The 66852-nt window shown below is 41.2% G+C and overlaps 10 protein-coding genes across 16 annotated transcripts; 2 read left to right on the top strand and 8 right to left on the bottom strand.

Annotated features, from left to right (window-relative positions):
* Positions 1 to 749: 749 nt before the first annotated feature.
* On the bottom strand, positions 750 to 15125 carry dgcr2 (DiGeorge syndrome critical region gene 2). 2 transcript variants are annotated; one of them, XM_071465723.1, is made up of 11 exons: positions 14727 to 15125; positions 9919 to 9951; positions 8513 to 8635; positions 5958 to 6044; positions 5540 to 5750; positions 4993 to 5069; positions 4717 to 4899; positions 4391 to 4594; positions 3886 to 4038; positions 3418 to 3654; positions 750 to 3333 (listed from the first exon to the last, which is right to left on the bottom strand). In XM_071465723.1, the coding sequence occupies exons 1-11, from the start codon at positions 14806 to 14808 to the stop codon at positions 3104 to 3106; spliced, it is 1620 nt and encodes a 539-aa protein (XP_071321824.1). In that variant the 5' UTR covers positions 14809 to 15125; the 3' UTR covers positions 750 to 3103. The 2 variants fall into 2 exon arrangements, with proteins under 2 accessions (XP_071321824.1, XP_071321825.1); XM_071465724.1 differs by lacking the exon at positions 9919 to 9951 and having other exon boundaries at positions 14727 to 15108.
* Positions 15126 to 16658: 1533 nt separating this feature from the next.
* Positions 16659 to 21036, bottom strand: ess2 (ess-2 splicing factor homolog). The gene is made up of 10 exons (XM_071465725.1): positions 20700 to 21036; positions 20018 to 20186; positions 19721 to 19804; positions 19289 to 19458; positions 18805 to 18922; positions 18556 to 18689; positions 18263 to 18365; positions 18049 to 18158; positions 17832 to 17947; positions 16659 to 17651 (listed from the first exon to the last, which is right to left on the bottom strand). The coding sequence occupies exons 1-10, from the start codon at positions 20844 to 20846 to the stop codon at positions 17372 to 17374; spliced, it is 1431 nt and encodes a 476-aa protein (XP_071321826.1). The 5' UTR covers positions 20847 to 21036; the 3' UTR covers positions 16659 to 17371.
* Positions 21037 to 22040: 1004 nt separating this feature from the next.
* LOC139611089 (homeobox protein goosecoid-2) lies at positions 22041 to 24022 on the bottom strand. The gene is made up of 3 exons (XM_071465412.1): positions 23673 to 24022; positions 23334 to 23569; positions 22041 to 22339 (listed from the first exon to the last, which is right to left on the bottom strand). The coding sequence occupies exons 1-3, from the start codon at positions 23902 to 23904 to the stop codon at positions 22262 to 22264; spliced, it is 546 nt and encodes a 181-aa protein (XP_071321513.1). The 5' UTR covers positions 23905 to 24022; the 3' UTR covers positions 22041 to 22261.
* Positions 24023 to 26902: 2880 nt separating this feature from the next.
* Positions 26903 to 30075, top strand: LOC139611193 (uncharacterized). The gene is made up of 2 exons (XM_071465615.1): positions 26903 to 27182; positions 28779 to 30075. Exons 1-2 carry the CDS (start codon positions 26918 to 26920, stop codon positions 29489 to 29491), a joined length of 978 nt encoding a protein of 325 aa, XP_071321716.1. The 5' UTR covers positions 26903 to 26917; the 3' UTR covers positions 29492 to 30075.
* On the bottom strand, positions 29499 to 33227 carry rnf185 (ring finger protein 185). The gene is made up of 6 exons (XM_071465619.1): positions 32643 to 33227; positions 31808 to 31826; positions 31573 to 31685; positions 31328 to 31382; positions 30867 to 30984; positions 29499 to 30775 (listed from the first exon to the last, which is right to left on the bottom strand). The coding sequence occupies exons 1-6, from the start codon at positions 32819 to 32821 to the stop codon at positions 30678 to 30680; spliced, it is 582 nt and encodes a 193-aa protein (XP_071321720.1). The 5' UTR covers positions 32822 to 33227; the 3' UTR covers positions 29499 to 30677.
* An 829-nt stretch (positions 33228 to 34056) lies between these two features.
* LOC139611192 (chemerin-like receptor 1) lies at positions 34057 to 36436 on the bottom strand. Its single transcript, XM_071465614.1, has 2 exons — positions 35654 to 36436; positions 34057 to 35559 (listed from the first exon to the last, which is right to left on the bottom strand). The coding sequence occupies exon 2, from the start codon at positions 35543 to 35545 to the stop codon at positions 34541 to 34543; it is 1005 nt and encodes a 334-aa protein (XP_071321715.1). The 5' UTR covers positions 35546 to 35559; positions 35654 to 36436; the 3' UTR covers positions 34057 to 34540.
* A 1095-nt stretch (positions 36437 to 37531) lies between these two features.
* On the top strand, positions 37532 to 40915 carry iscub (iron-sulfur cluster assembly enzyme b). Its single transcript, XM_071465618.1, has 5 exons — positions 37532 to 37706; positions 39440 to 39553; positions 39904 to 40014; positions 40143 to 40221; positions 40318 to 40915. Exons 1-5 carry the CDS (start codon positions 37605 to 37607, stop codon positions 40407 to 40409), a joined length of 498 nt encoding a protein of 165 aa, XP_071321719.1. The 5' UTR covers positions 37532 to 37604; the 3' UTR covers positions 40410 to 40915.
* A 259-nt stretch (positions 40916 to 41174) lies between these two features.
* tmem119b (transmembrane protein 119b) lies at positions 41175 to 44319 on the bottom strand. 2 transcript variants are annotated; one of them, XM_071465616.1, is made up of 3 exons: positions 44011 to 44319; positions 43467 to 43618; positions 41175 to 42500 (listed from the first exon to the last, which is right to left on the bottom strand). In XM_071465616.1, the coding sequence occupies exon 3, from the start codon at positions 42482 to 42484 to the stop codon at positions 41603 to 41605; it is 882 nt and encodes a 293-aa protein (XP_071321717.1). In that variant the 5' UTR covers positions 42485 to 42500; positions 43467 to 43618; positions 44011 to 44319; the 3' UTR covers positions 41175 to 41602. The 2 variants fall into 2 exon arrangements, with proteins under 2 accessions (XP_071321717.1, XP_071321718.1); XM_071465617.1 differs by lacking the exon at positions 43467 to 43618.
* A 1239-nt stretch (positions 44320 to 45558) lies between these two features.
* On the bottom strand, positions 45559 to 48705 carry selplg (selectin P ligand). The gene is made up of 3 exons (XM_071466696.1): positions 48589 to 48705; positions 48211 to 48363; positions 45559 to 47494 (listed from the first exon to the last, which is right to left on the bottom strand). Exon 3 carries the CDS (start codon positions 47477 to 47479, stop codon positions 46145 to 46147), a length of 1335 nt encoding a protein of 444 aa, XP_071322797.1. The 5' UTR covers positions 47480 to 47494; positions 48211 to 48363; positions 48589 to 48705; the 3' UTR covers positions 45559 to 46144.
* Positions 48706 to 50317: 1612 nt separating this feature from the next.
* coro1cb (coronin, actin binding protein, 1Cb) lies at positions 50318 to 64405 on the bottom strand. Of its 5 annotated transcripts, XM_071465782.1 has the most exons (12): positions 59966 to 60444; positions 58582 to 58697; positions 56969 to 57168; positions 54597 to 54719; positions 54154 to 54283; positions 53754 to 53935; positions 53512 to 53631; positions 52944 to 53048; positions 52520 to 52665; positions 52125 to 52182; positions 51732 to 51983; positions 50318 to 51272 (listed from the first exon to the last, which is right to left on the bottom strand). In XM_071465782.1, exons 3-12 carry the CDS (start codon positions 57164 to 57166, stop codon positions 51153 to 51155), a joined length of 1434 nt encoding a protein of 477 aa, XP_071321883.1. In that variant the 5' UTR covers positions 57167 to 57168; positions 58582 to 58697; positions 59966 to 60444; the 3' UTR covers positions 50318 to 51152. The 5 variants fall into 5 exon arrangements, with proteins under 5 accessions (XP_071321883.1, XP_071321881.1, XP_071321882.1 ...); XM_071465780.1 differs by lacking the exons at positions 58582 to 58697; positions 59966 to 60444 and adding an exon at positions 62282 to 64405; XM_071465781.1 differs by lacking the exon at positions 58582 to 58697 and having other exon boundaries at positions 59966 to 60432.
* Between the last annotated feature and the right edge of the window lie 2447 nt (positions 64406 to 66852).

Here is a 66852-nt window from a genome sequence, read left to right as displayed (position 1 = left end):
TATATATATATATACTGCATCAGTGTGGTTTATTTGGTTAACATCTCAAAAACATCTAAATCTATTGACTGATTAGTAAAATTCTTCAAGTAAAGGGTGGTATCATTGAAATTTTATGCTCTTACATAAATGTTTTGAACATGTATTCCACCTTAAATAGAAAAAAAAAGATATTGAACTAATGATGTAGCACATGAAATAGTGGTTAGGTTTCCAGTTAATATGCTCCACTTGATGTATATACATTTCTGATATCTCCTTTCTCAAGTGTGAAGCATTTTGAATTGATTTTAAACTTCTCCACTGTCTCATAAATTCAATCATCGTCTTGACTGAGCAGCTCAGCGTTAAATGTTGTGTCTCTCCCCCATCCAGGAATAGATTATGTGATTCTGTCACTAGTTGGCCCGTGTGAACAAAGCCTCTTTTCTTCAGCGACAATGCTTTCCAGCAGGGTATCACTATCTCTGCTCTGCCTGCCGCCTTCTGAGTCACTGTGAGGTGCACTATATCCGCTTTCTTTAAATTATCTGAATCTTTTGATTGCTCTGGATTGGATTTATCCAACAACCTCCATCTCACTGTTGGGGGATTTCCCTACATCCCACCTTAATCTCCTTTGACATTTGGTCACTGCTGGTGGAGGAATTTCTCCAGCTCGTCAAAAGGACTCACAGAGCTGCTAAATGTCATGATTGATGAGGTTCAACATACAGTTCAGTATGTGTTCATACCCACTGACGCATGAGTCGTCCTTCATGGTGCAATTTATTTGGCATTTGATTAGAGTACATCTACCTCAGAAAAACACAAGCCCCCCCCCCCTTGCAAATGAAGCATTTTGTAAAATTCAAAGGCTATGAAATAAAAGACAATGAAATGTAGCATTTGTTGTATTATACATAAAACATTTCAAATCCATTAAAATTAGTTCTCACACCACCATAGTCTTGCACAAAAAACTACAGTGTAAATGCAGCTGTTTGAGTCATGGGCAGGTTTTCGATGCATATGGAGATATTAAACTATATGCAGGAGTCTTTGAGGCTACTGTACAGGACACACTGTAGAGCTAAAACTTTCCATTAACAAAAAAAAACAAAACAAAACAAAGACAAAACAAAACAAAACAAAACAAAATCTCTCAGCATGCCAGAAGATAAAAACATGCACTGCAGGTCCAAAAAGCAGGTTGAAAAATAAAACCAAACAAGCTTGATGAGGAAAAAAAAAAATCCAAACCAGTAAACCATCTCCTATACACACATGCACATTACTTTATTCTACAATTTATGAGAGTTTGTTTGTTGGATAATCCACTGTGGATTGTCAATATGCCAAAAAAGGGAAAAAATAAGCTTCAGCACAAACATTTTTTTTTATACATATAGTACATTCAAACATGACACACACACGTGCACAGTCATTCAGACACACATTTACAGCTGTTTTTCTTGAGGCGGATCGAAAGCAGGTTGAATGCTGGTGGTTGTGGGTCGACTCTGACTTCCTCAGGCTTAGAAAATTCATCCTTGAGTGAATCAAACGATTGTCGTCATAACACGGGTTTAACTCATTCCAAATATACAGTTTCAACTTTTCTTTTATTACAATTTTTTCATGCGATCCCACTGAGAAACAAGAACAATAACAGACCCATCAACACCGTAACAGAAATTCATCTGCAGCCAGTGACATCATCTTCATCGGTAGCTGAAAACAACCTCAATAACTGAGACAACAGATGTAGTGCCTAAGGAATCACACATACAAACACATCAGGGATGGACGGGCAGCATCCAAATGTGACAACCGACAAATTACTTTCCAAAAAAAACAACAACAACAAAAAAAAAAAAACAACAAAAAAAAATCCCCAAAAAAAGACAAAACCTGATTTAGTCAAGGGATGAGCGTGCAAAACACTGAGCTCTGAGTCATTAAACATGGTTCAGTTAGCAAATACACAACTACCCTGTGATGATAAAGTAACAACACTAGGACCGTCTGCATGATTAAATGATTTCATGATTGTTATTTTTTTAAGAAATGAATTTTTTCCAATTTAATGACGTCATGTTGTCCCTAATCTTCACACATACACTTGAAAAGCTTCATTGCTTTCGCTTGCTGATCAGACGGGAGCTCAGACTGTGTCTATCCCACAATAAAACAATCAAGATTACAGCCTGCAGTCATAAATTATCATCAAAAAGAACACAATACCAAACTCAGTATTTATCAGTACCATGACATTCGTTGATACATAATGCCTTGTGTCAGCATTACTTAATAAAAACCCTATAGGAGGAAACTAACCGTACCTTCTTGCAAGGTTAAACCTCTTAACTACAAAACATCTTATGCTGCAAATATGCGCTATAAACCTGGAAGACAGCTTCATGTATCAGACTTGTAAGAAAGTGAGGGGACAAAAGGTGTTTATGAGCAAGTAGAAATCGAGATCTGGGACATGCCGGGACAGACAGAGCTGATGAGAACATTATGTGTAGCCTGGAGACAGATCATTACAGATGCGTCCACTTAAACGGCAGTATAATGCAAACAAAAATGCACAAGGGACAAAAGCTGGCGCTGCTGTCTGTCATTATTTGCCTTGTGCTGGACCGAAACACACATGTATTACAAATTGGATTGGCACAGACCTGAGGGGGTTATTTACATCAGGGCTTCTGGACCAATCAGGCCAAATCTGAGATGTTTCAAAAGCTTTGCTCAGTCCACACTCAAAGTAAAAATGCAGCTTTCTCAGCCTGAATGTAGTGTTTTACTTCTCTGTACAGAAACAGTCCTCTCTGCTTCCTCAGATGCCAGTGTCTTAAAAAAAACAAACAAAAAAAAACAGCACTGTGCAGTCTTCAGAAAGACGGCATCCATCCATCCGTTACTGTAACACCTCAAAGAAAACAGGCTGCTCCACCTTCTGATATGTCTGTATAAACTTGAACTCTTCTCTCTCGGGTCAGCGTTACAGATAAATGACACAGTGTGCTGTGTCGTCTCCCGGTGCACAACGCACTCATGACCTTCCTCCACTAGCAGGTAATGTCCGGGTGCAGGTCCCTGCCGTCCGTCCACAGTCCTATACCACAGTGCTCAGGGAGGCACAGTCAGCAGGCATGGAAGCGGGGATGTGGCCATCTGTCGGAGTGTCGGGCCCCACCAGGAGGGTGCTGCTATCTATGGAGTCCTCCCTCTCCTGAGCGGATGGCACCGAGCCCGGCATGGGACCAGAAGTGTTGGGAATATCGGCCTGGAGACCGTCTCCGATGGCGTTCATCTGACTCGGAACCATGGAAACCCCGCTGTGACCTGAAGGGAACAACAAAGACAGAAAATGAAAACTCTTTCCTATACATTAAATACATAAATAACAAGACAAGGATCTGCGCCTACCGAGATCCACGTAGAGGAGGCTGTCTGGGTTGATGGAGGCCTCGTACGGAGGAGGGGGGTCGTCAGGGTGCTGGATGTCTGGGTATTTGTAGGCGGCGTATGGCGGAGGAGGCTCTTGGAAATGAAAAGCGCCTCCCTCTCCATCATCAGACAGATGCAGAGGAGTGAGGCCGGTGCCAAAGGCATCCGGACCATAGTCAAAGCCTGGGACTCGTCTTCCAAGGTTAAAGTGGTGCACTGAGCGAATAACAGACGAAAAACAAATACAGAGCACAATGTGAAATGACTGCAACGATATACAATATCAGCCACAGCAACTGAAATTAACATAAGATAAAAAATCATGTGCTGCAATCAACTGAAACTAATTATAATGAGACAGCCTCAAAACATAGCCAAATTATTATCAACCAGAGAGTTGTATGTGTGTGTGTGTTTGTGTGAATGTCCAACAGGTTTAATACTCACAGTTTCCTCCAATCAGTGTTTCGATGCGCTCACGTCTCCGCTGACGGAGTCTGTGCACCATGAAGAGCAGCAGAGAGAGGATGAGGAAGGATGAGATACAGCTGACGATCAGTCTCATCCCGCTGGCCATCGAGTCAAACAAACTGTTTCCATCTGACGGCCAAGAGGAAAAACGACAATGACAAATGACCTGCTGATTTCATGCTCCTGAGTGTGACAAATGTCTCTCTGAAAGAATTCTGCATTGTTCATGTAGGAAGATTTTCTTTACTCGTTATCCTATTTTAATTATTCAATTTATGCCGTACAATGTAAATAAATATCCTGTGGCTGACAGTAAAATTGCCACAAGTTGCAGTAAATCAAATGCTGTAGATCTGTAAGGAGCTCCACCCTGTGTTTCCTTGGATCCACTACCACAAGCAGTGACCGACTGCATGGGAAAATGTTCTGCTGAGGTGAAACACTGCTCTAATGAGTGAGCTGTATCAGGAGGTGGCAGTACCTGGGTCCAGGCAGGTGAACTTGCAGCACTCTTTGGGATCCTTGCGGAAGTGTTGGCAGCCCTGCGGTCGCTCACACAGCGCGGCCACGCACATCTCAGGCTCGCCGTCATGACACGTGCAGCTCAGGCACGGATCATCCCCCTTAGGGGTGAAGTAGTAGCCCTCGTTTACAACATTGTCTTTTATATCCACACATGTTTGTCCTGTTGGGGAAATATGACAAGAAGCAAAAAAAAAAAAAAAATTTTTAATCACCACTGAATCAAAAATAAATACTGTTGTTATTTTAACATATCTGTGGGGAAAAGACAAAATGAGCTCATACTCCTCTTGCAGAGAAAGGGGAACTTTTTGTAGCAGTTCTCGGCGTGCCAGCTGTGCAGGCCTCGTTCATTCATGCTTTTGATCTGGAAGCGCTGCAGCTGGGCACAGAAGACGTTGTCCTGGGTGGGAGACGCCTCCCCAAAATTGGTCAGACCCTCAGGTGGCAGAAACACCTGCATCGACCCTGTTGAGAAAAATAACAACATCGTCAGCACTATAGTTAGTGAATGCTTCCTATTCTTTCTTAAAGAGGCAGACAAAAATAAATCTTTAATACCTTTGTATGCGACCTCCCAGCGGCCCTCCAGAGAGTGGTTCTGATTGGTGATCACATACTGGTAGCCCACCCAAAACCTTAAAAACAAACAAAAAGAGTTTAAATTCAGTGTCAAATGGTCTATTTCAGGGTTTGTGCACTGAGCAGATTAAGATGAATAAACTACCAGTGCTGACCACTAGATGGCCTACAACCAATACCAGACCGAGCTCTGCCTGAACAGGCTGATTTGACTGTGTAGTTTATATCACAGGAAGAAAAAATATAAACACGAGTAAAGTGTAAGTTAAATAACTTAGAAGAGTGCACTTGCAATTTAAAGGTTTTGATCTCAAGTTGTAAAATTCCCTCTTCTGTAACTGAATGAAAGGTCGACAGAGATTTCAAACACCCATGTTCAGTTAATGTAATCACTGGTAATTAACTGGTAAAAGTTTGTAGGAGTACTACACAGTAATAACATCCATCAAGTTCAGCTCCTTCTGGAACTCATGGCCGAAGTTACACGAATGCTTTTCCAAACAATAACACAGTTGGTAAAACTCACTTGCACTGGTCTCTGCGCTCACAGACTTTATCGTCAAAGTCCACCTCAATCTTCAGTATGAACTGCAGCTCCTCGTTGGTCACAAACGTAGCCAATGAGCCGTTGACTTTCTGACATGTATCCACAGCCTGCCAGTAGTTCTCGTTCCTCAGGTACACTTTGTAACAGCTGGCTGTCTTCTCGTAGTGGTGCCATCCACTGGGGCATTTCTCTGTGGACGAAGAAACATGAGCATTGTGGTGGGTAAAAGCTGCCTACACAGTCAAAGTGCAGATTCAACATCTATATAATCAACTAAAATAAACCGTGTGTGTGTGTGTGTGTGTGTGTGTGTGTGTGTGTGTGTGTGTGTGTGTGTGTGTGTGCGTGTGTGTGTGTGTGCGCGTGCGCGTGGGTGGGTGTAAAGTGAGGTGCTTACTGTTGAAGCGCACAGGCTGAGCCACACCGATGACGTCTTCTACCTGGTCATATCCATTGCCAAAACGAAACCTTTCCTCCTTTATAGCTGCAAGAAAAATCCTGAAGGTCAACAAATGTGGACAAGGTTTTTCCTACTTTATTTTATTTATTAGAAAAGTTCTCTGGAAGTCTGGACCTTTTTTAAGTGCACAGATTTTTTTCATGTTGTGCAACCTGTTAAAACCTTGTGATGTAATGAGCCACTGTCAGACTGCTCCTGTGTTCAAAGGCAAGAATAAACCCTTTTCATTTGTCTGAGAGCCTGATAACAGAAATAGATAAACCCATAAACCATCAGTGCTGCTCGTCTGCTGGTATTTCCTTTGTTGGAAGAAAAAGACCTTTTGTGTTTCATGTATTTATGAATGTCCATAGACTGTATGAACGTACACTGGGTTCCTCTAGGTACCCTTCTCTTTCCCTCACTTATTGTGTATGTTGAATTTAGAAACACTTAGTTTGTGTCTTGACAACCATCTACAATGCAAAAAGATCAAGGAAGTAGATATAGATTTAAGGAAGATAAAAGCAGAACCAAAGCCTTTGCAGATTGTGCAGATTGTAAGTATAATCAGGAGTTTGAGGATTTGGATCTGGAGTGAGGGGAGAATCCCAGCATTGTCTACATACAGCACAATATTGACTTTATTCTCTAAAGAACCCTGAATGTGGTCCAGATGACTCTCCTGCTAATATTACAGACTATTGAATGACTAAAGCAACAGAATCAGGATGTTATTAATGATTATTCAGGAGCTGAAAAATAAATTACTACTCGACATTTACAGGTGGTTCTTCAGAAAACACTCAACAAAACCAGGCAAAAAGCATGAATTACTGCTTACAAAAAGAACAATACTTTATACTGAAGCAGGAAACTCAGTTCTCAAATTAAGACATAAACTGAACTGAAAACTTAACTGGAGAAGCACTGAGAATCAATTTAGGATTTAGGATTAACTTTGTTTTCTCCATCTTTAGATCATGTTATCAATGTATCTTTCATTAAAAAAGGTTCATATAAAACATTTATTTTGTGACACCAGATATTCTGCATTAACAGTATGAGTGTGTCCAACTGTATAATAACTGGTCTCTAGTGTGCAACGTGACTTATTTCTGTGCAGACTGCAATGTGCTTTTTGATTTTTTGCCAATTAGATATTTTATAATACTATTTCCTCTTTTCAGTTTTCCACTATGAGTTCACATTACATGGTTGAACAGTTTCCTCTGGTATTTGTCGGGCTGGAATTGGTGTGAAGGATTGCTGCACCTTGCCATGTTATTCAACAAAGAGCTAATCCCAAACAAGAACATTGATTTCCATGCGTCCTGTTGATTTAGCAGACAATAGCCCCTCGCTGAAGCAAGTGCAAACATTGTGTGGGTTTTTCTTGCTTTTCTTTATGAAACCACAGCCACTCTACACAGGCAAAGATATGATGTTCAGCTAAAAGCTTTTTCTATGAATAATAATTAACACATTTCCTTCTGAACATACAGAATATATTTTATATGAATTTGTGGTATGCAACCGTTTCATCTGTGAATAAAAAAAAAAAAAAGAGGAAGTTTCTGCTTCAGCATTCAGTGCTGTTGGTGATGCTTTAACCAGCAATTCCTGCTTTCATTTCCTGTTCTATTAATGAGTCCAGTGTAAATTCTCACTCAGTATACAGTGCTGTTGGCAGGCTTACAGCCTTAACTCAAAGCAAGCACAACACACTGCTGTATGGAGGTCACATGCTGGACTCAATCCATTCAATAATTCCCATTATGCGGTCAGAGATCTGGGGATAAGGTCTCTCTGGATTTAAGAGGGGAAAACAATAGGATTTCGGTCAAAGGCTTAGCACTGCAACATCTATGCTGTGCTGAAGAGATCAACAAACAGTAAACAAAAACACAGACACAGACACATGTGCAGCCACTCAGAGTTTAACTCTGCCTCCTCCTGCCATGTGACGCTGTCAGTGCAGAGCGGCTAATCTCAGTGTGAGTCACTGTGGGGGATTAGGAGGACTTTTTCATACCTGCAGACTTAAAACCAAGTCTGAACTACTTGGTAAAAGCAAATCAGCTGAACTGAAGTGTGTTTGGTGGTTTTATTGTGCTACACACACACACACATTAGAAATCTGACCGTGCTGCAGTTGAATTGTACTTGCACTCACAGTATAGGCTATATACTGGTTTTAAATTTCATGTGGTAAAATGAACTGGACAAGAATGCCTGTACCCACTCACCGCTTTTAACGGCACTAAAGGCATCTGTTACTGTGTGGTCAACATGCATTACTGAACACCTCTGAATACTGCTTGATTAGATCCCAGTGTGTCCTTCAGGCACTGTGGGTGCGTTCACACCTGTATACAGACCTGTCCAGCTGTGATTCAATCGTCCAAGTGTGAAAAGGTTCCTGGGTGTTGCTATTCTTTCCAGAAATCAATCATGTTATGGGTGTTAGGTAACAGAGTGGGTGTAAAAGGGCTTAAGTGAGCTATACTCACGGGGACAGTCCATCTCGTCACTCTTGTCCTCACATGCTGTCCAGCCGTCACACTGCCAGGACATTGGGATACATTGCATCTTTCCACTGCGGCAGGCAAACTGCCCAGGGCTGCAGCGCTGCTCTGAAATACAACAAGAGAGTTCGCGTGGTCAAACCTGCATGTGAATAAGACCTTTTTCCAACAAGAGAAAAGCATTTTAAGTCAGGGTTCAGCTGAGGACTGAATCAGGGCACTTGAGTTCGCATGGCAGTTTATAAAATAAGACATCGTAGACAGATGGAGTGAAACTTTGGGGCATGGAATAAATTAATAGATTGTTAATGTTCTTCCTAATAGTGACCAAGAGCAAACTGAGGAAATCTCAGTCAAAGAAAAGCAGCATTACCACTGCAGCCAGTGGGATGAACTGAATCTGGACACTTCAGTGTATATGGTAAAGTACATTCAAGTGAATGGGAAAGTGTGTCCAGACTTTTGGTACTGGCTATAAATGTACACACTCCCCGTCAGCCTGTGAGCTCACCCAACAATTAAATCTACTCAGAGAGCAAAGGAGGAAAAAAATAGATAATTGGTAGAAATTAGAAATGGGGTCATGGAAAAAAGAAAATCCACAGCAGTTAATAATAGAATAGGTTTAGATTAGTTCATACACACTTAGAAATGTGAATCCACCAAAAGAGCATTGTTCTGTCATGTCTGAAAGTTTGATCACGCCTGAGTTACTTATCATATTAAACAAAATCAGACCAGGAAGAATAAAACAATAGGAGTTCTGTAAGCATGTCTTTAAATAAGGGTTCGGTTACGACAGCACCAGCAGACACACACTTGACAACATCTATGGGCTTTTTGTCTGTTTATATCCCTCAGCAACACTGTCTGTGCTAAGTGGGTCTCCATGCAATGTGTTTAACATCAGAGATGCCCCTGCATCACAGCTGCCTGTGTTGAGCCTACATCATGTGATGAACGACCACATTAATAACGACATTATTGATCATGGGATAGGAAGATGAACTGGTCACCATGTTGTAACATTCTTATTTTTAAGAGATCAATGTAAAAACTATGCTTACTACTTAGAAAATAATTATAATTGATTTTTATAATTTTATTTTATTTCATTTTATTCTAAGATCAAATTAAGAGTTCATCAGTTGGTGTCTGATCTCAGAAACCACAAAGAACTCTTCTTCCACTGAAAGGTACTTTTAAATGCCAGACATTTAGATGATAAAACAATCGGGTGTTTTCAGGAATTTATTTTCTTGAAGTGAGTCTTCTCATTTCCCTCTGAAGAGCGCAATGGCCAAACAAAGTTAAAAGTGGATGAGCTGCTGATGTATTCCAACAAAAAGCATCAGATAGCCACTACACTAGAAAACATACTGCTTGCTTACCTGACAATAATCTTGCCAGAGCTAGCCGCGGACCTGAAACAAATAGAAACAATAGAGTGACTATCCTTTATGTTAGTGTCTTGACTTTAAAGAATAGCCAGTGCTATTTTAAAAGAGGACAATCTTCATCCTATTTGTGCTGCTCATTGTGTTTTATCTATAAGGAAATCTCTTATTTTTACTCTTACCAATTCTCTGGTATTTGTCAGTGACCAGTGATGTCCCCAGTTGCTCGCCCAGTAGTGGGTACATTAGGCCATCTGTTCTTGGATACAGGTGGTTTTGTGTACCTGGACCACCCACTCATCTAGCAAATATGGCTACACTATTTTTACTTAGAAAAAAGCTCTGAGCTATTTCAAGACTTTGACTGTTGTTTCATCTGTGTACCGACCACCTTGGACAAAAAAGACTTTCAGCTTTGATGATCCCACAAAGCCAGGTCAAAACCTACACTTTGCTTTTAATACAGTGAGTAAATCTGGTCTTTATTTATACTACAGTTCTGAATTCTGCACAAATTAGCCTGAAATTTAAAAAAAAAGTGGAGATGTAGCTTGGGAATGCACTGACATATTTATTCTATTTCAAATGAGATTTCAATAAAGGTTTTCCCATCCTTACATTATGATGATACTGCAGAATTCAGCCTATATAAAATCCAATTGGACAACTGTTCAGCCCTTCTAAAAATAAATAACTAAAAAAAGACAAATCAAGTATTATTTGCCATCTTGTTTTCACTTGTATAACAGAGATCACTGTAGTTCATAAGGCTGCACTACCGGTAACTATAAATGATGAGGGACAAAAAAAAAAAAAAAAAAAAAAAAAACACCACTTAGAAAAGTGGACCTATCCTTTATGGCCAACCTTAATTCAGATCATCTTCATTCTGCCAAAAGGTGTTATAAAAACCCTCTAACACAGCAGACGTCACCCTGTCTTAGTTAAGGCTAAGTGGATTGAGACGCATTACAGACCCGTCTCTGTCTCCTGGGACTGAATGTGTGTCAGGTTGATGGATAACATTAGAGACCATGAATACCATAGACATTAGAGAGGATTTGTGAATTACGTCAGTAGTTAATGTCTGTATTTATACAGAAGCAGAATATGTGTTATGTGACTAAACTAGGTGAAAAATGCTGATGGCTTTCAAAGACAATAAGCCAATCTTCTTTTCTCTCACCTTCACCAGAGAGATGAGACCATTTTCCTTTCCAGCCAAAGACTTTTACTTGTATAATCTTTTTTTCCAGTTATACATATTGTAATAAGACTTGTTGCTTTGCTACGTTAGCCTACTGGTTAACTAACTAGCAGACAGAAGCTAAATCTAGCTGCTTACTGCTTATTTAGAACGTAGCTAACCCTTATTGACCCTTTTCTCCATGTGCTCAGGAAAATACATGCCTCATGCTTTCCGATGCATCAGAGCTCCATCTGAATAAAGACGTGCTGCCTGCGCACATTTGTATTCATGCTTTCTGTGCTTTTCTGATAACTGCTGCTGCTGGAAAATCCACGAGAGGAGAATTTATTCAGATACCCGGTAGCCTACTGTTTGAGGTTATCAGATATTACAAGTTGAAGGCAGAGATTGGGCGTCTCCAGATTATGTTTAAGGGCTTCAAGTTGAAGTGTGCTTCCTTTGCCATTATTTAGACATCCTGCTGATTAGGATGGAGTAGCTGAAGCAGCTGTGATTAATATAGCTCCCCAAAAGCTCTTATTTTCCTCTGATTTTACCAAGAGCTTTCACTGCACATATTTAATAAGGTGGTCAATGTTTTGAAGAAGACCACTGATAATTAACCACTGCACGTCCAATGCAAGGTAATGGACATGCTTGACATGCATGCACACATACTGTATCTTACCAAAGATTACTGCTGTATATACTCTAATGCATCTGCCCGAGAACCACGACATTAATGACTAATGAATGACAAATGCAGCAGTTCTGAATTTTTGAGACGAGGAGCAAGCAGGATACACTCACTCTTCTCTTGTTCAGGCTATTTCTTTGGATTTTGTTATGTCAAGTCCATAAATGAGTGAACTGGCTGCTCTGAGAAAAGTGAGCCTCTGCATCTCTTATATAACCATCAGAAAAATACAATAAAGACAATGAGACTGCCCCAACTCAGTCCTACTGAACTATAACAGCGCAGAGAACCGGCCTTGTGCACGCGCTGCATCATCTCCAGCCGCTGATGATTCACGTCAGCTCTGAGGCTCGCTGTTAAAAGCAGTGAGTGGGTACAGGCATTCATGTCCATTTCATTATACCAACTCACAATGAAAACCAATATATGTCTCTGCTCTGTGTAGATAAAGGGAGTGCGGGTCAAAATCCTTTAAAAACCAAGCTGCCTGGATTGCAAAATTAGAAAGATGTTAATCACCAAGACCTGAAGTGCAATTCTTTGTTTTGTCAACACTTTCAGTTCATGTTCGAACGGATGTGACACAGTCAGTACTTCAAAAGGTAAACACAGCTGCTGAAAAGTACAGTGCTGTATAAGTGAGATACCATATTAGAAGAAAAAAAGTTAATACTGGTCATTTACAAATTAATTTAAACATGCATTGTGTTCCAGGGGCAATAACCATGAGCTTTACTGTCCTAGATCATAAAATATCTGAACTCTATCGGCAGGAGAGTGGTGGGATATCTGAACTGCCCCATGGCACGAGCAGTGTCCTCTCTTGACATTTTTCTCAACACTTTCATGTCCACCACATGCACTTTCAACTGCTGGACAACACAGGACAGCAGCAGGAACAAGATATTGCAAAACATTTCAGCTGTAAAGGTGAGAAAGTCTTGTTCTCAAGGCAGAACTGTGTAAAGGTCAGGGCTGCGTGACAGACTCTGGCAGCAGGAAATAATCTGTGCTCTTGTAACTTCTAATTGCTGATAGAGGTTGAAAAAACAAAGTACTCTTCACTGAGCCAATGAGCACATCTTTGCTGTTGAAATGAAATTATCTGAACAATCTGACAACTGCTTATGAGGTTGTCCTGCTAACAAACTCCATTAATTTAACAGAGCAATCACAGCAAAATCATGACCTACCTTTATATATATAGGTAAAACGTTTCACTTTTTCTACCATCACGTTTAAACGTTTACTTAAGCTCTGCTTTCAAAAAAAAAATGTAAATCACTGTAAGAATCTGTGGCTGCATTTCAAATCCTCTCCATTTGGGTCACTGCAGGTTAACTGTTAACTGTAACCACAGTCTCGTCAGTGGAGTATTGGGTGAACAAAAACATCAGAGTGGTTGTTGACACATGATCCCTGCCAAAAGTTTAACTACGGCCAACTTGTTTTTAGTGCATCAAGTTTTGGGAATCCAGAACTTGACGTGCACCAGTATGCTCTTCAAAACACACACCCTCCCTGACAAAGCTTGTGCAAGAAAACAGGTAATCTCCTGCAGGATCCCAGGCATGAAGGCCATAACATCACCCAAACAACAAGCAGCGATTTCAAAATGCACAAAGAGAAGCCCCGCCAACACAGACTGAACCTTCACTTTTCAGATCAGTGGCTCAAGTTGTATAAATAAAAGTTTTAGGTTCACTCTTGAACGTTAGAGCAATTTGCCTTTGAAAAGAATTATATTACAGTTGACAACACTCTATAATTGAGGGCAAATCAACCACAAAGAGCCTCCTATTATGAACTTAATGTAATGCCCAGGAACCTGATAACTGATAACAGTTTATCTAAGCTCCACAACCGCCGGGATCACAAGACTAGACCTAAAGAAGACCACAAGCTGCATTTGTCTCCTTGCTGCTTAAATGTATCCAGAGGGCTATGCAAGTGTCTGCATTCAAAGCAAAACAACTGAGACAAACAGACCTAAAATCATTTGATTTTTGGGTCATAAACTGGCATTTTGTGACAACTGTGATACCCGAAGAGGACTTTCGTGTGCCAGTATTGTATTAAAAGTGATGAGATGATTTTAACAGACGTGTGCATCATGCATTTACTTATTAGCAGTTTTCTATTGTTGTTATTGTAAAAAGTCATGTGTTAACACCCCAGTGATATATGATTTTTTATCTTGAGATAAAAAATAATAATCTCGATTTATCAGTTCAGGATTTACATAAATATGGTCCAAAGCATCCTCAGACAGTCTCATGATAGTTGCATTGTAGTGTAGTTTATCAGTCTCATATGTTTGACTGTGTAGATACCACACGGTGAGTGAAAGAGCCTGGTTTATTGATGCAGGAGCCTGAGTCTCTGACATGCATCTAAAAACACAGATTCACGGCTGAAGCAATGACCAACTAAGGGGTGTAGTGGAGTCTAAACCAAAAAGATACCCACCTTTTGAGTCGGGATAAGTCTTCATAATGTAATTCCGAAATACAGAGGAAGTGGCATAACTAGCTCTTATTTATAAGAAGCAGTGGTCTGCATTTGAAAACACTTGAATAAGGTTTAAGTGATTTTTCCTGAAAATGATGTGGCTGCGTGGACTGCACAGTTAAATCGTAATGAGTTTGTGGCATGATTGCCGACTGGTGGTTTCAGTGGGCCCGCTTTTATTAAAATGTACTGCTTCCGTGCCTACAGCGAAGCGGTCGTCCACACTGCCCGGCGGCTGAAGCAGCAGCAAGGCAGCGGTTAAGAAAACCACCGGAGTCCCGTGGTTTATCCGAGAGGCCTCGCCGCCTGCCCCGCTGCTTTCAGCCGTAATCTCCGTTTCTCCCACTTCCCAGACCAGCCCGCCGTAATGTAAGCAAAGGAAAAACACAACTTGGATTTATTTACCTGTCCGGGGTGGGTCCGTTAACGTGAGGACGAAGAGAAGAGAGAAGAGGACGAAACTGCTGCTGTCAGCCTTAGGCAACATTTATCCTCCATTCATAGTAACTCCTCTATCCAGAAATTTAAAACATATACCGAGGATCTGCGCCGCCGCCGCCGCCGCCCTCTCAGGACTTACAACGTTGAACGCTTTACACAATTTAAACCCATTTTTTTATGCATCCAAAACGGCAGCTACCGAGGAAAAACAACGTAAGCGAAACATAGTCACGTCGGAAAAGGGGAAACAGATTGCGGTTAATCTGGCCGAGCAGCTAACGTTAGCTAACTGGCTCTGCCGTTAACGTCGTCCGTCCTCTCCCCCCGCTGCTCGGTGTGGAGCGGCGCCGATCCAAGATGGCCGCGGCCTCTCATCACAACAATCCCAAACATGCAGCACACAGGCTATCAGCTGGAGGGGCTGCCGGGGGCGGAGTTAGTCCGATTAAACCCCGGCTGACACATGATAACCAATGTGTGTGTGTATCTGATGAGATTATTATGTGATAAATCCAACCCAAGATACCATCACTGCTTGTACTTAGCCGATACACGCTGATGGCTGACGCAGTTTGTTATTTTACGTGACCCTTTGCCATCCATCACTCTCAAACCAAGACAACTTAAAGCCGTCATGAAATTAGATTCGGCCTTTCCCATTTGGCATCACTGAGAAACCTTTGTACTAAAAAAGCATAAATATGCAGCTGAGCTTACAGGCTATTATATAATTAGCTCCATTGTATGGCTTTCCTTCCCTTTTGGAGACAACCTGACCTGTTTGACCTTGTGAGATAGTCCATGAGTCCTTGAGGAAACTTTACAGCCAGCTTTTCTTATCATAATGAAAGAGAAACCTAATGTCTTAAACAGCAGGTTTTGGGGACTTAAAATACAACAACAATATGCACATGATTTCTGTGTCACGAGTGTCAGGAACCATCATCATACCATCCCAATTCATACAACCACGGGGCCTCATCTCTCACACCACACATAAAATAAAAGTCCTGCCACTAAAGTGTAACAGTTGCATTTAACGCTTCCTCTCCGGCTCCCCTCGGATATTGGCATAACATCCAGGTCATAAGTAAGTTCAGCTGCTGTGACAAGTCTACAGGCTGACACATCTCATGTAAACATCTTGATGGTGAAACGTTTCACCTTCATGATGATACACATATTCATCCACACCATTTTCCTGCCTTAAACATCTATAGTCCTTGTGTACACAAGGTGTCCTCTAAGGTTCAGCTGAAGTTAATATCAAGCTTTAGCTGTCTGAGTGCAGCTCAGCAAGGAAACACTGTCTGGGGAAACATAGAGAGGGAATCTAGTGCTAAAAGGCCTGTACTGTCAGATGATACCCACTTGACTCAGACTGCTGAAGCCTCATATTAGCTTCCACTGTGGTTTGAAATACATTTTTGCACAGGAGTACTGTAGAGTTTATCCTCCACCTCTTATGCTGGTGTTACATTTAGCTTCATTGCAATACACTGGCCAGTAAATCTTTCACTGTACATATGTGCTTGCAAGTACTATTTTAAGACTGACTTAAAGAGATAAACATGTATATTAAATATTAACAGTCTGAAAATCTAATGAAAGGTTAACTTTGAGTATTTAATGCACAAAACACTGATCTATGAACCAGCACTCCCCTGAGAATAATAAATGTAAGTCAAGCTGCAGCATGTGCGCTGACTTCCCCACACAACAGACAAGCCTCATTTGATAAAAAAGATTTGGCCTTAGGGCACCCTGTAACATTTAATGTTCAATAAAACAGACTGTATTTCTGGCTGTAGCTTAGACACAGAGCAGCATGACTAGGCCTTTACATTTAAAGCTTGCTCGAGAAAAAGAAGAGTGGTATAAAGTAATTATTCACAGTTCTGTTGTACCACCAGCAGGGAGGGCGATACATTTATTATATTCTTTTGCAGATCATGTTGAGTTAAATATGTATTACATTTTAAGATAAGGGTTGTAGAGTTTTATGATGCTAACTAAGCTCTGCCTGTAAATTTTTAAAGTTTAAATTAAGATGTATGTATGTTTTTTTTCTCCAATTTTTAACACCAATACAAAAGTGTGACAATGGGGAAACCAGTTGTCAGGCAACACAGAATGTACTTTTGAGCAATTCCTCTGATGCGGGGACACACACACTGAAATGTCAGGGCTACATGTATGAAGAACTGGGTGATAGGGTATTGGATGTCGTGACTTAAAATCTAATTTGCATGAATGATCCTCTGTAACAATTACTGGGTTATAATTATTAAAAATATCAGTTAAGCATGGGTATGTGGCAGGGGCAGACTTAGTTTAACGGGAAAAAACTGTATGTAAATATTTGAAACCTACATAGAATTTGGACTCTATATTTTGGCTGGATCTACATTAACCCATCTGCACAAAAATGTAACAAATAAATCCTTAAAAAAAGTCTTCAGTCCACTGTACATTTGTTTATCCAGTCACCCAGCCAAAAGTTGTGCTCTTTAATCTGAGAAAACTGGGTCTGGACAGTTTATAGTAGAGTTATCCACATTATGATTAGTCTGTTTTGTACAATCCCGGCAAACAGCAACTTCTCTAACTTAGAAAAAGTCCGAGGCTTTCCGTCTCTTGGGCAGTTGCAGCAGATTGTCTGTGAGTGATGTAAGGTCCTGAGAGCTGGGGGTCTTGGCTTTGTTTGGTGTTGGTGTTCCTGACGGAGTGGATGGGCCACCAAAGGGAGACTTGCAGCCGAGGACTCTGTGCGAGGGAGATGGGGTGTAACTTGCTCTTAGTGCTTTGTCCGTGTATTTGCTAGATGTCCGATTTACGAGCCTCTGCAGGGCGGGGGTGAGGGCTGGGCTCAGACCTTTAGGCGTAAGACTGCAACAAGAAGGATGAGGTGCTCAGTTAGTTCATGACAGTAGAAGACCGGTGGTGTTAAATACATTGTTTAGAATTTAAGCCAAACTTTCCCTCTAATAGAAAGAATTTTGACCGATGTGGTGAAGTGTTGTTACCTGTAGAAGGAGATAAAACGTGTAGAAAGTCGAATATCTTTACCTTGCAAGGTTCTCTGTGACCTTTCGCAATGCCTCCTGTTTCTTTGCACGGTTTTTAGCTGCAGCTTCATTGGCCATCTTTAAACCCAGCCTCTCTCGCCGTCCTGGCTCTGGAATCTTTTCAAAAACAATATGAAGTGTCAATATTTTATATAACTTAACAAATAATGAAAAATATGACGAACAAAGCCTTGCAGCTACCACTGAATGTTTGGTACCTTAAATGATGGACCGTGATTCCTCTCGACATAGGGTGTGTCCGATCCATCCAGACGAAATGGTGTACTCTCGATCTCACCCCAGGTCATCAGAGGGGAATCAGATACACCTGAGGGGACAAAAAAAATCATTTCAGAAATCTACGCCATGTTGAATCAGCCATTCCAAATAACATTTACTTTCATCTGTCACCTATGTGAAGGATCAGCTTACCAGGTGCAGGGGAAGGTGTTCTTTCAAAACCATATCCATTCACTGTTGGGGATTCATGTGGGATAAGCTCTTTCCCATCAGGGCCTACTTTACCCTGTTTGAACTGGACAAAAGAGGTCATACGTCAGCTGCATCATTCATGAATTAACACTTTTATTCAACTGAAGAATAGACTACCATGCAGAGACACGTCATTCAAAAAGTATGGAACATATGCAGGTCAAAACAAAATTACCCCAATGCAAAACCATGCCTTATTTCTGGTTTTCATGAACCATATTCCTAAAATTTACCTGTGCATTTAGAGCTGCAGCCTGTTGAATCTGGCTTTTGTTGAGAGCTTTGCTGAATGGGTCCCCAACAAAGCGCGTGTTCTTGTGAACTACCTCCCTTGGCTTCTTAAAGACAGCGTCATCGTCTTTAACACCTTATTTGGAAAAATGAGAAAAGCACTTTGTATATAATTTTTTTTTCCCTCATAGCTAAATGGGATCAAATTTTGCCTTTACTGAGGATTTATGTTAAACACATATAAATCTTACCTTCTGGATAATACATCAAGGCATTCTTTGCTTTGTACTCCCATGTCTCCAATCCAGCTTTGACACATTCAAGTGCTGCCTTCTCTACCGATGGTAAAGCTAGGTTCTCCTCATGGCGCTGAAAAATGACAGTGTTTTGAATATTTTCACTGTAGTCTAGAGGTTTGTAATATAATCATCATCTGTCTAACAGTGATCAACTGCCACTGAAAACTACATCAAGCAGCTCTCATACCCATCACAGATACAGTTTTCATTCAGGAACAAGCTACAAGCTTTTCAGTTTTGAGTTTTTAGGTGGTGACCGTTTGATAAAAGTAATTCAGTAATAAGCTATTCATTAAGCCAGGAAAAGCTCTGCTCATCAACAATTTGGTCACAAATTACAGTAAAAAAAACTATCTATGATCAGAACACTTGTAATGAAAGGAATCATGTTTCATTTGCTTTGATTTCAAGTAAAACCTAATCTGCACATGCGTACCTGTTTGAATTCAGCCTCAGCCTCGTATAACCAGGCATGCTTCAGTTTCTCCTTGTCTTCTGCCAGATCCATTATCTGTTCAAATGATGCATTATCCTCACTGGTATTTTTAGCAAGGAAACGATCCAGAGAGGGCAGCTCTTTCTCTTCCTTGTCATCATCTTTGCTCTCTATAAACAGAACATCAATATATATAGGGTTAAATTACTGTTAACCTTCTGTAAGTCCATTTGTTACAATACTACTGCTAAGTTTGTCCATTAATGGGACCAAATGAAGAAAAGTATAATACACAGCATGTGAAATGATTAGGCAAGATTGAAAAAAGGGTGTTTAACGTAGGATACAGATCTGTGGGTTCGTGTAAACAAACAAAACTCAGAACAGTCTGTTAAATTATCTGCTTTTCAAATTAAAAATTAAGATACTTACCCCTATCTAAACATTTACTGCCATGAGTGGAGGAGGGAGACCCTGAGCGGCCAACTGGTGTCTCAAAGCTAGCTGGAGTCACATCTTGTAAACAAAGAGGACAAATGGAAATAAATAGTTGTAAAGCACATTCACGGGAACAGGACCAAATATCTGGTGAATACAATATATATATATATATACACAGCGTCGTTTTCATGGAGCAGCAAAACAAACAAAAGCTGTTCTTTCTTTCTGTAAGTAAGGCAGGAAAACATGGAAATACAGCATTTAAATTCACTTTCTCATAATACTCACAGGGTGCAGAAGACTGTGGGGTAGATTTTGTCAAAGATGATCCATATCGGATGGATATCTCTCTCATTCTCTCAAGGTCTCCATTTTCCTCTGCATCCAGGTAGTCCTTCTGCGCTTGCAATTTTGTCACATCTGGGAAGAAGTCTCTCTGGATAATCTTCTCTAAACTCTGTTGGAAGCACACAGGTAGGTATATTTGACTTCAAAAAAGAGAGGATAATGACATGGTCTTTGATTATACACAACAACAGGTCATAGAATTGACCTGTATTTCTCAGGCAAGTGTCACTTTCACTCTGCTAGACTGTAATTACTTGACTTGCTAGTGCCCAAAACATAATTAAATATAATTGATTAATCTTTCAGTCTGGGAAATGTCAGAAAACAAATAAAGGTGCCAGTCTCAATTTCCCACATCCAAATAAAACACCATTAAATTACTTGTTTTTACTGACCAACAGTTTTGTTTAACAGTTCATCAAAACGAGTATTAGATTATCGATACTGCTGCTCATTCGACTCAGCCAATCATAAATTAAATAACAGTCTTAGCTCAGCAGAACAGAATAAAAGATATTTTTGACCCAATACCTTAGTTACCAACTTCCCAACAATATCAAATCACAAAAGTACCACAGTATTACCACATAAAACCACAAACGTCTGTCTATCATTTAATTACCTCAATGTACTCCTCTTCATCGAGGACCTTTCTCTTCACCTTCCCGGACTCCTTCTCCTCCGGTTGCGGCCGGAGAGCCACTGTTGTCACCGTCGAAGGGACGAGAGTCCCGGACAGCGCTTTCCTCACGCTGGCGCTGCCCTCCATTGTGGTGGGCTGACGGCGGTGGTTCAGACACAAACGTCGACCGGATGGAAACACAAGGCGGCTTTTCTACTCTCTCTACACCATTTAAAAAATGTACACGGTTCCGTAGATAGGAGTAGCTGTGAAAGAGAGCAGCTGTAACGCCTTAGCTAAGTTTCAGGCAGCGCAGCTCCGCAGCGTACGAATGACGTACTTCCGTGCAGCCTGAGCTGTTACGTCACAGGAAGTTGACGGGCGCACAGGAAGCTGTTCATTAGTTTCGCTTGATACGAAAAAGCTGTTTGTTGCCATTTCTCATTTTGCAGTTTAAATATAGATGTTAATTCAGCATAGCAAGAGAGTGCCACCCTGAAATTAGTTAACACTGTAGCATTTCTGTGTCCCTCGTCCTGAAGTCTGTTTTTTTTTTTTAAAGGGCTTTTGGTTTGATCACTGAAATAAGGTCTGGTTAACACAACATTAGGTTTATTTATTTATTCTTTTTTTTTTTTTTTTTTTTTTGGCGAAAAAATCATAAAAGTGGCGATTAATTTGTGAAGATTATCGTAAAAGTAAAAGTAAAAGCCAATGTAAAAGTCCCTCTGGCTGTTGTCGAGGGGAACAGATTTATTTATTATAAATATTTAACTTCCGTTGGCATACAAAAATCCGTCATCCCCGCAGGACATTATTCTAACTTTTATTCTAACTTAAAGATAAGACAACTGAAATCACGGCCCCAATAAAATCTCTTGTTATATTTGAGGTGACAGATATAATGAATTTATACGCTACCAGTTGTACTGTAATTTGGATTCCTTGTTTAGAAAACCAAAAATACCACAGCTACCTGTCATTACTGATTAGTCCTCTATCTTCATTATCTAACATGCTGAGTGTGCAGGAAAGACTCCTCAGCAGATTCAGTCTGACCTGTCAGATCTGTCAGATGAAAGCTGAAAGTTGCTGGACAAGTTTTACATTTTTTCCCCCTGATCATAGACCTGAAGATGGAAAAACAAAGTAAAATATTTCACTTCTGATTCGAGGTGTTCACTGCATGTCATGTGTTAAATTTGTATGATGCTTTAACTTGAATGCATGATGATGAACTGCGTAAAAATGAAGTTCCTCCAGCTATTTAAAAAGAACTTTATTTGTTATCAAGGGCACTTTTTCCACAACTGGTGCAAACTAGAATAATCCATTTACAGACTCCAGATTTACCTTCCAGGATTAGTATTAGCATATGCTGCCAGTACTTCTATTATGTATTCAACCAACCAGCTTCACAAATAGGTTACAAAACTGTCTATAGTCACTGATTTTGTTTAGCTTTGTTTGATAACATTAGCAAGCAAAATTCCTTGTGACTCATACACGCGCACACACTCTCTTTGTTTTCAGTGCTGTCCTCTGTATATACAGTACAAAATTTAGTTGTCCGTGTTTCCCACACCAAATGATAGTCTTTTCTGACGCCTCCACTTTGCTCTTCGGTTTTTAAACCAAACCTAGCAGAAAAGTTAGTTAGTTGTAATTTTATTGTTTCAGTGTTTCACATAATGTACATAAAATAATTGGGAACTTATTCACATTAAAAAAATTGAAGCAGCATTAGACACCATTATCAAACATCACAACCAACACAGATATTTAATGAAAACAGAAGATTGACAAAATCCAGTGCTGTTATATCCCTTTTAAAATACAGTATTTAAAATTGCATACATTTTTTACCCCATATTCACATTCAGCATTTTATGACTTATTAAACCTTGTTTTACTGTGTATACAGGGCTATCATTTATTCAAAGAGTCATTGAGTGTCAAACAAGGCAGAATCCAGGAAGGTGGTTGCAGCACAGCCTTAGATTTTGTTCAAAGTTTGGGTCTCAAAACTAAGGACTGTAAATTAGCTTCCCCATATACTATTTTGGTGCTATAAAACTGACCAAAATATGCTACCACATCTTGTTTTCTTCATAATATCCTAATGTCCAATAGTGATGGAGACCTCAAATATTGGTGCAAAATTAATAAAATATAGTATTTGCAGAAATGATTAAATTAAATATAAATAATTGATATCATATTGTTGCAATAATATGAGTCAATATCACTCTCATTTGGAAATTTTGCACTTTTTTTTTTTTTTTTCAAATCTAGCGCCTCATAAAGATAAAATGAGATGCAGTACAGGCTTTTAATGGTTTTGACATACAATACACACAATATTATTTTTTCTTGTTTGTTTGTGTGAGGCTTGGAGCAAACCTTGTCAAGATATTAATGCCCAAACATGACTTGCCAGATAAAGTGTTTTTGAGGCCATACAAATCAAATAATATCAAGGGCTGGAAAAATATGAAAACATCAGATTTGAGCAGAAACATTTTTACAGGCCTTGATTTTGGGACCCATTCATGATACAGACAAGGTTTGAACAAAATCTGAGACAGTGCTGCAAAACAACCCGAAAGGCTGAATGTGACACGGCAGTCTTACCTCTACTCTTTCTTCTCTTAAGTGAGTGCGCTGTGCTAGTTTCTCCCTTGTGTTCACATCTGGATACTGGTTCTGCAGGAACAGCTCCTCCAGTGCGTCCAGCTGCTCCTCTGTGAAGATCGTGCGGTGACGTCTGGTCCGCCTCTGCACCTGAGCGGGTGACTGCTCCTCTCTGTGAGCCTCTCCCAGCCTGTATGAGTTTGAGAGCATCGCTGGGGGCCATCCATACTGACAGGCTGCAGGGAGGAAGTCTGATTTGAGGTTAGGGGGGAGAGTATGTGATACTGATGACAAAACCAATGTCAACATGTGCCAGCGGAGCTGAAGGTTTGGTCTTACCTTCGTGAATGAAATCGGCTCTGAATATGTCTCCACAGTGGGAGCAGTAGCAGCAGCACACACAGGCGTGATGAACTGTCTCTGTCTGATCTCCAACGGGACTCTTCTCCTGTAGTCCAGCACCACTTGTCCCACATGTCCGCCTGTCTCCATTACTGTTTGGATATTTGCTCAATATGTTTTCAATAGTAAAAGGAAACTTTTGTCTCTCCATCCTGATCAGTCCATCCATCTCCGAAGAAATTCCAATAAAACAAAAGCGATCATAGGATATTGACACACAGCACTTTTCGATTGCTCAGGCTCAGCTGCTCTTCTCCCTCTCCTCTCTCTACAACAGTGTGTCAGACCCTTATAGTGAAATTGGGAGGAAAAAAAAATAGTAAAACTATAATCCCCCCTATGGACCAGACACATAAAACGGTTGAAACTTAATTCCTAGCTAATCTGGGCAGTTTTGTGAAGAGGTTAGGGAGGACGGCAGATTCAGTTAATCTTGCCTCATTCCTTTCTCCAAAAGAAATCAGATTCACTGCATAAAATGAGAAGTGGAGAGCTCCTAAGATCCTTATTGTTGAGGTTTTAGAGAAAAGGGGATTGCTTGGTATTAGAAACCTGGATTTAAAGATGAACGTTTTTGGTGTGGCCAGAGACTTGTGTATGCTGAACTTGAGGATTAGCTCCTAAATTTATTTCATAATGTCACTTTCCTGTTTAGCTTTATCAGCAAACGATCTTGTGCAAATTAGTAGATATGTTCAGTACATTACACAAGCTGAGGCTGCACTGACAACAACAACACACACTAATTTACAGCCGATGATTCGGGAGTTGCAGGTGAATGAATGACTCATTTTGCCCGCGGTGTGAGTGGTGATACTAATAGATTTGTATGTACTACTCAAAATCCCGAGGGTAAATTCAGAAAAGGGAAGGCATCCCTCCATGTGGTTTGTATTCACAATCATGCATCATGTGTATTATCTGTACGGTGCAGTCTTTTCAGTCTGACTCCTCTGACAATGTGCACAGCTGAGGCAAAGCTATTACAGGTTAAATTCATCCCCCCAACAAATCCTGTGATTTCATACAAGGCAATACACGAATTAATGGATTTCCACAATCTGTCTTAAGCTCCTCTTATAAGGGCTTTTGAAAACAGATAACAATAAACACCATCCCATCCTTTTCACCTGGGTTTAATAGCGTCCAGATTGTTGACATATAGTTTGAGGAGCATGTGAGATCATTATCTGCGGTTATTGTGGCTCTCAAAAGGAGGAATTGTACCACATCCACATTGGTTCAAATAGTTCAAAATTCATTACTGGGGATTAGAATGATAAAGGTTCATTTTATTGTTGTAAAAGCAATATTTGGAACAAGAAGTAAAGTAAAGGAAAGCAGCAGCGCCACATGGTTGACACAGTTTTCTGGATTTTTGAGGCAGCCGCTCGGGCAGCTTTCTTTGATTTAAAGTTAAGTATTAACTAAATACTTAACTTTAAGTAAATATTAAGAGGAAACTGACAATACTTGGCAGCTGATTTATTTGACTCTCTCACAGAAACAAAAGTCAGCCAAACACCAGATATATCAACACAAAAGCATGATCCACGCCAGGCTGACGCTGAAAAAGAAACTGCAATTACATTTCTGTCTTATCTTGTTGTGATGCTGCATTTTGAAGACAGTTTTCTCTGAAAAATATGACATGGTTACCATGCAGAATTGTTCTGATGGTGCTGATGTGAGAGACTTGTCAGTGTAATTATCGCTGACTATCATTCTCTCTAGGTTATGTGTTGATATCAGGTATACAGCAGGAGGACGAATGAAAGCATGAATAATAAAGGACACAAATCAAATCAACACAATTCAAACAGGAGACACAGGATTAGAAAATACACCCGTACGCTAAAGATTTGGTAAATGAGCAGAGAACCTTACACGGCATGAGACTATTCATGTGTAAAAAAGCTCAGTGTCTCTGCTCACTGCTGGACCAGAGCCCAAAACCTCCTGGGAAATCGGAGATTGCAGCTGTGTGAAATGCAGAGAATGAACCTTCCTCTTTCGATTTTCTCCAGACTTACGCAAGGAAACACAGTAACTGTTGAAGGTTCAGAAAATACTTGTCAGATAGCAATACCCTGGGGAGTGGAGAGGAATTGAGAAAACCTCTCTGTGGTTGCAGAACCTCCATATTGAATAGCTGTGTAAACACAAACATTATGTTTCTCTTCTTTCCTGATATCTTTTCCATGAAATCTGAAAATGAGCTGTGGGATCTGTCTGGCTTCAACATCACCCTGCAGGCTTTCTGAGCTGTGGTGGTGTGAACTCACTGAGACCATATGTTTTCTTATTTAAATAGGTTTATGTAACCGAAATTGAACTATACAGTGGACTCAGGATTAAGGAGAAAGACAAATCACTCCTGTGTGCCAATACATACTAACTCAATCCACTTTTCTACACCCTGGTAGATTTTTTCAACAGCTTTTGTTACAGTTAAATGTAAGTATCAGTCCTTTATATTATGTACAACCCTTTCCATAATCTTTCCTTTAATATATTTGAATCCATTTTGATGAGCAGGATTTCAGATGTTCCACATATTGATAGATTACACTGACAGTGCCTATATCATATGGGTCTGTGTAACTAGTTCCTAGTTTTATGTATCAGAAATATTGTCTCTCTTATCCCTATAAAACCCCTTAAAGAACCATAATGGACTGGGGGTGGCGGTGGGGGTTGTTATCTCATTTTAAATGGCATCAGGTTGAATTCTGACCTAACCCTGACAAAGGCTGAAAGCACAACAGTTCATGACTCAGTCTGTCGAAACCATTTTAAGATCCCAGTATCAGTGAAACAACAGAGTCTCATTTTCTACATGCAGTGATGAGTATGGAATTAAAAAGGTGAGAAAAATATGTCATTTATGTTCATAAAAGATAAGCATTTTACCTCAATTGTGCCTCTGTAATTTAGATTCAGTGTCACATACATTAATTGACTGTCTGAAAATAAAGCTCTAAGTTATCTCTCAGAAGAGACCAGGAGCGGAGTCATTTTATTTTATTCTATCTATATACCAATGTGACTTGCAGCCTGCAAAAACTGAAATTACTCCCATACCAAGGATTTAATAATGACAATGTGGATTTTATTTTTTCTACCAACAGTAGAGCACATGGGTAACTGAGGCCAGCGCCCCCCTGTGATAAAAGACTACAATGGCAGCCGGTGGACGCAGAGCGACACAGCGCGGCAGACGGCCCGCCACTCGCGATAACTCGCGTTGCGTTGAGGCAGCAGCTGGGCGGAAAAGGCGGGAGAAGACTGCCGCTTCCGCGTCCGCGCAGGGCAAAATGGACGATAAGTTAATATTGGCCGTATTTAATTACCCAGAACTGTACAATGTCACTTTGCCGAATTACCGCTGCACGGAAAGTCGGTCAAATGCCTGGAGAAACATCAGCATCCTCCTGGGTCTCCCGTGTGAGTATTGGGTTGTTTTTTTGTTAATCACAACTTTACTGCCAGTTATTATTTGCTGAGTCGATATTGGCGTGGACGAGCAAACAGACATAAATGAGAAAATACACGTGATTCTAGCAGATAGGGATATTTCAGGTGTCTCTTGTGGGCAGTTTGTAGTTTTTTTAATATATTTTTTATCCGCGCAAGTGCAGCCCGGTGGTGTGGCTGCAGCCGCGCGTACCGTGCTAGCGGTAGCAGCAGCTGCTTTCACGCCTAGGCCGCGCTGCGCCGGACGGCACGGTCCGGCTCCGCTGCTCCATGCTGCTGCGCCGCCAGCGGCGTGTCCAGCACCGCACGGCGCAGGAGGAGATGTGCTCCCAGCGTCGCGGAATCGCTCTGTTTACCGAGCGGCGTGCTTTTCGTCACGGTCGTCAGCACGGCGAAGTCCACGCTGACTGAGAGCTCCTCCAAGAGTCGTGGAAGCGGCGGCGGCGGCGGCGGCGGCGGCGGCGGCACCGCCACGGTGTGTTCAAGGCCTGAAATGTCATCAGGTGCGCAGACCCACGTCCATGATGGAGCGGCAGAAAACAGCAGCCGTGAACCCAGCGTGACCTTCAGACATGGCGTCTGAACACATGTATATATATAAAACCTTAACCCTGTCTTTGTGAAACTTTATTGACTCAGATAAAGTAGTGCTTGCTATATTTTAATATATATATTAATATATATAATGCTAATATAATAATAATAATAATAATAATAATTATATATATAAAACCTTAACCCTGTCTTTGTGAAACTTTATTGACTTCTAATTCAAGCATTTTCCTCTCAGATAAAGTAGTGCTTGCTATATTTTAATATATATAATGCTAATATAATGATAATAATAATAATAATAATTATATATATATAAAACCTTGACCCTGTCTTTGTGTAACTTTATTGACTGCATTAACCACATTAAAGCATTTTCTTCTCAGATAAAGTAGGGCTTGCTATATTTTAATACTCCCTTATAGCTTATACTGAAAAAGCATTAGACTATATATTAAGATTATAGTTTTCAGCTTTTGTGAAAACTTTCCAAGAGTAGTTATTTCAACTGTATGACTTCACTGATTGTATTGTTTACACTCTAAAACCAAACAAATAATATTATCAACACTAGAGCTAAAAGTATATTAATCTGTGGACAGAAAAGTACTTTGCAGTTATTTAGATAAGCAGTTGATAATTCAAGACACATTCATGGCAGGACCTAAAACATGCCTCTGTTACAGTCTTAATTGTGAGGATTTTCAGTTTTTCTTCATCTTTTTGTAAAAATAGTTGAATGTATTTGGATTTTGGACCAACAAAACAAGTAATCTGAGGATGTCTCCATGGCATCATTCAGTTTTTTTATTTTATTTATAGAGTAAGCCATTAATCTAGTAATTGAGAAAATAATTGAATGAATAATTAACATAATCTGCAGCCATAATAAACACCGGTGTTTAGGTTGCTTTATCTTTGTTAATATAATTTTTCCTCATTCCTGTATATTGCTAGTAATCAGGAGAATCATGTGATTTCTTGCTCCTTACACTCTGATATTTTACTTTCTAGCTGAGGAGTGCAAAAGAAAATGGAAGAACATGAGAGACCGGTACTTGAAGGAAGTCCGAATGGAGATCAAAAGCAAGAAGCAAGGGGAGGTCGTACAGAGCAGATGGAAATACAGACAACTTATGAATTTTATTGCACCCTTCACTGGATCAAGAAGTGGGGTGGCAGACATCTGCGGCAACAATGATGAAGACCACGACAATCCTGACAACGAATCTTGCAGTGCGGAGGGAGAAACTGCATCGTCCGAGGCAGTCAAAACGCCGCAGTCCATCCTGAAGGTCCCTGTGAGTCAACCTGACCTCAAGCCCCAGGTAGCATTTGTGACGCAGCTTCCTTCAATGTCTCAAGACACACAGATGGCCCAGCTGGCTGTTATGGCCAAGTTGCCATCAAGCCCACAGATCACCCCAATTAGCAAAACGGGACGGAAACGGCGCCTGATGCAAGAGTCACTTTCACCACCTTCCTCTCAAAGTAGAACATCCCCTACTAAATGGCTGGTCAAAGACAATGGTGCCTCATTTCCCTCCAGGCCACGGGATGAGGATGAACTGTTTCTGCTGAGCTTTGTCCCCGCTCTGAAGCGACTTGCTCCGCAGAAAAGGTGCGAGACAAAAATAAAGATCCAACAGATCATGTATGAAGCAGAGTTCAATGTTACACAGTCAGAATCCCAAGAAAAACAGACAGAGGCAGAAACACAGGACTAAACCAAACTGACTTTTTTTGTACTTTATTCTCTTTTCTATAAACCTCTTCCATAAAATGGCCAAAATATCTATTTTTCTTTTTTTTTTTACAGCACAAAGTGGTTGAGTTTGAAGTACATCCTTTTTTCATGTGAAATAATTAAACAGTAAAAACAACAAAACTTATTCTACTTTTTGACAGACCTCAGTATTGCAAGTCATTCAAAATTTTAACACCACCACTGATTTGGTGTGTCTTTATTTGCATAATTAATTGGACAAGTCAGGCTTATGTGAGAATGAAGCCCTAATAGACTTACACCTTCATGGGAAAACAGATGATGATTAACATCTTTATTTACATAGCTTTACTGTCAATAGAGTGAATTCACACTTAGAGAAACGGTTTCATATAAACCAACCAATCTCCATTTAACTCTGTAATACAGTATTTTACATTTAAGTACAGTTGACATATGGTAAACTGAGCAAAATAAAATATGTTACAATTTGGAGAGAAACACTGCTTCATAAATTAATCTTCTGTTATACAGTATGCATCAATACAGTTCTCATCTAAAATAAAGAGACGATGTCTGACATTGTTTTGACTCCACGAGGCATGTGAATGAGTCTGGTGAATTTTGACAATGAGTTGTGAAATCTGTAAGCTCAGGTTGAGCCACTTAAAACAAAGAAATACATTGTTAGCACATTAGTGAACAGAGACAGCATGCAGGAAGCACATGCTGGTATTCAGTGTGTAACTCAGCAAAAGTATTTGCAAATATTTAAAGATGCCTGTTTCATGGAAGGAAGACATTTTGACATGTCACAGTAGGAAAAGCAGAGGTGTAGATCATAAAATTAACTATCACACTGTCGTGGCTTATACAATAGAGTCATCAATAATGTAGTTTTGCTACTAAGACAAGTCAAGATGTTTGGTGTGAAGGGCTAATGACAATGGAAACCAAGGTTAAGTGTTCATCTTAAAAGCTGTTTTTCTTACATTAGCACAGATATCTTTACTTTATATTGAACCTGCTTTATTCAAATCTCACATGGCTTGGTGTAAAAAAACAAACAAAAAAAGCAAAAACGTACGGAGGCAGAATCGTGTCGTCACAAACCGTGATGATGTGCCTCAGTGTCTCATCTTTGTCAAATCTTTTTGCTTAAGCCAAGTTGTTGTCTTTCCATACTTTTATGCAATCAGCAGCCAAAACATAATAACCAGCGCGACAAACAGGAAGAGACGAGACAGAAACTGTTCATCCGTGTGCTGTGGCGTCCCAGGGGCCGCTGTTTGGGAAAGTGTTTGACAAAGGTTATTTGGTATGTTGTTGATAAAAGATACAGACTGATCGCGGTGAAGTGTGTAAAACATAAATACCTGGAGGAGGTCTTCCATCGTTGATGTTAAAAGCTGTAGCAAAAATACCAAACGGAAAGGCACCAATTCCAAATGACATTTGGAAACCCCCATCTCCAAAGCCAAATCCTTGAAATCCCTGTAAAAAACATGAACATGTGTGTGCATTCTTTTAATGTTTAACCATGTCTTCACAATATCGGAGGTACGGTTAAACATACAGTTAGTCAGACGTGACGCAACAGGCAGCGCAATTTGAGGTCATTCTCAAGAGACACCTCAGCAACTCAGTGCTTAGCATCTAATAGATCCCAGTGGGAAATGACGGTGTGTTAATGAATAAAGCACCTACATCATTCTATGTAATGTTTCATCATGAATGCATAATGTTACCTGACAGCTGAAGGTACCGATCTGGCAGAAAATCATGAAATCATACACTTTGTTATTGCCATGGATGTGTACTTGTGCATAGTACTTACACCACGGTTTTCTGGCTCAGGCCTTTGCCCTTGGGGTCGAGGGGGTGTTCTTTCTCTATAGAATAAAACCGCAGTTTGTGAAAGCCAGTTTAAACAGTTTAAAAATGCAGTTTAAGTTATTTCTCTTAATCAGAAGTATTGAATATTGCATTAAAAATGTGAATTGATGGGGAGGAGGATTGCGATTACATAATATGTGAAGGTTAGAGTCAGCCTGAACCGTAAGACAGCACAAAAGTACCAACCTGGGGTCCTGTTGACCTGTGCTTCCTCGCCCATATAAGGGAATAACTTTGTCTCGACTGATGCCAGCTTTACACACTGGACATACTTGTCTGTTAGGTCTGGTCTCCAACCACTGCATAAAGACAAAGACATATTAAGATGCTAACTACTTCAGTTATAATGCATTAATTAAAATACCCTGTTGTTAGCATTTGAAAGTGATGGGAAGGTCAAACAAAGGTAGGTTCAACTTACCTGATGCAAACAAGGCCAACTGATTGAGAAGAGATGCAAAGGAGGATGAGAGTGGAGATGTTGGGACAGAAGAGATTTGATCAGTGAAACATTACACATGTCCTTGAACAACCTTACAGTGCAAAACATACAGGATTGACTAAAAATGGCATCTATCCATCAGTAGTGAAAGATGAGGGTGAGCTCAGCTACTAGAGAGGGAGGGGAAATGGGGGAAAAAATGGCATCCTGCTTTTGGATTGCTTTCTCTTTCAAAATGAGTTGCTAAACTGGTAACAGACCAGAAGCTCAAGACCTGACTGGAAAAGTTGGCTGGAATTACATTGAAGAGGAAATTTTCCAACTGACCAAGATGACAAAATCAAATCATGTTTTGTTGCACATTTACCTGTAGGTCAACATGCTTGTATTTACAGACTCTGCTAGACTTTAAACGCAACTGAAGTACAATCATAGAGAGTTGGATGTTAAAACAAATAATACTTTTATTCTAGATGAGTGCTGATATGGTTGTATGTTATATCAACCAAATTCTTATATGTTTTCACCCATGTTTTGCTAATATGCATAAAGTCAACTTTACACTGTTACTCTTACATACACATTTCAAAATTGGCCTGATATCAGCTGCCAACTCATCACAGTTGTTGCTGGTGTCAACTGTGTTTCACAGCTGATATTGACCAGCTTGGTCTATGCCAATAAACTGGTCTTACGTCTTGTTTATCAAGATTAGTCAGACTACAAGCAGTCTGACTGAAGCCTGTGGCCTTAACACCCCGGCTGAGGTTGTTATAATACAAAACTTAGACCAGAGCCACAGGCAGCAACATACCAGAAGAGGTGTCCACACAGGCTGATCACTGCATCCTTGGCGGTGTCCAGACATATGTTACACTCAAAAGTGCTGTCCTGGTTGCCGCTGTCGGCCGCGGTCGAGCTGCTGGATCCGGGGCCGGGGTTGTCAGTGGCCGCAGTAGAGCCAGCGGCTGGAGGGGGGGCAGCGGTGGCCATTTAAAGATAGATCCGGAAACAAGAAGGCACAGGTGGGGAGGGCGGTGGGGAGGGAGGGGGAGACACCCAGTGCTTCAAAGTGAGCACATATGGAGGCCCAGTGGTCGGGGCTTGTGTCTTAAAAACGGGGGAAGACAAGCGAGAGGAGCCGAAGCGAACAAGCCTTCATAAGAGGAGTGAAATCAAACAAACCCCACCGGCTGCTGCGGAGCCGCGGAGGCCGGAGAGCGAGGGAGAGCGAGACCGACGACCCGGCGGCGAACGGCGGACACGAAGGCGCAGCCACACGCTGTCGTCCAGGCGCTTTTCTGGCTGTAAAGCGCAACTCTGTTGTGAGGAGTTGGGAAAATATCCGTACAGCTGGTTGCATCACACATCCGCAGCACAAACCGGTAGTAGATCCTGAATGGTGGTGGTGGTGGGGGGGGGGCAGGGGGCGCGGCTAACGCGTGGGATCCTGTTGCCCTCAGCGCGGTCTGCCAGGAGCACACAACAAGAAGGCCCATCTATCAATTAACTGTATGTTTTCAGGTGTTTACCCCTCCCCTCAGGGTTTTTTTTTTTTCAAGCTGCAGAGACAATAAAAATATTGATATGTTATCACCTTATACAGAAAGTTCATTTGTTAGGAAACAGATACAGATTTTGGCAGTTTTATTCATTTGTAGTCATGGTTCTGGACACAAGGCGAATTTAACTGAAATGGTCACTCACTAGGGCTGCATGCACAAAAAAAAATCTATATTGCAACTATTTTTGGCCCATACTGTGACCGTGATATGAGTCCCGATTTCAGTTCAATTTTTAGTTTTAACTGAAAAATATATGAAAAATGTATGCAGATGTGACTTTTGCTGGGGCTGGCACCAAACACGGACGTCCCTTTACATTTGGAGAAAACCATTTGTAGGTTGGGGAGTCTCTGTAGTGCCACAATGCTTCATTTATGGTATGTTGTGACACATCTTACCTTCATGAAAAAAATAAATAAATAAAAAATAAATAAATAAAAATGCAGCTCCTGAGATCTGGACAACCTATTGCACTTAGCCATATTGTCATTTCAATAACATTTCGATTCATTGTTCAGTCCTACTCACTTTGGTGGATGAGAAACACAGTAAAACCAAAATAATGAACTTAAAAAAAACACTAAAAAACTCTCAAGAGCTGAGAGTCAGTCATTCACATTGCATTTTGTCATGCAAAAAAAAAAAAAAGTTCACATAAAAGTATGAAGAGCAGGTTTCATATTTTTATTTACCTTACCAAATTTAAAATAACATAAACTACAATTATACACAACAATACTTGCTAGTAGGGCTTCATTTGTAAGTACAATATAAGTGTGTCATTCATTTGTAATAACAAGATTAATAGTAAACACATTTGTTTTTTCCAGAAGGTTTCATAGAGGCTCATGGTTTTTGATGGTCACATGAATGTTTCACTTCAGGCATGTTTTACTTAAAGTTAGCTAACCAAATCATAATGTGTTGCAAATAATACATTTATATACATTCAAAAAACTTAAGTTTGCTCCACAAAGCAAACTGCAACTATGACAACACAAAAACAATTAATGCACAGACATAAAAAACAACAACAACAACAACAATAATAATAATAACAATGCTGTGCATGTATATACTGTAGGCTTACTGTATAACCAATCCCCAGCTCAATAATCCTGATCTATACATGGGGTCCTGAGGTATTTTAGATAATTTCCATCGACCTGGACCTTGAGTGACCACCTGTACGCAAATCTTCCACCATCGCATCCTCTATCCTGGATGCCAAAGACCGCTTTAGGGTTTGCTTAAAGTCGTTGCCAATGAAGACATACAGGACTGGGGATATAAAGCTGTTTGCTGCGGCCAGAGTGGCTCCCACCTTCAGCCCAGTCTGAAGCACCTCCAGCCTGTGATTCTTCAGGTCTAACTCCAGCAGGACAAAGGTGTGGTAGGGGACCCAGCAGAAGAAAAACGATAAAATGAGCGCAGCCATGACCTTGTAGGGCTTTGCTGACTTGATGGTCAAACTTCGCAGCTTTACACCGAGCACGGAGCAGCAGAAGACAATAAGTAGGACGGGGATCAGGAACCCGCAGATGAACCGAGTCAGCGCCACTACCTCGTGCCTGGAATGACCCGCATACTCCGTGTAGCACTGCGTGACCGCGCCACGCACCCCGGTCTGTCTGAAGACCAGCGAGGGCACCGTGAGCAGCGCGGACAGGAGCCACACGGTCACGACGGCCCCCAGGGCCTTCCGCACTGTCCGGTGGTTGTGTGACCAGACGGGAAATGAAATCATGACACAGCGATCGGTGCTGATCAGGACCAGCAGAAACACGCTGCTGTACATGTTGAGAAACAGGGCGGAGGAGGTCAGCTTGCACAAGACCAGCCCGAAAGGCCAGTGTGAGGTTATCATGTAGAAAGCCTCCAGGGGCAGAAAGGCACAGAACAAAAAGTCTGAAATGGCCAGACTGACATACCAGGTGGTGATGACTGTTCTTTTCATCTTCCACCCACAGATCCAGATCACTAGTGAATTCCCCCCCAGGCCAATCACAGTTATGAAGATATTGACCGCCACCAGAACATGAGTCACAGAGGACTGAGAACTGCTGAAGTTCAGTATTTCAGTGGTGGTGGCGTTGCTCTCCGTCTCATTGCTGGGAGTGTAATCTTCATATTCAACATAATCCAGATCCATGTTTGTTACTGTTCCTGTAATATTATGATGACATATATATATATAAATATAGTTTTCACGGTTTTATCAGGAAAATATATTGTAGTTTATATGAACTTCAGTACTCACGTTTGTCTTCATGTGAAAGCAGTCCCCTCTCACTGTGTCCCTTTCTGTTGGATGCAACTTCTCACTTCTGTTTCCTGGGCAGTGTTTCTGACGAAAATGACGGAAACAATCAGAAATTATATGTAATGGAACAAGTGACAGTCAGCTGTCTGCTGTCCACCCATTTGGGTTTGTGGGTGAGACCTTTTTTTTTTTTTTTTACATTGTCACGAAAAGTAAAATAATTGAAAAAAAAAATGTGTTTCTCGGTTCTTATAGACGGGTATTTTGAGTCTTACACAGCCTGCTGTTGCAATCTGACAAAGGGGATCCACATCAGGCAACCACACAAGGAGATAAAACCACCAGCTCACATTCAGTGCTTCTAGACCATTTTCTGTCAACATCACCCATTACCAATTACCAATGTCTTATTACTCCTAATGTCAGAAAGCATAAACCACAATTGTTTGTGGTAGAGACCAGATTTTCCTCACATCTGTACCCTGCCTGCTTTTAAATCCTGATCATTTGTGAAGATAAATGATTCTATCAGAATGAACCTTCAAAAGTATAGCCTACGAACAAAGATGAGGAATACATGTAGAATGGCAGGAAGAGGAACTTTTTGGTTTCCAAAATATCGTGTTCAACACGTGACCATTACCACATATTTGAAAAAAAAAAAGGTAGTGGTGCAAAAAATTGGTGGTGATGGATTTTGTTGTTTATTAAGGTTTTCAGTCATCCAAATAAAGGAATATGTCGTAAAGATAACTGTGACATCCTAAATCTAACATTTTTTCCAAGACTTTATAGCATTAGTTTAAGAAGTACTTATTAGGTAAAGATACTACAGTGTACAAAATATATAAGTTGCAGCTAAACATTCTACATTTACACTTTTACTTAAGTAAAAGTACAGAATTATTACCACTAAAATATACTGAAGTATCAAAAGTAAAAATACTATTCATGCTGATTGGGCCCTTTACTTTACTTTGTAATCGGACTGCTTAACAAGAATGGGAACTGCATATAAGAGGCCGTTCCTTTAAAAACAAATATTTTATTAAACTACTTATTTTTTTCTATTTCAATATAATCTTAGGTTATCTATTAGTGATTTTATTAGTTAACTTATAATTTTACAGGCTTCTTTGCGCTGAATTCTGACTGGTGGATGTGTGAAACTCAATAAAAATGACATATAAAGAAATCTTGAATCTATTCAATACATAATACACAATATTATTGTGTAATCATCACTGATGCCTTTATGTGTAAGTCTTAGGTAGGACTAATTTTAAGTACTTGAAACTATCATTGGATAGCATACAGTGGTGGAGGGTTGATTTGACTGTACTTCTTAACTGTACTACTTAATATTTGTTGACCCCACTACCATTCAGAAAAGCATAATGCACTCCACTACATTTACCTGAGCATCTCAAACTACTCTCATATGGTTCTATGATTTGATGATTTGGAGAAAGGCCATAAAAGTAATCAGTAAGCTCTCAAAATCAATTCTAAAACATACTAGGAGCCGGTGTAAAGAAGCTAAAACAGGAGTGATTTGCTCATGCCCTGCTGCTGAACTTTGTACAGTCTGAAATGTATCAATGGGTTTTTGGCACGACAAAGCAAAAAGGCTGTTGCATTTAACGATACAGAGACACAAAAGTGTAATGTAACGTTAAAAAGTCACTCAAAGAATAAGATCTACTCGTTAGCTGTAGCCCTACTTTAAATAAAAGGTTTTTTTTAACTGACAGCATAAATGTTCGCCATGGATATGTATTACATACTGTATTACAAGAAGATGTCATGTTTATTGTTTATATAAACCGAGCATGCGCAGATGTGGCTACTTTGGCCCCGCCCAATGACGTATTGTTTGCTCAGGCTGGAGCCGGTATACTCGACCTGCGCTTCCCTGCAAACTGCGTCAGTCCTGCGGTCTCTCAACATGGCGGGCACCGTGGCGAAGAAGTGTCTCAGCCCTCTGGCTTTCATCACCAGGAGGGTCTCTGCACCGGAGTTCATCACCCAGTGCTGTTACCACAAGAAGGTAAGACATCCAGTCTGTTACGGCTTTACTAACCGGGAACGGACGACGGTGCGCACTGGCTGCTTTTCGGGCCTGTGTTTACAAATGTTAGTCACAGTCTGATAGTGGCGTCCTGGTTCAGGTGATGAGATGGAGCTCGTAGTAATTTAATTCAGTTCTCTTAAAAAAAAAAAAAAAAAAAGCCAAACAAAACAAAACAAGAGGCCTCAGGGGGTATTAAGAAGTATTAAATCTCATTTACTTTGGTCCTACATGAATGAACGTTTATCATTTGTCATTAGTTAATTCATCTATCCATATAATGTAGTTTGCATTAAGTTAATTAATTATATGATTTTTTTTTGGTCATTATTGTTACACACTGCTGGGAAGTACTGTTAAAAGGTTACAAAGCTAATAATAATAAGTAATTCTAATCTACTACTAAACCCTACTGGTTTCCGGTAATACTGTAATACTTCTATACTGTATACTGGAACACATGCTATTAAGTAGGACATACATTTAGTTTTGCGAGCCCTTCAGAAACCCTGTACATGGCTGCCTTTATCACATCTGCCATGTTACATCAGCCTGTTTCCTCATGGGTTACATATACTGAAGCGAGTATGACAGAAACGGGTGAATTGTCTCTTATAAAACACCAGCTCATTAAAATTAGTTAACATTATTTGTTTCATGTCATGGCTAGTTCACCAGTTGAGGACTGGAATAACATCACTAATCTCGCACCCAGATGGCACTGCCACAGCTTTGATACCTGAATTACATCCGATTAATAAGCTTTAAGGGCGTCAATATGGTGAAGGAGCACAGTGTGCCACACAACCTGTAAATGTTTTGTAAGAACAAGAATTGTTTATTGTTCTTGTTCGGTGCAGCATATTTCGGCCGTCTAACGCAACAGTCACACTCAGATATTTGAGTTTCATTGTGTGATGAGAGTGTCTGATGCAACAGGGAGACACAGGATTGTGGAAATCAGAATCACAGAAACAGTCAAGTTCAGCTGGTTTATGCCTTTAAACAGAGATAGTTTGTGTTTCCTGGATGTTGAACTATAATATACCTTTATTGAAAGGCTTTTTGTGGCTGTGAATTACTGTAAGCATGAGCCATTAACTGGTTGGGTAATTGGCTTTAAAGTCAACATCCCATCTGGCAAGACAGTTAAATCTGCTGTCGTTGGAAGATGTGCCCTAAAAAGTCCCTGAAAATGCTCTAAGATAATAAGGAGATTTCATTTAACTAGTTTTATTTTACACTAAAAAAATAGTTGTAAAAAGATGAAATATCATAAATATAAGGATAGCTCAGTTTTTAGAGCAAACAAAAATATAAACATGCAGAAATTTGAAATCACATGAAATGTTGTGTATTAAATATAATACTTTTTAGGACATGCTCTGTGATTCAAGCTCAGGCAGTTTCTGTTGGTCTTGGTCAGAATGACTCAGCAGAAACTAGGGGGAGAGGGCAGGATGCAGGAGTTGGTATAGAGGACAATGAAATCCGGTGCTAATCTGTTTATTTCAGCGTCCCTTACGTAATGGAGGAAACATGTCATTGTATAACAATGATGCATAAGATATACAGACATTTATTTTCTGACTGTAGTAGAATGAAAAGGAGCATTCCTGGATGCTATTGTCTTGTGGGTTAGAATTTATTTTAATGAAATACTGTCAGCAACTGTTTCCTAACACAGTGTTTCCTTTCTCTGTTGTCTGAAGGTGGTGGATCACTATGAGAACCCAAGAAATGTGGGATCGCTGGACAAAAACTCCAAGAATGTTGGGACTGGCTTGGTTGGAGCTCCAGCCTGTGGGGATGTGATGAAGCTCCAGGTACGTTTGTATGTATAGAGTAGATTACAGCCGTTTGTATACACACAGGGCTGAAATGTTATAGCACAACAAAAGTGGAAGAGCCACACAGAGCATTGATACATTACATCCTTGTTTTGACAAGTAGATGATGCCAGGTCCTAAATTATTTAGTTTAGCATTGCTGCAAAGCATTTCCTGTGTTATTTCCCATGTTATCTTTTTTTGGGGGGGTAAACCCGCCGTGTAATGTTCTTGAACAGTAACAGGAGCAATTATTTTATTCTTCTGGTTCACAATGAAATGATCACTTGTAGTTTCTTTCCCCCTTTGGCATGAGAGTAAAACTGTGAAAACTCTGAATTTGACAGATTGAGGTGGATGACCAGGGGAAGATTGTGGATGCCAGGTTCAAAACCTTCGGCTGTGGCTCTGCTATCGCCTCAAGCTCTCTGGCCACTGAGTGGGTGAAGGGTAAATCTGTAAGTGAACATGTTACAGACATAACACTTCTTTCATTCTTCCTCTTTATTCAGCTCTGCTCACGTCTCATCTTTGACTGGTAAGGTTTTTGTGGTTACTGGAGCTACAATATGTGTTTTCTTCTCAGGTGGATGAAGCTTTGACAATAAAGAATACTGACATTGCCAAAGAGCTCAGTCTTCCACCGGTTAAACTTCACTGCTCCAGTAAGTCTTCGGTGAATCAGTCTAATGACTTTCTTATTTTCCAAACTGACCCACATATTTCTGTATATTCAACCTTTAATTCCTGTTTCTCCCCAGTGCTTGCGGAGGATGCCATCAAGGCTGCTCTGGCTGACTACCGCCTCAAGCAAGATGACGGCCAGCAGGAGGCAGTCAGGGCCAGCAATTAAACAGAGCCGTCTCACTCTGAGCTGGACGTCACTGCTTGCTTCCTTCTGCCAGGGGGAGAAGTAGCAGCATTCCACTTCCCTGCAGTATTGATAACGCACACATAATCTGTTGATGACAAGTATATGATCGTCAACCCTCTGTAGCAGTGTTACACCAGGCTTAGTCTGTGATCCTCTAACCCTGCATACTCTGTCTTTTAGCCTGTCACGTGAACGCACAATGTAAGCACTGTTTGGGTTGATGGTACAAAGCTGAGCCTTATTTTTGAGATTGTGATGTTTTTCAAGATTTCGAGCTTTAGGAGTGTATATTTTGAAAGGTGTGATGGAGATACCGATAAATGCTAAAAGCTGTTGAAGTGTCCCTGCACCCTAAGCACTGACCTTTTGATATGCAATTAAGCAAAGTGGCTTGAAACAATGAAAGGGTCCACTGGTTTTAAGTGTAATTTATAATTATTTAGTAATGCTTCCACAAAAGTCTGCAATAAAAGTATCCTGAATCACGTCGTGTGTTTGTTTTGTTTGCAGTTTATAACTTTGAACATCTTGAATAGAAGGTGTTTTTGACACCTCACAAATGGGAAAGCTCGTGTGTCTAATTTTGTAATGATGGGCAGGGCACAGTATAATGGCTGTGGAACTTGATTACCTAAATTAAATGCATTTGTTTTTTATAAAAGCTGTTATATGCACCAGTGCCTTTCCTGCTATAACACGTCAAAATGGGGTCTATAATTAAGAAGGTCAGTAATTGAGATGGACTGAGAATATATACATTTTATTGTGCTTACATAAAACCAGAACTGATCTTAAAAAGTTGTCAATACTCAATGTTTTTGCACAGAAGTACAAGGTAACTGGGACCATACTGCTGAATGTTTACTGAAGTGGCCGCTATGCAGGAATGTTCAAGGAATTAAACAACAAAAAAATAACCCCTTAAAAGGAGATATTTCTGTGCCAGACATTACTCCATGAGACATATTTATAAAATGTCAGAACATCCAGTTGGAGGAAAGCTCTGCTGCACTGGCTCTTTCCTTCACTGAACAAAAAAAAAAAAAGAAATAAGGAGTGATTGGAATTTGGAAACTTTTTCACAATGTCCTCCGTAACTGCTGAAATTATGGATGTTAGATCCACAAGTGGCATAAGAGGAGAATATACGCAGGTCACAGTGTTCGGAGTGGTTAGAAGGCAGTTTTCTCTCCTGCGATCAGCTGAAGTGTAGCAGAGTCATTGTGAATATGCAGAGAGGAGGGCCGGAGACTCCGGCCATTTAAAGGCTCCCGTGCGTCATCTTCGTCTGGATGAGGCTGCTCTGAATCATCTTTGTCTGGTTGCGGCTGCTCTGGAGGGATCTGCTCTGGGCTGCCTCCCGCTGTAGCTGCTTCGCTGTCAGAGAGCTCGCATGGCTCATTTTCCTCAGGAAGACTTGGTAGTGGCAGCTGCTGATCCAGGATGCTGCCATCTGGTTTAGAGCTGTCCTCAGGACTGTGGTCTGCAGTTTTCTGACTGTGGTCACTTCCCTCCACAGCATCAACAGATTTATTTGGCGTGCGCAGGCTCTTGGCAGCCCTCATGATGTCGGCCTGGAGCTGCTTGTGAGAGTCCACAGGCTCACTTTCTTGCTCAGGAGCTGGTTTTTCTGGCACTTCATTAAAGGGTTTAGCACCTCCTGTTTTGTCCCTGTGGTCCACATACATTTTTGAGGGGAAGGAGCAAGGGTAGTAGGCGTTGACCTTTCGCCTGCGGCTCATGAAAATTGCCCCACAGATAATAAGGAAGACAAGAAGGATGAAAGTGGCTGCAACAAGGATGAGGAGCATGTTCTCTTTCAGAAAGCTCACAACCTGACTCAAGAGGTCAGTTTCTACATGGGTGGGGCCAACAGGTGAGGTTTGGTACTCAGAGAAAGGGTGGCTGGTGGGCAGGGAGTAAGTTAAGTTACTGAATTCTTCCTCATCTGTACTTCCCTCCAGAGAACTGTAAAAAGGTAGAGGTGTGGCCAAACTGCTGCTGATGCAAAACACCACACACAGGCAGATCTGTTGGAGGGCCATCGGGATCATTGTTTCCCCTCAGGGTCTGTAAATAACAGTAAACGTCAGTAACTGAAATGCCAGTGCCATATGTGAAGATAGTTTAGAGCTAAGCATCTGTTTTTCTGAAAAAAATAAATGATCTTTGAAAAACTCAGTCACTTGACACTGGACTAGAGGTATTTCCAGAATCCTTAAAGACTCTTCTGAACATCTGGATATAAAAATATTCAGCCCACTTTCAAGTTGTGCCACTGTTTTCTAAGCCAGAAGAAGACGGGGGCCGGAAATGACATGTCTGTGTTTAATTTGTATGTGAAACATAGCTATAAATAGATTTTATTATCAGTTGTATTTGTCTATATTGCTGTTTCATTGTATTTTTTATATTTAAAATGAGTTAAAAGTCACTTTTATTTCACAGCAGACTAAATATTTTTTCATCCACATTCTTAGAAGAGTTTGTGAGGGTTCTGGAAATACCTTCACTACAGTGGTAATTGTTGTTAAAGGCTCTGGCTTTGACAAAAACACATTAATCTCTGTACCTCAAATGTAATAGTAGTAATAGTACATGAGAGGCACAAACTGGGTATAGTACATATTTATACAGAGCAGAAAGGATCTGTTTGATGAAAACATCCATGTAAACGGCACCAACCCTCCAATACTGTATGCTGAGCAACATATCAACCAGGTTTGTGCACATTAAATGTAATTTTCCTGCACAATGAAAAGTCCCTAGATATGATCATCTTGTGTGAAGGTGTAATATGAAGGTGACAAATGCTGTATTGTACCAAAACAATAACTAAATCAGTTTTTACTGAATCAACACAAAGTCAAATACACTGGCTTTACTTTACTCTTTACTCCTGGACTTTTTACTCATTCAGATAAGATGAGTGCGCTGAACACACATGCTGTAACAGTAGCAGAGACTCAGGGAACAGAGTTCAAAATGATGAATTAAAGGGCAAATGAAATCAAAACTTTCTGCATGGCTACATACCACAAGGGTTATGTAGGATGGTACAGTTTTTTGTTTGGATCTCAGTCAGCTCTCTGCTCTGTCTGTGTGTCAACTTGCAGCAGCCCCCACACTTTCATCCTTACTCTGCCTCATCTGTGTGCAAGCTGGGCCACATGAAACTCTGCTCTCATCTGGAGAAGGAAAGGGGAAAGTTCTGAGGTTTTTTTTTTTTTTGTTGTTGTTGTTTTTTGTTTTTTTCAAAAATTAATCACCTCCACGTCCCCAGACCAAATATACATAACCAGACATGCCTGTGCAATCAGATGCATAGACATATGAACATAAGTCGGTTATATGCACACAGATACATGCATGGAATGACTCTTTTTTTTGATTGTCTATTCTAATGTGACACAAAATATTGTCTTTAACTTTTTTTGTCATTTCTCCCTGAGGCTGGATGTTGCTCTGAAGGCATCACGATGCTGTCACACACTTCAAATTGTCATGTGAGCTAACATGATATGACAATAGCTTTACAGTGTAACATTGAATGGGGAAAAAAAACACTATTATTACTCACCATCCGCTGTAGCAGAAGAAGTGTCTCTGCTGGAGTCACTTCTGATGGAGGATGAGTGAAACCAGTCTGGAAAAAGTGAACTGAGACAGAAACACAGCACAGCAAAGAGTAGCGAATGCTCGGTGAGCCACGCCACTTCTGCAGTTTCAGATTTCAGACCAGAGGTTTGTCTGGATAGTGCAAAAAAAAAAAAAAAAAAAAAAAAAAATGCTGTTAACCATGAGGACAAATCCCTCCTTCTGCCTCTCCTCTGTTCTCCTCCCCCTCCAGTTCCCTGAGAGCGTCTGAGCTCTCCGGCCTGCACACAGATTGTTCTTGTTAGGTAGGAGTTTATAATGTGCTGTGGGGGCAGGGTCTTGTCCTGTCTGCTCCTGTGCGGCAAACTGAATGTTCTGGAGACAACAAAAAATAAACTCTTATGGCTTTAAAAACCCTCAACCCTCAAGCATCATCATCATCTGCAACTTCTCATCTATAATATTTCTTCAGCAGGAGCCCCTGACTGATCTGACAGCCTGGCCTTCCCTTTAACCCCTGATCCCCTGACACTGATCAGGACAGCAGACCTCTTTGGGTAGAGAAAGAGCCAGAGAGCAGCTTGTATAAGTGACCAGCTAATGCAGGAAGAGGTTAATGTTTCCTGTGTAACAGCCAGGAGAAGGGGGGAGACTGTTAGAAACAATGTGGTGTTTTTTTTCCTCCAGAGGCAAGCAATTAAACTCACACGGTGTGTGTGACCACTTTAGGGAACGAGTGTGACTTTGTATGAGTGAGCCTGCAAATGACTGTGTATGCGTGTGAATGCATTTTTGGCAAGTCTACTGTGTTTGTGATCAGTCAAGGCGAGTCTAGCTTTATATGGTCAGCAGGAGCATGAGATGAGGTGCGGCATCCTCCAGGTTTACATTTGTCTCAGCTCTGTTGACAGTCACCGGTATCTGTTTCAGCTGCACATTGCAAAGTGTTAAAAAAAAAAAAAAAAAAGGAAGAAGAAGAAGAAAAAAAAAACATAGCTTCATAGCCCTTATGAGCTTTCAGGGCTCTGTTTTCTTTTTGCAAGAAGGGAAGTGAATATGAAATCAAGTCCAGGGTAGAACAACAGCCTTTTATAAATAGGGGAAGGGACTGATTCCATAGAGTGTTCAGAGACATAAGGACATGGAATGAAAATTTTAAATGTCAACAACTCTCTCGAAAAAAAACAAAACAACTTTGGTAATAAAATATTTTATGGATGTATAAAGTCCAGTCATTTTCAAGTAATGTCCTAGGCAGGTTTCTGAAAAGAAATATGTAATATGGGATTAATCATGGATAAAATACAGAATCTTATCAACTGGTAAACTAATCACTTCCAGTTAATTGTGTCACCTAGACTGCTTTTGAATAAATCTTTTCTAAGGTTTAAATGTAGCAGTTCTTTCCAAATCCACAACTGCTTTTAAACCGAACACGACTAACTACATTAAGAGTCTCTGCACTTTGTTCTTTCCAGGAAAACTGCAAGAAATTATAAGACAAAAACAGACTCATAAAAAAAGCATCACCAAATGTTAAAAATGTTTAATAAATTATCCCAAGACAGAAACAGCATCTCTACACAAGCACCCGTATAAGCAAAGTCACATAAAGTTTATCATCGCTCAAAATACTCCAATTATACAATTAAGCCTCACAGCTGCTAGAATAGCACTTGTAAACTGAACAGTGTCTGTGAAGAGCAGTAATCCCTTGACAAAACAAGCCATCCTGTCTCCCGTCGCTAAGTGAAACACCATCAGGGCTCAGTTCAGGATGTTTAAAAAAAAATCTTTGATCGTGCTCCTCATCCTGGTTTAAAGTCTCCAGAGTTCCTCCATGTTCATTCTCGCTTAAAATGCAAATTTGATGACCCGACTGCACCAAACGCTGGATACAGTTAAGGGGATGTAAAGATGAAATAGCAACATGTTGCATGTTTGTGTTTGTGGTTTCTGTCTCCTCCTGCACGGTAATAGGGCGTGCATTGAAGCTAAACCAACAACATCAAAGAGGAAGCACTGGTTTATTAAAACAGCAACTGTTTCCACATCACTGACATCAGCCAGATCAGTTCACTCTGAGGCCTGATGAGAATATATCAGTACTGATGAATCTAAACACAACGGTCATTTTCTGGGAGGAAGCTGCTGAGAGTGAGGTTATCTCCCCCGTCCTCGTCGCTGTCTCCACCACAGGGGATCACCAGGACTCCGTTACTAATTGGATTGCGTTGCCTTGTGTAGGTGTAACTCCTCTCAGGAAGCAGGGCAGAGATGCACATCATCTCTGTTGCCGGCTGAGGCCTCTTGACCTTGTACTTCCTTGCTGACAGCTTGGCGCACAGGACAATGGTAGAAACCATGAAGATGGTGGCCAATCCAGCCAGGGAGGCGATGACGATGAGGCATTGCTTCACCACTCCTCGGGTAGAGCAGGGTTGGACCTCAGTGCTGGATGGGCTCTTTGAGACTTCACGAGGCGCTGCTGTAGTTGCTGGAGTTGGTGTGGCCGTTGAAACTGGCGACCTCTTAGGAACGTGAGGGATGAAGACTGGACTGGTTGAGATGGCAGAAGTGGAGATAGAGTCATTTGAGGCTGTGGTGGCATGAGACTCATTGGTAGAGCTAGTGGTAGAGCTCAACCCTGTTGTTCCAGGAAACGGTGACGTGGAGATGTGGTTTCTTGTGTGAGAAATGGGCGTAGGTGAGGTAGGTAGAGACGTAGGTGAAAGCTCAGCGCTGGCGGTGGTCACCTCGGTTGTCGTGACCGGTGAGGACGTGGGGTGAAACACAGGTGTTGCCTCGGGGGTGGGGTCCGACGTCACTGTGGTCGTGGAAGAAGCTGAGGGACCGCTGACCAAGTGTGGAGCCTTATCAGTCGAATTATCAGAGGCGGTGCTGGAGGATAACTTGGCTGTAACATCAGGCTTAGTTGTGGGCGTGAGCTGCGGAGAAAACACAGTCACTGGCGCTGAAGGTGCTGTGGACGTCGTTGGAGGAGCCGAAATGTCAGCGGAAGTGATGGACGATTGTTCCATTGACTGATCCTCTGGTGCAGCTGTTTCTGACATTGTCGTGTTATTGGAGGGTTGTGCATCACTTGCAGCTGTGGTCACTGCTGCGGAGGTATGCAACAGCGGATTAGAGCTGTCACTTTCTGTACTCACAACTGCCTCCTCTCTTCCCCCTGTGGGTGACACGGCGGTCTCTCTTATTTCAGTAACAGCAACTTCTGTAGGGTTGTGAGTTGGAGGCAACGTCGCGGACCGCACGTCTGTTTCATTTTGAGGTGCATGTGCAGTGGTGATTGGCCTGTCTGCCTTGTTTGGTTCAGCAGTTGAGTTGCTGCTGCTGGCGTCTGGGATGGAGGCACTCTTGGTCTCCATAGAAAACAAAACAGATATTCCCCACAGCAGTGTCAGGCACGCCTTCACGCCGAGGAGCATCATTGTTGAGCAAAAGATCTGCAGTGACAGAAAAGATTCAGGTTTACGGGCTCCAGTGCAAGAGGTTGGATAGGAAAACTAGTAAACACTTGTATTTAAATGACACACACAAGTCAGTGTGTCATGTGTCTGCTAGTGACACCTTATGATGAAACAGTCATGAGTCTTACACCACACCCATTGCTACATTTTCACAGAAAAATACAGAGAACCACTGCATTTGTAGAGTAAATGTGAAACTCCCTTAAAAAGACGTCTACAAAGACAAAAAAATCACATTGAATGTTTTTTTTCAATCGAAAAAATTTTCAGCTGCACAAACTCTAACTCTAACTAAGGGTCTGGAAAACTGTGACACTCTTTTTATTTACTGTTCATGATTTTTTTTTTAATTGACCAGCAGATCGATCAACAAGTCATGTCGTCATAGAGATCCATGAGTGTTTTCTTGTTTGATCCTCAGTGCAACCAGTACCCATAATATGGTACTTCATAAATCATGAATCATAAAATCATAAAAGTATTCAAATCCATAAAAGTAGGAATACCACACTTTACCAGCCTCATTTTCGTCAAAGTTAAGAATACAACAACCCAGACAAATGTATTTACTTTGGTAACAGAACACATTTAAAAAAGCAACTTTGTCCAATACCATTATACGAGGAAACAGTTGTCATCAAGACCAGAAAGATTCAACGAGAACAAAGATTTTAAAGGTGTCAGTGTCTTACCTCGCTGCTGTAGAAACAGAGGGGTGGATGTGAGGATACAAACTGATAAAAGCTGACTTTAGCACATTTCAGTCTCTGTGGAAGAACATCCTTGGAGCACTGTCATGCTGATTGTGGCACCGCTCGACAGAAGAAACAGGAAACGTTCACACTCTTTTTGAAAAAAAAAAAAAAAAAGCAGCGCCATACATCTTCAGATAAGTCAGATACAGACACTTCCTTTGAAATGCACAGCTTTAGTTTGTATCAGTGAGGAAGTAACATTTTTTCAGAAGCTTCTTTTTATTGCTGAGGACAAAATAAAGCTCTACACCGGCTCAGCTACAATATTTTAAGATTTTATATCTGTCCATTGGCAGATGAAGAGTTTTAACTTACAGATGGAGAGGTTCAGGAGGAGTGTTCAGGTGCACAGCGTGTTTGCTCTTTGTGTGTCCTGATGTTCTGGCTACTACTTTATGAAATATCAGGAAGTAACTCAGTTCTGTAAACCGCTCAGATCCTTTTCGCACACGTCAACTTCTGATCAGACTTCAAAGATTTAAAGCTGCAAGTCATGTGGGGGGAAAAGCATTATGAGAGGATCTTCAAGGCTCTGATATTTACCCACAGTGACAGAGGATCAAGGTCAATTGTAATACATGAAGACACAGAGCAAGCTGAAATGACGTGATCAATCAATCTGAGGCGTGGTGTTTGATGCCTGTTACCCTGGTAACAAATGGTATGCAAAAATAGGCAAAATACCTAAAGTCTGGACTCGTGCATTTGTACCCTGTGACGAAACAGAAATGTTCTTTTACTCTGAAACCATAACTGTAACTTCCTGTGACAGATGAGTCATACTGAAATGTATTCTTAAAAAATGACAGCTGCTCTGTTCTATTGAAGTTCATTTCGCAGGTTATTAAGTACACATTTAAGGCTAAAGCTTTTGTCCACCTGTATGGTTATGATGTCTGAGCATTAAACCTTCATGGAGGAGGATTTAATCCAGGACCTAACACACTGACAACTGAGCGTAGTTTCTATTTGATGACACAATGATTTTTAATAAAAGATTTTCTTGCAGCCTACATGTGAGGTCACATACATCATGTCCTCTCTTATTTTTATGGAAATTTGGGAACCTTAAGTGCATGTACACAATGTGTTTTTATTAATGAAAAAAAAACAAAATACGTAAACATAGTAATTATGATGGTCATTGCTCAACAGTGTACACATTGTGTCACATTATTGTACATGCAACAATAACAGACTCACCACCTCGCACTTATATCCTGCTCTCACTCTCTCCACCTACATGGAAAACCAGCACCAAAGCCCAGACTTGTTCTCTGCAGTATCGGCTGAAGGTATTCTGGGAAATGTAGGAATGAATTAGTGACAACTTAACCTATAATTAGCAATGGTGATAGTAACTTCAGTGTTAAATGAGACCAGTTTAGTCAAGTGCACATCTCAAAAAATAAATTACTGCCATGATAACGTAAATTCTGAGAATGTGAGGAAGATTTACTATCATTCAGCATATTACTGACCTCATGGACTGCAGCCTTAGCACCACCATCAGGCAAGAAAAGTAACAGCTAACTGGGGTTTTTTGTCGGCCTTGGTGGAACTCAAGTTGAGTCAGAGCTTTAGTTGATAAACAGAATTCATCTTTTTTTTCAGTTATTTTGCCAAATATCCCACAAATGTCCAGTGTCCAGCCTATCTTTGAGTTTTGGTTCTGACAAGCTATTTGTCAACTAAGGCTCTGGAAAACTGTGACAGGCTTTTTTTTTTTTTTTTTTTACCATTTATGATTCTTTTTTTTTACTGACCAGCAGATGAATCAATAAGGAAAATAATGTTTTTCGCGGTCATAGAGAACTATGAGTGTTCTTGTTTGATCCTCAGTGCAACCAGTAGCCACCTTCTTCTTCATAAATCATAGAAGTTTTCAGATCCATAAAAGTAGGAATACCACACTTTACCAGCCTGCAAGTTTGATAGCTGAGATTTTAAATCCATATCTGATGGCAGAAACTGAATAAACATAAGGCTCCCACTGATGTGCAGGGTAAAGTGTTGATTGAAACCAAAAAGATAAGGAGAAAGGTTCATGTGTAAAATCTTTATTATGTGCACAGAACTGTTTGTCAGGGGTTCAGTGAAACACAAGCTGGGTGAGTGGTCCCTTCCCAACACCAAATATCCACTGGAGAGGGCGACTTTAGTTTGACCCTTAACAGTGACAAGAGGCACCACTACATTTGCACAACATTTACACCAGAGAGATGCACCCCCACCCTCCCTCCCTCCCTCCCATTAAAACCCAATGTTAAATTTCAATCCCAGAAGAACAGGAACAAAATGTTTTAGAAGGAATTCTTCCACATTCATAAATCTGATGGTTATCAATGAGCAAACTGGTGGGAGGAAAAAAAGTTCAACAGCTATTGTTTGAAAAAATCCAGTTGACTAACTTACTCTACCAGGTTGTGACTGGAATGTACAACAGGAGAGAAAATAAATGTAAAAGCAGTGCATGAAACCGCACACGATTCATATTTGGCAAAACAAAGAACAATGGGAATACTGGATGCTACATACAGTTTTTGAGTAGTAAGTACAAACTTCACATAAGAATGTTTTACCACAATCTGAAAACAAACAAAAAAAAAATTAAGACTTTTCCTTCAACAAAAATGTCTTTTCTTCAAATGTGTACATGAGCTGCAAGAGTTTTTCCTTTTCTCAGTGTGTGTCAGGGCGAAGTGTGAAACCGGAGGCTTGATGAGGAAAAATAAAGTTCATCTTGGAATGTGGGCCGGACTCGTCGCAGGGACGATGCCAAGCTGAATGAAGCTGAATCTTGAGAATCTGGCCGTGGGTGACCCCCGTCCATTCGATTCTCCCCGAAGCAAGGAGCGGTCCTGGGAAGGGGCCGTGTCTTACATGGCAACCTTAGCAACCTGCTCTTCCAGTCTGGCGATTCGACGGTCTTGAAGGATGACACGGTCCCTGAGTGACTTGAACTCTCGGAGTACCTCTTCCAGTTTATCTTCCATTTTCTGGTCAAAAATGGAAAAGAAGTTAGCTCAACAAAATACTTCACATTTTTCATTTGGCACGAGGCTAGAGAACTGCTTACAGAGGATTCTGGAGGCGATAGCTGTTTACTTTATCTACTTGAAAACAAATTTTGTTCTTAATGCTGGCAAAATAAACAGGAGCTTTACAGGCAATGAAGCTCTGTAGCTGTTAACATTTTCCTTTGCTGCGCCACTGAGTTGTGACCCAAATACCAAAGTATGTGCTGATCCATAACTTCTGTGATCTGTTCCAGCCATAATAATTACTGTGAACGAGGGAGTCCAAACGTCAGCAAAAAAAACTGTGTGCAAGCAAAATCTGTTTTTTGGAACCTAGTTGTAATGACAGAAGTCACAACACAGAAAAATAAAATCAACAGTTAAGGGAAAAATAAATCTGAGCAAAACCAGCATAAAATATGACAACACAACACTCACTACTGAGGGCTGAGAGGCATGCTGGGAAGCATGCTTCTGGACAGTGGAGATGCTCTCTGCTTTTGTGGCCGGCTTGGTCTCCAGGACGTTCGTCTTGACCACTTTCAGGTCGCGGTTCTTTGTGGAGACGTAGCCATCTTTGAGAGAGATGAGGATGGGGCCTCCGTTCTTGCCGGCAAACCACTCCTCTGCCTCCAGGGCGGGATCGGGGCCGGCTGTGTCTGGATACAGGTCGTCCTGGAACAGGTCCGACTGGACAGGTGGAGAGAGCAGAGAAGACAGAGGAAATATAATAAGGAAAATGATGAGAGGTATGGATGGAGGAAAAGGATGTGGTCTATAAAGCAGCTATGAAAAAACAGCATATTTGTTACATGATATAAATGGACTCACCTTACGTGGGACGGTCATGATGATTGGTTCACATTTTCTCTCATGCAATTTGTAAAACCTATAGGAAAAAACAACTCCTCTAAATATGGTTCTTTGGCTTTGGGAAATTGTAATCAGCATTTCTCACCATTATCATTTCAAATTTTATAGACCAAATGATTAATTGTGAAAATAATCAGTAGATTAAATCAGGAAATAAAATAAGTTGTAGTCTTTAGGCGTGTGAATATATGAAGTCGAGGTAAAAACTCATTTACTCTTGTAGAAATATGGGTGTTTTTCAGACACATTTGGGAATGACCAAAAACAATGACCCTGATACTGTATCTTACCTGCAGCAACCACTGGAGCACATACTAACTGAACAACATAAAAAAACATAATGGCTGTGCTACCTTGCAATTTCACATTTGTTGACGTCCAGGCCTCTTTTGGGCATGTATCCCATGCCCCTCTGGGGCTCCTTGGTGGAAAAGGTGTTGAGGTAGTGAACAAACGGTGCCTCATCCGTGATCTCAAAGTACCGAATGCTGCTGTCACCCTGAGGACACACAGTGACAGCTAAAGGTGAGTTTGTGAATCCAATCAAACTATAAATGGAGGAATCTCCGTTTCTCAACAACCGGTGTCGAGTCCAGTGTCGACTGTGAAGTTATTTGGATAAGCAGTTCTCGAGAAAGCTTTCTGTACCTCTGCAAATTCTGTATGATTCTGTAATGGGTAATTTTGCAGGCAGACAAGCAGTCAGCCTGTACCAACTGCCCTAATTATTAGGACTGGGAAACAAAATAGGAATATCGTTATTTTAAGGCTTCTCACCTTTCCACACAGGTAGACTACATTGGTGTCAGGGTCATAGAAGGGCAGCAGAACTCCATTACTGGTGTCCATCTCTTGAACACATATTGGCTCATCCATGTTGTCCTGGTAACACAAAATTCAGCATTTGAAGTAACGTTACAGTCTGAAGGAACCTTGATAATTTACTGCCCATGGTTAGTGATTAAAATCCAATTATTGCTGATTGTCTGTATGAGTTGCAGCTTTGATCAATGCAACTCTCTCACATACAGACAACAATGAACAGGGACAAATCACATTCTGACAATATTTAAAACTGACTTTGCACAGGGTTTTCTCTTTTCTCTTGCATTCATCGCCCCCTGCTGGAACTCTGATGTTACAGACACAAAGTTCAGAGAAAGAAACAAAAAACTGAGGGAGCATGTTTACCACACAGGAGCAACTGATGAAGACAACATTTTGACATGTATCATGGGCAGGAAGCTGTACAATGCAAGACTGTATAAAGTGTCATATAGAGAGCAGAGTTTCTGTGATGTGTCAGAGTGTGGAGGACTGAGTGAGATTCTCTACAGTGACGTACACTTTTCCACAGGGCTAGCTGGCGCTCGCTCATGCGGCTGAATCCAGTGGTGAAAATGTTTCCATCTGCTAAAAAGATCGCTCTCATTGGTCGAGCTCCCTCATGGGCCTTGTCCTTCTCCTGAAAATACACAAAAAATACTTGTACAGATTGGACAGCCATGTTTGTAGGTTTGGTAAGTGATTCTGGGAAACATTATTCCACATGTCAAGCATCCTATCCCCAACAGCGTTTTCACTTACCGACACAATCTTTTTCTTACGGGGGTCGATGACGCGGACCTTCTTGTCCTTGCAGGCGGTGCAGAGTAGGCTGCCATTGCGGCTCCAGCTGACACTAAAGATAACATCAGGGTGCATGTCCTCCAGGTTGATCATGGCCTCTCCCGTGCCCACATTCCAGATGATGATCTGGTTGTCACACCCTAAAATGGACACACGCAGCACAGCCTGACTGCACACACCTCTGTGTCCAAGTCTATTTTCAGCCCTTTACATCACACAAAGCAATGCAACAGAAGGCAGTCCCTGAGATAATTGGTCAGATTTGGAGTTCAGCTGTGCACAGTGGACAAATGGCAGAGCGGTTACATGTTTCAGGTTGAGGGCAGAGGCTGTACCAGAGGCTTTAGTCAAAGGTTACCTGCACTGAGGAGAACGTTGCGAGCAGTGGGATGCCAAGACACGATGCCAACCCTCTTAGAGTGGCCCTCTAACACGACCACAGGCTCTGAGAGGGGAGACTCCAGCCCGTTCTCAGGGATCTGCCAGACCTAAACCAGAAAAAGAAAAAAAGCCGCAGAGAGAAAATCTGTCAACTACTTTTCACAGTACTAATACTAAAATGGAGAGTACAGAAACACAGTATAATAAATACAAAACTAAATATGATCAAAAAAACAAGAAGAAAACCTATGATTTGCACCAGACATTTTTTATTTCACTTATTACAGCACATCATGTCCAAGATGTAAAGCCACAAGTTGTAAGGTTAAATGTTGTAAATGTAGAGCTGATACTCTGACATAATAAACCATGAAAAACTCAGAGCTCATGTGATGCTTCAGAAATTAACCATGTCCTTACCATGACCGTGCAGTCCTCTGAGCCACTCGCAATAACGAGGTCATTATGAGGACACCAGTCGATGTCCAACACTGGTCCCGTGTGACCACATACTGTTGGGTAGACCTTGTCTATACGGCCAGTCTACAAGACAGAGGACAACAGTGTCACAAAGAGATTAAAGACTGTGACCTGAAGTAGAGCAATAAAGTTCAGTCAGCTGATACCTGTCAGAGAGATATGAAAATAACAAGATATGAGATAACGCAAGTGTCCTTTATACAAGTTATATTCAATCCTGCATGACCACACAACAGCTCTTCACTTTTCATCATGTCACAGTTTTATTTAACAGCTCACTTCCTGCTTGGCTACAGAGCAAGCAACTGACATCGTGAACTAAAACAATAATTTTACACTCTGATAAGTTGCACTCAGATGTCAACTTAAGTTTCAAATATCATACATCATCTAGTTCACTTGTGGTGGTCGACCCTGAGAGAAGAGGGAGGTTCCCAATCACACTGAACTTCATTTTCATTTTTAGCTGCAAAACCTGAAACCTGAATTCACAGTCGACAGGAGATCAGAGGGTTAGTGCCATGAAGACATTTGATATCCTGGTGAATAATTCTCATGTGAGCACACAGTTAACACGGTTTTAGTGCTGTGACCTTATCCATTTTCACTGGGGATGGACACATGTGCTTTCCACCTGAACGTCCCGAAGTTACAGCACCTTCTCCACAGGCAGGACATTATGCAGTGAATATAAATTAACCCAACCCCCTCTGTGAGTATCATGTGCTCAATGAGGCAACTGTGACAGTATATGTATATGTATATATATATATATCAGATGCCTCTACTATCAGGCAGATTTAAACATTGATTATCTGTGTTTTTAGTGCAGATATGAGCCTCGGGGAACAGCAGGACGGGGTCACAGCAGCAGTAAACTGATGAGCAGGCCTATAGAATTGATTCACCACATGTCCTGAACGCTGTAATATGACAGGGCACTGCTACAAGGTCTGGAAAAAGCCTTACACCCTCTGTATTCAATGTTGGTGTCACACAGATTTTTATTCCTACATGTTAGTTGAAGCCTCTATGTGTAGGATTAGAGAATTTCTGATCAAAAACAGGCCATCAGAATAATTACGAAAAAGCTTTAATTGCATAGCAACACTCAGAGTCCACAGCCAGGCTAGCAGCTCTGTGAGAGTATACTTAGGCCAAGTGGTGTTCTGAGTTAAATGCTAACAAAGTTATTATAATTCATCCTGGAGGGGCAAGAATGTGCACAGAATTAAATAGCAATCGCTGCAACAGTTGAAGAAACATTCCACTCAAAACCACACGTCAACCTCATGGTGGTGCATGGTGGAAAAGTCAGGGGATTGTTAAAGTTTTCATCATAAAGGATTCATCATCTCTCTGGAACATGAATGTCTGCACAAAATTTCATAACAATCCATCCAATAACTGTTGAGATATTTCAGTCAGGACCAAAGAGGTTGGACAGAGACTGCATTCCCATGTCGCTAACATGGTGAAAATTATATACAAAGTGCCGCTTGACAATGTGCTCATGTTAACGATATTAAATGTAGAAATGGGAAAGAATCCCAGTGTTACCACTCTCTAACATTAGCATCACTAGACTACTCAATATGCTAACTGCCAGTGATAAATTAATAACACAGTAATGTAATTTGCACAGTGACTTAACACTTCTCTGGTGTTATCCTGTGATAAGTGCTGGCTGTACACAGAGGCACACCGAAATCATTCTTCAGCCAGGAACCACATTAGGTAGATTAGCCACTGCAAACAGTCATTCATGCTGCTGCTGTGGGTAGTAAACTATGAAATGTAAGGATCACATGAATGTTTATTTGTGAAGTACGTGCCTTTGCTTCAGCTCTTGGGTTCAATAGCTGTTCTTATCTATTTGGTGTTGCAGTGGTGTTAACTGCGTTACCTGCCAAGCTGAATATCCTGTACTGGAGCTTTCAGAAAAATACTAATTCAGAGGATCAATTACCACTTGGATACTGATGTGAACTGTATTTCTAAATTGGAAAAAGTGAACTACATAATGACATCATGGAGAAGTTGTGGCTCATCATCCACCAGAGAAAAACCAGCAAAACACCAGTGAGGACCAGAATTGAAGAGCACTGCTTTAAACCATGCTGTGCTACACCATGTATGACATGGCAACATCACAGGTAAAAGACAGACACTGCGCTTGGACCTTCAGTAACTCCTTCCTATTTAAAATCTATATAAATCTAGACCTCACAGCTCTTCTGTAATGGATCTAAAAATCATCATTTTCATCTCTTTCACCTCTCTCAACAAGAGGGAGGAACACAGCATCTCACCTTCTGTAGAGGAAGGACAAGAAAAGCTCCTCCCCCGCTGGCCTCTATGATGATGGCAACAAACTTGGGGTTGACGGCACAGAAGGAGCTGTCCCACGTGACCCTGGAGACACGGATGTCATCGTAGCACTGGTCGTTCCTCACGGCCTGACCAAAGACGTGACGGAACTTGCTCTGTCGCACAACTCGCCGCAACATTTCTGCAGAAAGAAATAAGAGTTCAGTAAGCCAGAGCTCCTGTGCGCTTTCCCCACAAATGTTCTCGTTAAAGAAAAATGGATAAGCACTGCCGAAAGTGGCCATTTTTCCACCGAAAATGACGTTATAAAATCTGAAAATGAGCATCCTTATGTCACCACTGAGCATGCCGAGGGGGTAGGTTTGTCCTACTGCCAGCAAAGTCTATCTGATCTGAGATTACCTTTATTAGCTGTGACTTAGTTTGTTCCTTTGCATGCAAAGAAAATAAATCAACTCTACCTACTGGAAAACATGAGACTAATTTTTTCTCCAGCTGTGTTTCCCTCTTTCTCTTAGTGTAATTTCTCAGTCTACTGAGGAAAAAACATTCAAGTTCTGTAGAGGTTGCCAACTAATAGGCAGACTCGGGTGGGCTTTTAGTGAATTTTGGCCTTCCTTTGCATTAATGTATGATTTGAATCAAGCTTTTCTTCCTGCCTGAACGTGGGGCCAAACTTTGTAGCTCTGTGTTCACAAACTGGGTAAGACTTAGAACAGAAGTCATTCATTAAGCGCAGACAAATGTTCCCACGGCAGATTCCACTGTCCGGCATCTTGAGATGGCAAGATCTGAAGCCAGAACATGACAAAACAAACTCAGTGGAAATTCTCCAGAAACCTGACTTGTCTTAGCATTGTCTATTGTAACTCTAAGAAAACTCTCTCTTTGGTACCTGAGGGAAAAAATAATTTTAGTGACATGCTTCGCTGTGTAATTATGTGGAAAATATAGCGCCTCGGGTCTGTAATTAAGCTGCCAGTCTGAAGTGACATACTGTGCAGTTCTACAGGATGCTGCAGTTATCCACAGGTCTGTCATCGCACCGGACCACCTGCTTCTTCATATTCACTCACAGATCATGAAAATGGAAAAGCTGAATCACACCCTTCTGTGTCCAATATAGAAACTTGGATATTTTCAAAATTGCATTTAGCAACAGCAGAACATATTTTACAGAGTTTGGCAAAGGACTGAAAAAAAACTTGCATCTTTAATTTAAAGCTGTCAGTTTTAAAATAGCGTTTATTTCTATTATTCTCACATAACTGTATTTTCATATTAAATGGCAGGTTTTTGGATTATGGAGCCAGTTTGTTTTCTTATATACTATACACACACACACAGCATAACGGTATCATACACGTAGCCTTGAAACACTTCCATCTGTAACTGTTGTCAGCTGAGACAGAGATGGGAGAGAAAAAACTGTTTTAAGGTGGATTACTGGACATGACCCTTTTTATGAGTCGAACACTCTCCCTGGAAAGGCCTCGATTCATAGAGCAACGTCCAACAGAGCCATAAACATCGATCATGTTCTTGCGGGGGCTGCAACATGCCTGGACAGCACAGGACAACAGTTTACACTGACCAGAACAGCGTGTTCCCTCAGCTGATGTTAGTGCTCCATCCAGGAGAAGCTCCCCTCACTTTAAACGATGAGCTGCTTCAGTTGATGCCATACATTACAACATGCTGCTCACCACCCTGCACACAGCATGATGATGATGATGATGATGGCCTGACTGATGAAGGTGCACTCAATGAAAGGCCTTGTTGGAGCGGTTACTCACTCATGCTAAGATATTACAGTCCTACAGAGTAAGCTGAACGGAAATGTGATGGCTTCTCTGATATTAATAAAATTCAGTGAGCAGCCCTGCAGGGGTCTGCCCCCCCCCTCCCTCCTCCCTCCTCTGTTATTTCACTGACTGTCTGGACAATGCGACTGAATGGGTGTGCACAACGCCACCAAAGACCCAATCACTATCACTTCAAGTCAGTCTGAGCTGACCGTCATACCGACCTGTTACGTTTTTGAATGCGTGTGGTGAATAAACCGAGTGATCTTAAACACCGGGCAGCTGCTCGGTAGCCGCCGTTAAACAATGGTTGCTGGCTAACGTTAGCCGATGTTGCCACAAAGCTCGCTGCGCCCCCTCCTCCAATAAAACAAGCCGCTACAAACTAGAATATCAAGGTGATAGTGACATATTTTAAACTATCTTTATTAGTAATTTCAAACCCAGTCGGTAATGTTGTGGGGAAGCTTTGGTTAGCGACAGTTTAGCTAGTCTTGCTAACGTAACGTAACCGTTACCGAAACAAGGGGGTGGACCGAGTATGCAGATTCATATTTTGGTGAGTACGCCCCAGATGTGACTCACTTAAAAAACGCCACAAAAATGGGGTTTTGGTTGAAGTATTGAGATTCACAAACATACAGAATCTTAATTAGAGTCAAGTGTAACATTTAAGGACAGGAGTGGTGATCTTTGACCGTGTTCCGCCGCACTGCCTCAGCCGGCAGCTCGGCAGCTGTGCCGGGGCTGGTCCCCTCTCACCAGCCGCCGACACATAGCAACACCGCGAACAAGGACGAGGCAAGCCGAGTGGGGGGGCTTCTTCTTATTAACGTTTTATAATAAATATCCCGCCTGTAGCCGTTCAATTTGTGTGTTATGTCCTTACACAGCTGTCCACTCAGACTGAAACGTTTATTTTTTCTCCTTTAGCCTGCCCGTGTGTTTTGCATCCACGCTTCATTTAAGCTAGGATAGCGACCTAGCCTAGCCGCTAGCCGCTAGCTGTGGTGGACCGCTGCCAGCTGACGCAAGTGCAGATATTTCCACCCAAGGTTTTTGGCTGCTCCCGCTCTCAAACCCGACCAGCGAGCTAAATGGATGCTGCACAGCCCCGACCGACAGATCACATGGAAAATGCACAATGCTCAGAGACTTTAAATGGTTTCTTACCTCCTAAATCTATGCAAGATTTTCCTAAGCACGGGGGTAATCAATCACAACACATGAATCTGGTAGTTTAGGCGCGCCCTTATCCTGCAGGACGTTGCTCTAGTATCCCTTGTCTCCACAAAAAGAAAAGCCCAGCCGCTTTGCTCTTATTCCCCCTCCTGTCTGCAAATGTGTGGCCTGGAGTCAGTGTTTTTAATCTACTGATTTTTTCAGGATGCCAGTTGAAGAATGGAGCATCTCCTGATCCCTCCTCACCTGCGGAAGACTAGCAATCGTCTATTCTCATCGTTATTAAATTCAATAGGATACGGTGACGACCGGCTACGGCACATGCGCATTTCCCAAGGCTGTGATTGGGGATAGGGCTGCAGGGAAACTGGGTTTCTCCCCATGTCATCGTCATGTCTTTGGATGTAGACCCACTGAATCATTTCATTTTGTTCAGCCAAGCAAAATTGTGAATTTTAAGGCTAGCAGCATCTTTTGTGCCAAGGTCCCTCCCCTCCCCCCTGTCCCATCCCATCCCATCCCAACCCAGCCTGCCCTGTCCTGTCCAAACACAATAAAGACCCAGTAGTCAGGTGCAGTTACCACAGTTTCACTCATTTTAAGATTTTTAACAATATTTTTAGACACTAACTAATGGTACCTAATTATCTACTGTAGCTCTTCATGTAAACTTCAGCTCAAACTGGCCTATCAGGTCAGACCTCCAGGAAGGAGACTGTACAACAAGGTTAACAACAGAATTTACTTTAATTGCTCATAAGTACCTCAATTCATAGTTCAATTGTTTGTTTAATTTAATCATAAATCCACTATCCAATTAAATCTGAGAACATGCCCACTCATGCACAGCATAAAAATGCTGCTGTCAAGGCACCTTTGTAAACAACAACACAAAGGACAGGTTATGGCTTTGAGAACATTTCTTTTTGTATATTAATGCTAAGTACAGTTCTATGTCTTCACCAACCGATATTGTGACTATAAAGTAAACAAAGAAAACAAAATAGATATTGTGAGAAAATGTGAACTTTACTTAAACAAAAGGGCTTAGCATATAGTTTGTGAAGGAGTCGGGTCCCCCTAACAGTGATGAATGTCTGCAGAATCTGATGGTGGCTGTAAAACTGTATTGTCAAGCAAGCATGAAAGTTGATTCTTGACCTTGGAAACAGTCGTATGACAAGTCAATCAGAACTCAACATCCACTTACTAGTGTTTTCCAGTGCTGTGAACCATATGACGCAGTCCTCATCAAGGTCAAGAATTAACTTTCGTGCATAACTTTTAGGCCAACACAGATGAGAAGACCTAAAAGTGCTATTGATGATTGGATCATAATAGCTACTGAGACAACAGATCCATCCTCATGACAGCTGAAAAGACCTTTTGATGTGATTAAAAGCATGGAAGTGGACTTGGTCTGCACCTATACAGTTATGAGTTCCTGAGTAATTATTAAGTAATGTAATGTAATCCAATCTATACTCAATTTAAGAGAATGTTAATATAAGAATAAATCAATTTATTTGAATTGTGAGTGAATGGATGAGAGATGTAGAAGAGAGAAAGAGGACTAATTTGCTTATTTCATAACCTGCTTGCATCTATAAGGGCAAGGATCTTGGAGCCTATCCCAGTATGAATCTGCAAGAGGTGGAGATACACCATGGCCAGTTTCCAGGACTGCCACAGGGATTATTAAGGCAGACAAACATCTTAATACTCACATTTACACCTAGCAGTGAATTAAAGTCTACAGTTCACCTCGAGCTGCATCTGTTTGGAGCGAGAGGAGTGTGAGAAAAATCTGATGTGAACACAGGCCGAGATTAAAAAGAGGAGGTCCTTGGTGACAGGATTAACTCGGTCGACTAAATGACAGGAATATGAAACACTGTCTCCGACAATCATGTAAACGCTATTAAGTCACAATTCAGCCATGTTGTCTGGGGAAACCCTGCTTTGTTTTTTATCAAATTACTCTCCCAATCGGACATGGAAAAGAGGACGAAATAGAATTAGGTTTAAAAATTAGGTTTAAAAGTTTAGATGCTGTGTGTTATGTAACTGTTGTCCCATTGCTGGCAGAGTTGTTGACTTTTTTTTCACTGACCATGAATGCATCAGCTGCTTTGAATTAAGTGTTTGTTTGAAAGAAAACAACAAACAGAACCCTACGACTACATTAGCAAAAAGTCGACAGCCTAATTACACATCCAGCCTTCTCTCATCCTAACATTACACACATGCTTAGTTGTGTATGAATTACATTGATAAACCACAAACTCAGTAAAAAAAAGTCCTTACCTTTCTTTGGAGGTGGTTGAACTTCTGGTGGTCTCTCTTTGGCCTTCTTCGGGGCGTCGAAGGCATTTTTCATTTGGGATACTTTCACACTTGGACTCTGCTCTGACACTCGAATCTGAGCTTTGGCCCCTTCAGGTTTGACCCGACCCTGATATCTCTGCATTTGATTTGTTTCCTTGATAATTTCTGACACAGGCTTGTAGGAACCCACCTCACTGTCATTTCCTGCATCCATATCCCCACTGTGATCAGTCACATCTTTACGGTAACCATAGGAAGCATGGTCATTGCTGACCTGTGTGCCGACTCTCTCAGACAGGAGCTCAGGGTAGATTTCTCTTTTCCCTGAAAAAGCAGGTTCTGGTCTTTGGATTTCTATGTCCGACACGACCTCTGGTATGTGTATAGTCTCTGGGGATGGAAAAGGATTTTGGGGCTTTTTCGTAAGAGGAGGAGGTGAGCTTTTATATCTGGATCGTCTCTCTAGGAATACCTGTCTCTGCAACATGTCCAGGTTTTGCGGCTCTTCATCCGGAGACAGTTCTGCTATGCGCATGCAGTAGTCATAGTCGATCATATCTGCATACCGATCATCCATGTCTGAAAGGTGTTGCCAAGGGCCGAGGTCAACGGACAGCCGTCGTATGTTGGTTGGCACGGTGTAAGTGCCTCTTTCATCCCACAGCATGCACATGTCCTGATTAGTGGGAGCGTTGCATGGAAGGTCTTTGTTAAAATGAAAAGTGTGTCTCCTCTTGACCCTCTCCTCAGAACGCAGATGATCTTTGTTTCTTCTTTGCACATCAGTAGACATTAATTGTGCAGTTTTGAGCTTTATGAATGGGTTTTTAGGTTTTTTGGGGACAGGCGGAGGTGGGCCTTTAACTTTGGGCTTTTCTTTTGGCACAGACTCATCTTTCGAATCGCATGAGGAGGACGCGGTGTCAGGCGCCATCTGTGAATTACCCGCAGAATTACTTGTATCGAGTTGTCTTGAAATTGTTGTGTCTCTCTCAGGCAACAGGTGAGTTAAAGGTGGAGGCGTGATGACAGCAGAGAAACTAACAAGCTCACTCTCCCTCTTTAAGCTTGCTATCTCATTCCCTGGCAGAGGAAGAGAGGGGATCAAACCGCATTGTTCCAATGAAAGTGAGAGATTGTCTTGCAGTTGTGGTACGTCCAAGCTAGGGGGCTTCACCTTTGGGGGGTGAGAGTCTGCTGCTCTACTGAATGCTTGGCTGTCCTCTTTCTTAGTGCATGAACTAAGAGTACCTGCTTTAGCCCTCTTAGAGACAGCACCCGCAAACCTGTTCTGATGCGGCTGATCAGCTTGTGTCTTTTGTGCCATAAATCCTGAATTGTGGCTCTCTTTGTCTTGATTTTGTGATTCACTCAAAGAAAGATCTACTTTCTTGAAGCATGGTTCCCGGTCTCTCTTTAATACTCTCTCCCCTACCCCCTCGTCCCGTGAAATCAAACGGCCTGCTTCATCGAGCACATTTTCCAAATCATTGCTGCTGTTCTTTTGTGTTGACAGGTGCTCCTTGTTGATGTGAGCAGAAACTTGCCTCTTGCTGTGGTCATTCAAGTTTTCCTCGGTCTTGGCTTTTCCTCTCCCAGTTGCTTCAGTGTGGGCAGCTCTAACATGACTGGCTCCTTTTAGCTGACACCTGCTGCCTGTCACTTCAGCCAAATGTTGACCCATTTCGCTCCCAGCACGTGCCTCCACACTGTCAGTCGTGACTAAAAGTGTGTCGGATGGTCTTCTGCTTTTATTCTCATAACCTTTTTCGTGAGGGATATTCCTGGAAGGTTGTGGACGGTTATTATCATTGTGAGCAGCTGGAGAGTCTTCCTCAACTCTCCTTTTAATACACGACGGATGATTCTTTGTTTGTATCCTGTTGCCGAAAGGATTATTTTCTCTGTCAGAAGACATCCAAGTTTCATCCCTCTCGAGCACCACAAAGTCCTCCTCATTAGTGGGATCACATGAGGCTGCTAGAACCCTGGTTTGAGCATCAGGACCTAACTTGCTACAGCCAGTTTCAGATTTCTTCTTATTTTCCTGCTCCTCCATAGCTGTAGTCCAAGTAAAGGCCACAGCCTTACTCTTAGAGCTTTTTCTTTTGTTTAAAGTTTGTCTGGTCTCTGTTGGGCTCAGGAGAGTTTTTGACTCCTCTACAGTTTGAGTGACACCCTGGCTCTCCCTGTCTCCACCCACCCACTCTCCCCTGGTGTTGAGAGGGTGCTCCCGCTGACATAGAGGCCTGATTGGCTGCCCAGTTTGGGGGTCTGTACGTGCAGAAGGGACTATGTGCTCCCCTGCATGCCCAGTCGCCGGGCCACTGCCGCTGATCCCACTAATCCCACCAATATTCTGAGGGTTCACAAAACTGCCATCGTCCTGATCTCTGCTCTCAGCTTCTTCTGTTGTCTCTGTCTGTTGTGTGTCTCCAGTTTGCTCAGACCAATCCGAATTATCAAGTGACTCTTCGTCTTTTTCCGACAGCCTCTCCAGCTTCTGGCCCATGGCTGTTGCTCTGTCTTGGCATTAGGAAAAGAGATAGACAAATGTCAAGACACAGCAGCGGATTTATAAGCAAGTCACAGTGGCGTAATGAGGACGGCTCGCCTCCTCATCCCAATGAAATGAAATCACACAACAGGCGCTGCTGTCTATCTTTCACGATCATGAATCTTTCTCTATTTTTGTATATTCTTCTATACAGCTCACATTTGCCCTCCCAAGGCCTCTCTGTCTATCTCTCCCTATTCTGTTGGAAAGGAATGCAGTGGTGGCTATAATTAAAGTTGGTCCGACTGCTGCCAGTGAGTCAGGAGGCCAAAAAGGAAACAAGACAAGTGAGATAAGGGGTCAGCTGTCAGGTGCCAAGGTCAAATAGAATGTCCAGAGAAAATATGATCTATTAATTACTGCCAAATACATGGTGTATCAATCATTACAATTATATCAAAGCGTTGTTAAAGTGATTTGTGGGTTTAATAACTCTTATGTACAAACATCTTCCTTTAGAGCCAACACAGTGTGAGACATCATGCACAGTCAATTAGTGGTTTGGGGACAAGGCGTGTTTGTGTGTGCTGCATGTGCCTCCCTTCCAACTATCTGAATGTTTATGATTGTTTTGGTTACGGGGTCTACAGAAAGGTCACCTGGAATACGTGATGCAAGTCACAAGTGCTTTGACTTCTGAACTGAATTGTTTGTCTGGAGCTTAATGGGAGTTTAACCACTGACATGATGGATGGTGGAATAGAGATTATTATAAAGGGAAAACAGCTCAACAGGCTTTGAAGTGGCATGTGGAATCTGAGCATGTTAGGCCGGAGATAAACAGCTGAACGTACAGGATGCACACACAGCTAATGTCACATTCAGTTGTTTTGCACAAACACACACTTGAGTTTAGCTTGATGCAGCAGTTGATTTAGGTGTATGTTCAATTCTAAGCTGCCATGAAAACACCTTTCTTCCTAAATGTTCTTTGATTTTGTCGGCTGAGAGGGGGGGTGAGAAAAGAGAGGTGACTGAACCTCTTCACCCTGCATCTGCAATCATGCACTCTGCTGCTTAAGCTATTTCAAGCCTGAGAGGTGCCGAGTGACACGCCATTTTTTTCAAGCCTGTCTATTTAACGAACATGCTTGTCCATGGCACATTAATAAAACTATTCCCCTTTTTATTTATAAATTATGCTTCTTGTTCTCTACAACAACAGTTCCCAACCAGAGGTACTTTTACATGGGGAGACTATGGAGTAGCATAAAATACATTTCAATACATTGAAAAACAAACCACAGAAAAAAAAAAGAAAAACAAAAAAACTACAGAAATTATGATTTGAATATAAAAATATATATACATATTGAGCCAGCTGTAACATCTGAACACCACCTGTTGAGAGCTCATAGCAAGGTAGCAAAGAAGTTAAATTGGATGGTTAACTAAAAGTGATGGATAACACTTGAATGGTTAAAATATATAGCTTAAAGTAACATGTAAAATGTTCAACAGTTAGCTAAAAGTAATCTATAAATAGTTAGAATATATCTTAATGGATAAATGGTTTAAATAAATGGTTGTGTACAGGCTGTTTCAATACTTGAGTTCCTCTGACAGAGAATTAGCTCTGGTTTATTGACATGGTGTGGCTCACAATAATCCACTGCTTAACAGATGCGTGCACTTGCAGCTTTAGTGTATCTGAAGTGTTATTTTGGGATGGATGCATTACAATGGCAGTAGTGGGAGGTATCTGTGACACTGGCTTGTGAATCCCCCTCCCTCATTCTCCCTCTATCTCTTTCCATTTCCTATTCTTGTGTATCTCATGATTCCAATACTAAGCACACAGTTTATAAGAGACTTGTGACTCAGAGTACAAAAAAATAATTAACCCCGTCTGAGGATAGTCTATGTTTTTGTCCAACAAAATACTCTGCGAGGCCTTTAGAGCATTAAGTGTATGACATAATATAGCTCACATTCAAATGGTCAGTACAACAGAATGATATTCAGACACATAATCTAGTCTGACAGTAAAATT

This window comes from Trachinotus anak, unplaced genomic scaffold (genome assembly GCF_046630095.1).
Source record: "Trachinotus anak isolate AG129_WGS33_773 ecotype Australia unplaced genomic scaffold, CSIRO_AGI_Tana_v1 ptg000028l, whole genome shotgun sequence".
In the NCBI taxonomy this organism is placed as follows: domain Eukaryota; kingdom Metazoa; phylum Chordata; class Actinopteri; order Carangiformes; family Carangidae; genus Trachinotus; species Trachinotus anak.
The sequence above is the reverse complement of the archived record's forward strand: the minus strand, read 5'-3'. Positions and strand labels throughout refer to the sequence as shown.

What these genes read in the sequence shown, in the direction of transcription:
- dgcr2 (XM_071465723.1), bottom strand. Translation starts at nt 14,808, where the DNA reads ATGTTGCCTAAGGCTGACAGCAGCAGTTTCGTCCTCTTCTCTCTTCTC. An exon ending in CCCCTTTCTCTGCAAGAGGA is followed by an intron (nt 4,595 to 4,716) that starts GTATGAGCTCAT and finishes TTTCCCCAACAG; the next exon opens with GACAAACATGTGTGGATATA. An exon ending in AACACTGATTGGAGGAAACT is followed by an intron (nt 3,655 to 3,885) that starts GTGAGTATTAAA and finishes TTATTCGCTCAG; the next exon opens with TGCACCACTTTAACCTTGGA.
- ess2 (XM_071465725.1), bottom strand. Translation starts at nt 20,846, where the DNA reads ATGGAGGGCAGCGCCAGCGTGAGGAAAGCGCTGTCCGGGACTCTCGTC. An exon ending in CCCACAGTCTTCTGCACCCT is followed by an intron (nt 19,805 to 20,017) that starts GTGAGTATTATG and finishes TTTGTTTACAAG; the next exon opens with ATGTGACTCCAGCTAGCTTT. An exon ending in ATCACGGTCCATCATTTAAG is followed by an intron (nt 17,948 to 18,048) that starts GTACCAAACATT and finishes GTTTTTGAAAAG; the next exon opens with ATTCCAGAGCCAGGACGGCG.
- LOC139611089 (XM_071465412.1), bottom strand. Translation starts at nt 23,904, where the DNA reads ATGGATGGACTGATCAGGATGGAGAGACAAAAGTTTCCTTTTACTATT. An exon ending in AGCCGATTTCATTCACGAAG is followed by an intron (nt 23,570 to 23,672) that starts GTAAGACCAAAC and finishes TCCTCCCTGCAG; the next exon opens with CCTGTCAGTATGGATGGCCC. An exon ending in TAAGAGAAGAAAGAGTAGAG is followed by an intron (nt 22,340 to 23,333) that starts GTAAGACTGCCG and finishes CTTTTCTGCTAG; the next exon opens with GTTTGGTTTAAAAACCGAAG.
- LOC139611193 (XM_071465615.1), top strand. Translation starts at nt 26,918, where the DNA reads ATGGCAGCCGGTGGACGCAGAGCGACACAGCGCGGCAGACGGCCCGCC. An exon ending in CATCCTCCTGGGTCTCCCGT is followed by an intron (nt 27,183 to 28,778) that starts GTGAGTATTGGG and finishes TTTACTTTCTAG; the next exon opens with CTGAGGAGTGCAAAAGAAAA.
- rnf185 (XM_071465619.1), bottom strand. Translation starts at nt 32,821, where the DNA reads ATGGCCACCGCTGCCCCCCCTCCAGCCGCTGGCTCTACTGCGGCCACT. An exon ending in CTGAGCCAGAAAACCGTGGT is followed by an intron (nt 30,985 to 31,327) that starts GTAAGTACTATG and finishes TGTTTTTTACAG; the next exon opens with GGATTTCAAGGATTTGGCTT. An exon ending in CGATGGAAGACCTCCTCCAG is followed by an intron (nt 30,776 to 30,866) that starts GTATTTATGTTT and finishes TTTCCCAAACAG; the next exon opens with CGGCCCCTGGGACGCCACAG.
- LOC139611192 (XM_071465614.1), bottom strand. Translation starts at nt 35,545, where the DNA reads ATGGATCTGGATTATGTTGAATATGAAGATTACACTCCCAGCAATGAG.
- iscub (XM_071465618.1), top strand. Translation starts at nt 37,605, where the DNA reads ATGGCGGGCACCGTGGCGAAGAAGTGTCTCAGCCCTCTGGCTTTCATC. An exon ending in AGTGCTGTTACCACAAGAAG is followed by an intron (nt 37,707 to 39,439) that starts GTAAGACATCCA and finishes TGTTGTCTGAAG; the next exon opens with GTGGTGGATCACTATGAGAA. An exon ending in GGTTAAACTTCACTGCTCCA is followed by an intron (nt 40,222 to 40,317) that starts GTAAGTCTTCGG and finishes GTTTCTCCCCAG; the next exon opens with TGCTTGCGGAGGATGCCATC.
- tmem119b (XM_071465616.1), bottom strand. Translation starts at nt 42,484, where the DNA reads ATGATCCCGATGGCCCTCCAACAGATCTGCCTGTGTGTGGTGTTTTGC.
- selplg (XM_071466696.1), bottom strand. Translation starts at nt 47,479, where the DNA reads ATGATGCTCCTCGGCGTGAAGGCGTGCCTGACACTGCTGTGGGGAATA.
- coro1cb (XM_071465780.1), bottom strand. Translation starts at nt 64,361, where the DNA reads ATGGAGGAGCAGGAAAATAAGAAGAAATCTGAAACTGGCTGTAGCAAG. An exon ending in AGCTAGCCCTGTGGAAAAGT is followed by an intron (nt 53,049 to 53,511) that starts GTACGTCACTGT and finishes TTGTGTTACCAG; the next exon opens with GACAACATGGATGAGCCAAT. An exon ending in TCATGACCGTCCCACGTAAG is followed by an intron (nt 51,984 to 52,124) that starts GTGAGTCCATTT and finishes CCACCTGTCCAG; the next exon opens with TCGGACCTGTTCCAGGACGA.